Below are 72089 nucleotides of genomic sequence, written 5' to 3'. Positions count from 1 at the left end.
TTCAAATTCACTTCAAATCAACTTTGAAAAGTCCAAGTGAATTATCCTAAGTTCAACAAGGTCAAACAAAGTTTGACAAAAAATTTCAGCATTTTTAGAAGTCAGAAACTATTTTTAATCAATTAAAAATGCATAAGAATAACCTAATTGGATTAAAATCTCAAATAAATCTAAAATTAATTAATAAATTGATGAGAATATTTTTCATAAATTTATCATCATTCAAAGAGGTTGGAAAAATATTTTTGTATTTTTGAATATCAAAAATTATTTAAAATGAATTAAAAATAACCAGAAAAGAGAATATTAATAAAAAATATCAAATGATAAAATAAAAAATATTAAAAATCATTTTTAGAAACTAGAATTTAAAAGGAGAAAAACGCAATTGGTCTCACATTTTTTGGACCAATAATGAAGGAGATAGGAACTTTTGAAATGAAAAGGAATTTAAAAAAATAAAAATAAAATGAAATTAGAAAATAAAAATAGCGAAAAAACGTGGAGCGTTGGATGCAGAGCTCACTAATTGAGCTGGCAAATCGCTTGGTCCACACATGCGTGCCTACCATGCGCTTCAGTCAATGCATCACACCTTGCCTTTAAACAAGTCATAACATTGAGTGGATCAGATTGAATCTGGAAAACAAAACGCACTGCTATGATTGAATCTGGAGACTGGACGGTGGTGTGCACCACCGTCTTCTCCGACCAGCTTCCGGCACCGGCAAAAAATTGCAGAGAATAAAAGTTCATCAAAAGCCACGATCCATGTACCAAATGAAAGCTAGGGTGATGTACATCACCCCTGTACCAACCAAATTCACTCTAGACTTTCATGGAGAAAGAAATCAGAGGTTGAATTTTATGGAGTTCAACTGAAACTTGATGGAATTCAACAATTCAAAGCACAAATCAAATGTCTCTATGGAGAGGACTTTAGACAACACAGCAACAATAAGAAACAAGCAATATACAATGAGATTCGAAGAAAACAAAATCTGAAGTGAACGTCTGAATTGAAGAGCTTGAGAGCACGATCTCTTAATGCTTAAGCTTGCAGTGTATTCTATGGATCAAGGTGAGCAAGGCTTAGGAATTGTACATCTAAAAATCAATCAAGGAAATTGAAGTTTAGATCTGAAAAATTTGAGAGAAAATGGTGAGTTCCTTTGAGTATGGTTAAGGGATTATTCGTGCAGCATGTAAGGCGCCTTCAGGTTATTGAAGTGAGAAGCATAGGGTCCTTATTTATAGCAATTGAATGGCTAAGTGCATGAACAAAGCTTTGCATGGATGGAAAGGGCCTCCATGCATGGGCCTGTACAGGCGCATGGAGGGCCCAATTCCACTTGGATTTGCAAGCTAATCATCAGCAGATGCAATTTGGACGTGCAGATGGTGTGTAATCAAATCATGCACTGCATTTTTAATGAGTTTCCAAAATTGTGCCAACTTGTTCATCTCTTCGAAAATGGCATATCCAAAAGTGAAGCATAGCCTTATGGGTAATGGTTGGAAATCTTTTTGCATGAGGATTAATTGTTATGTTCACCAAAACTTCATTTGACATTTGGAAATTGGTGAAAATTGATCATGAAGTGTAGGGTGCAAAACATGTACATGTGAAAATTTCAAAAATGGCCAAAGTTCAAGCCCTTCTGTTTCAGTGATGCAAGCTCCAAATGACAAAACCTTCAACATAAAAGTTGTAGATCTTTTCAAGAAAATCAATTTGGACTTAAATTTTGTATGAAGAAGTTATGGGCACTTGAAGTTGGACTTTTTCACATTTCAATGTCTTTGGTCCAAAGTGACCTATAATGTTTTGCATTATCACATGTATTTCTTTTAAGATTTCAAAAATTTGTTCAACATAAAAATTGAAGTAGACATCTTAAAATTTCCAATTCATTTGATCCCACCTCAAAATCATGAAAAATGGATGAGTTATGTTCTTGGGAAGTTGACCCAAAATTAGGGTTTCAGTCAAAATGACCTATAATGTTTTGAAATTGATGATGACATTCCAAGCTTCAAATCAATTTTTGATGAACATGAAAGTTGTTCATATGGTTCTTAAGAACATTTTTTCTCTTGGGGTCATCGTCATTTGACAAACACATCAAAAGATAGGTCTCATTGTATTTCAAAATAGTCAGATGAATTGACTGATCAACTTCTCAAGTCCAAAACTCATATCTTGATGAATTGATGATTGAGGACACTCAAATAAGTTTAAATATGCATGAAATGATGAATTAAAGAACTTCCCTTGATTTTATTTGATCATGGGTTGAGGTTGCTTCATGAGCAAGGCACAGTTGATGCACAGATGAATTAGGGTTTCCTTGGGAAACAATCCTCAAACCCTTTGGTTTGCTTTGATCAAAATGATGAATTAGATACTTGGGAGGAATATTTGATGGATGAGAGCTTTGTGAACTATTGACATGCTTGCTTTCATCTTCACCTAGACATTTCAATGAGCATAGGCTCTTCTATGAGCCTTGAATCTTGTGACGGCTCAAGCTACAAACAAAAGATGTTAGTGACATATTTTTGTGCTTTTGGTTAGTAAATAAAATAAGAAAAGCAATAATATACAATTCAAGCATGCTTGGTGATCTCAAACAAAATCACAAAAGTTCCCACCCTAGGGTAAGGAGCCAAGATGCTATGATCCTTGAGGCAAGATGCAAATGCAATGTTATGATGCCATGAGGGATCTTAGAGCCAAAATTGGGGTCTTACAGATGCCCCTATTTAAGGTCATTCTATCCGGAGAAGTGAAGGTTAAAATCTTCGTCTCGACGAGGTAGAATGGGCTTAAATAATAACAAAGAGACGAATTTTGGTCCCTAAGAGACCTCATGATGCAAATGTATGTATGTAAAAGGGTAATACTTTGTGGGGATATGTGTCCACAAAGAAGAAAAGAAATCGGAAGAAACTGAAAATCCACATGAGTAATACACTCAATGGGATAGAGACTCTGGGGACTCTTATGGGGATAAGAAAGGGAATAAAATGCGTGATCAGGTCATGACTTAAGACTTGCTGAGAGACACGAGGGGAATTCCATGAAAATAAATCAATGGAAAGACTCAAGCTGTCTCAAAGATGCATGTATTGGGGAATATGCCAATACAGCAAAAACTATCCATAAAGGATACTTCGGATGAAAATCCGGACTCAGATGGGGAAAATCCACTAAGGGGCTTCACTGGGGAATGTCCAACGAGGACTCATCTGAGGAAACAACAGAATGAGGTATTACCGATTACTAGGTAATAAGCTCAAGGAGACATGTGACCAAAACACCGGTATGAGGGTGAGAGAACAACACGCTCGGGGAGAATGAATATCTAAGATCGGTGTAAGAGTGAGAGATATCAAACATCTAAAATCATCTCAGGAAGACCTAAAGAAGTATATTTCGACTCAGGAAAATCTAACTCCACAGGAGACAAAAAGTCATAATAGGGAGCAGAAGGGAAGGAACACCAGGGATACCGGTTACTGGGCATATAATAGGTGACCAACCAAGCGTGAATTGGAGAATATTCCCAAGACACTCATCATCCGAAAGGAGGGCTGAAAAAGAAAACTCAAGTACAGGATGGACATTTGATTTCATAAGGAAATACGAATCTTACTTGACTGGGAAGAACAAAATGTTGGTGTAAGCCCTAGAGGCCAATACTTTTGGTACTTGTATCGAATTATTTAAAGGCATTTTCTTTATTATGGTTGATTAATAAAGTCCCTGGAATAGATAGTCCGTTTAATGTATTAAGTGTGACTTAATCATGAGAACACATTAAACATAAGGACACTATTCTTAAAGTATCCGTAGTCGAGCTTTAGTGTGAAGTGGGATAACATTAAAGCATTAAGACTATTATGTTTGTAGACTGATGATCACATCTCATGGATCATGGATAAAGAGTTATCAAGTCATAAACATAGGTATGAATATTAGGAGTAATATTTATACCGGATTGACCCACTATGAGAATACTATATAGAAAGTTATGCAAAGTGTCATAAGTTATTCTCATGGTGATAATAGTGTATACCACTCTTCGACCTGAAACCACTATGGATCCTAGATGTAGAGTCGAGTGCTTTATTGCTGATCCAACGTTGTCCGTAACTGGATAACCATAAAGACAGTTGATGGGTACTCCACAAAGCATGCTGAGGGACATGAGTGTCCTAGATGGAATTTGCCCATCCTGCGTAACAGGATAAATGCATATGGGCCCAATATTGAACTGGACAAGGATGACACGGTCTATACCTTGTGTTCAATATAGACATAAGGGCAAAGGGGTAATTATACACATAATTATTATCACAGGAGGTTTTGTCAGATCACACGACATTTTCGTGACTTGGGTAGCAGTGATGTGTTGCTAGATACCGCTCACTGTTTATTATGTTAAATGTCTGATTTAATATAATTGCCAACGCCGCGAAAACCTATAGGGTCACACACAAAGGACGGATTGATGAGAGATAGAGTAACTAAGGAACACCGTAAGGTACGGCGCACTTAAGTGGGAGACGAAATATGGTAAGGTACCAAATACTTAAGTGATTTTGGGCATATTATAAGATATGGGCCAAAATACACTTAAGTGGGCTTTTTAGCTTGAAGCCCACACAAGTGGTTCTATAAATAGAACCCCTTGGGTAGAAGCATTGTCACTCCAATCCACTCGGACAGAAATTCAAGTAGAGACTTGGAATTTTATTTCCCTCTTTCTCTCACTCAAAGCCTTCATTCATAACAGCTAGCACTGCGATTGAGGGAATCTGTTCGTGTGGACTGAGTAGAGACGTTGTCATCGTTCAACGTTCGTGATCGCCCCGTGGATCTGTATCAAAGGTTTTGATCATTATCAGAGATCTGCACCAAAGGTTTGAATCGCCACAAGAGGTAACGATTCTATCACTGATCATGCCCATTCGTAAGGATCACTAAATGGAGAAATTTTTAAATTCCGCTGCGCCTTGGATGCCAACCCTCCTTCATAAAAGACTTCGATCAAAGAGCGCATGAGATATATTATCTATTACCGTCAAAACGTAGATAACATACTCGCATGGAAGATTATCCGCAACTGGTTACTGGGTTAATAAAGGATAAATCGACCGAAAGGAAAGGACATCGGGATACCGAACACTAGGTATAAAATGATGACCCATCCAAGGGAGAAACAATCATTACCAATCAAGGGTAAGTGAAAGATGACTCGCTGGGGATAAATTGCTTTATCAAAGCAATTATCCAAGAGATATATCACCGGTGAAGGAATATCGATACCGAATATTGGATAAAGATAACCGTCAAAGAGGGGATTACATCTACCGGATACTGGGTAGAAAACCGCAGAATAGTAACCGTCATCGGTTAGGATGAACACAATAAGGTTAACTCTGCAAGGGGATAAAATGGGGTTTATAACTACCGGTATGAGGGTAGAAAACCACAGAAATAGGACTTACAACTACCGGTTACTGGGTAGAAGGCCACAGACTCCACTGGGGAAAAGATGGACAATTACTGGTTACTGAGTAATCGTTCATCTAAACTACGGGGAAGTGCAGGGGAAATGACAAGAGCAGTCAGTCTAGGAACAAACTAGAGAGACACAATGAAACAAGACTCAACCCAATGAGGATATAACTCAGGGGAGCAACTCCATCCCAGTACATATTTTGGGAGGAAACTGAAATAATAATCATCCACGAGGACATAACTCAGTGGGGATGTGGAAGAAAGGATACACTTTCTGCCTATGGGGCTGACTCTATATGGAGAGATCAGACACAAACATCTGCTTGGGGAAATATGTATCATCAAATAGCAGGAGATATCAAACAAAGATATATGGCAAAGAGTACAACATGAATATCTAAATGTCAAAAATATGCATGTATATGTGTGGTTTATGTATGATTGATGCTGACAAACAGATATATCTAACACAAACAGGTCCAAGAATCAATGGACAAACATCTGGTACTACATCTCAAAAGAGAAAGCCAGGCCCACGGGAGAACGTCCAATCTGATGGGGGCAACAGATACCAGGAAATATCAATCTCTATAGGGAAAGGAGAACCAGTCACTCTGCTAGGGAAGGGAAGATAAACATCTTCATCCTTAGAAGTTCCCACGCCACTTCTGCAATCAGGAAAAGTCTTGGCTGGGGAATCTACACATGGATAAAATCCGTCGTAGAATCAACTCTACTGGGGAAGATTATCAAAGAGAGAAATGAAACTCTGTGGGGAATAACCACCAATCAGAAGGTTCCAAAACCAACATATTTCCTTGCACTACTGGATAAATCATATCTGCCGAGGAGAAGGGAACACTACTCCGCTGGGGATGGAAAGATAAACATCTTCATCAACCACTCTGCTCGGGAGGAAACAACAAACGGGCTCTAATCAGACAATTCCACTAGGGAAACACTGCTGACGATCGAACCTGGGATTACCTGTAAGCAATCTACTGGGAATACCCTGCTGGTGACCATACTGGGGAGTAAAAGTGGGATTAACCCTACCGAGGATGGTCGAGGAGAAAATCTGCTGGAGATCAAAGTAGACAAGTCCGCAAAGGGGAAAAGATACAAACCAAACTCGATGATAATTCCGCTTATGCTGGGGATTTCCTGTTCACCCTAGCGGAGAGATTTCTAACTTGAAGTGAGGGAAAACCAACTTCTTCAAAAAGATTAAGCATATTCAATTTATCAATCTATAAGGGACTTTAGGTCAATCCACGCAAGGGATGACAACCCTATAATTGATAACACAAATGCTAAATTCAGCCTCACTGGGGGGCTAGAGGATTAGGACCAGACTCCCAAACTCTCTGGGGATTTGGTGATGCATAATCTTCTTCTGCACTCGCGGAGGAGGCAACCTGAAAGATAATAAAGAGGATACAAGTATGCTAGGAATATGAACAAATGTCTTACCCTTTTGGAAATCATATCATCCTTAGGAGAGCACTGAAGACGTCCCAAGTATCCTTGTTGTCATTGTGAATGTTCACTTTGTTTAAAAACAATTTATAAAAATTTTATTCATTTAAAACAATGATATTTTTCAATTAAAACATGCAAAATATTTGTTGAATAGAAACAAATAAGAGTGCAAAGAATTGGATAAAGGCTCAAATTTATTTAATGGAATGGTAGTCTGCAAATGGCAAGCCTCCATAGATCTTTACAAATTTGAAATTGGTGATATATATTGGAAAAGGGTTACATTGAACATAATGACCATTTCTCCACCAACTCTGAATCCAATGTATTTGAAGCTTCAGTTGACGATGACTGAGCGAGAATCTTTGACAGATGACAGTTGTAGAACAAGGTCTTGTCAGGATGCAGTTGCTTGCCAAATCCCTAATTTTTGCCTAGATTGCCCCAGGGTGAGGTACTCAATCTAGCGGGATACATATTCATTTTTTATGTCTCTAACTTTTGCCTGGATCGCCCTTTCGGGTTTTCAATCCACCGAGACGCTCATTTTTGCCTAAGTCACCCTTTCGGGTTTTCAACTTAGCGAGCTATTCTGTTTTTATTTTTAGGCGAAGTATTTCTTGACTGCATCTGAATTCACAGGACGAGTGAAATCCTCCCCATCCATAGTTGTAAGTATCAAAGCACCGCCTGAAAAGGCTCTCTTAACAACATATGGACCTTCATAGTTTGGAGTCCACTTGCCCCTGGAATCGGGCGCGAAAGACAAGACTTTCTTGAGCACGAGGTCACCTTCTCGGAAAACACGAGGCTTGGCCTTCTTATCAAAGGCTTTCTTCATTCTCTGCTGATATAACTGACCATGACACATGGCAGTTAATCTCTTCTCTTCTATCAAATTTAGTTGGTCATAATAACTCTGAACCCATTCAGCATCAGTCAACTTGGCTTCCATCAAGATTCTCATTGATGGGATCTCCACCTCTACTGGGAGCACAGCCTCCATGCCATACACAAGGGAGAAAGGGGTTGCTCCTGTTGAAGTGTGGATAGATGTACGATAACCATGCAAAGCAAATGGTAGCATCTCATGCCAATCCTTGTACGTAACAACCATCTTCTGGACAATCCTCTTGATATTCTTATTAGCAGCTTCAACAACCCCATTCATCTTGGGTCTATAAGGAGAAGAATTATGATGTGTTATCTTGAACTCGCTACACAACTCTTTCATCATCTTGTTGTTCAAGTTAGATCCATTATCAGTAATGATCTTATCTGGCACACCATAACGGCATATGAGTTGATTCTTGATAAACTTCACAACCACCTGCCTGGTCACGTTTGCATATGACGCCGCTTCAACCCACTTGGTGAAGTAATCAATTGCTACGAGAATAAACCTGTGACCGTTGGACGCTTTCGGCTCTATCATGCCAATCATGTCAATTCCCCACATAGAGAAAGGCCATGGTGATGAAATCACATTCAGAAGTGTCGGTGGAATATGAATCTTATCCGTATAAATCTAACACTTGTGGCATTTCTTCACATATTTGCAGCAGTCAGACTCCATTGTCAGCCAATAGTAGCCTGCTCTCAACATCTTCCTAGCCATGGCATGTTCATTGGAATGAGTACCAAATGAACCCTCATGGACCTCAGTCATCAACAGGTCTGCTTCGTGTCTATCCACACATCTGAGCAGAACCATGTCAAAATTCCTCTTATAAAGCACATCACCATTGAGGTAAAAACTGTCTGGTAATCTCCTCAAAGTCTTTTTATCTTTAACAGATGCCCCAGGCGGGTAAATCTGACTTTGGAGAAAACACTTGATATCATAATACCATGGCTTATCATCCTGCACCTCCTCTACTGCAAATACATGAGCTGGTATATCCAAGCGCATCACAGTGATATTGGGAACTTCATTCCAGAGTCTCACCATGATCATCGAAGCAAGTGTAGCAAGTGCATCTGCCATCCGATTTTCATCTCGAGGAATATGATGGAAGTCAACCTCAGTAAATAATGTTGAAATCCTCCTCGCATAATCTCTATATGGGATGAGGCCAGGCTGATTCATCTCCTATTCACCCTTGATTTGATTAACAACAAGGGCTGAATCTCCATAAACATTAAGATGTTTGATCCTAAGATCAATACATTCTTCTAAACCCATAATACAAGCCTCATATTTCGCCATATTATTCGTGCATTTGAAATTTAGCCTTGCTGTAAAAGCAAAATGTGTGCCCTGAGGAGTAATAATCACTTCCCCAATACCATTCCCACATTAATTTACAACGCCATCAAACACCATGCTCCATCGGGAACCAGGCTCTGGCCCTTCATCGAGCGTAGGCTCATCACAATCTTTCATTTTCAAATATAGAATTTCCTCGTCCGGGAAGTCGTACTGAACTGACTGATAATCCTCAATTGGTTGATGTGCCAAGTGGTCAGCCAAAATACTACCTTTAATAGCTTTCTGAGCTCGATACTCAATATCATACTCATATAACAACATCTTCCATCGGGCAATCCTCCTAGTTAAAGCAGGCTTCTCAAAGATATACTTGATTGGATCCATTTTGGATATCAACCAAGTCGTATGATTCAACATATACTGGCGTAAGCGCTTAGCAGCCCAAGCCAAATCACAACATGTTTTCTCAAGCATTGAGTATCGAGACTCACAATCGGTGAACTTCTTACTCAGGTAGTAGATGGCATATTCCTTCTTCCCTGATTCGTCTTGCTGACCAAGGACACAACCCATAGAGTCTTCAAGAACTGTCAGATACATAATCAATGGTCTCCCTTCCACAGGCGGAGACAGAATCGGAGGCTCGGACAGATACTCTTTGATGATATCAAAGGCTTTTTGGCAATCCTCGGTCCAATCATGATGCTGATCTTTCTGGAGGAGCTTGAATATTGGCGCACAAGTGGCAGTCATGTGGGATATAAATCTGGAAATAAAATTCAAGTGGCCAAGAAAACCTCGGACTTGCTTCTCAGTTTTGGGCGCAGGCATCTCTTGTATTGCTTTAACCTTTGTAGGATCAACCTCAATACCTCTTTCACTGACAATAAAGCCCAATAACTTGCCGGAACGGACTTCAAATGTACACTTGTTAGGATTCAGACGAAGCTTATACTTCCTCAAACGCTGAAAAAGCTTCAACAAGTGCTCTACATGCTCAACTTCCGTTCTCGACTTCGTAATCATATCATCAACATACACCTCGATCTCCATGTGCATCATATCGTGAAACAAGGTAGTCATGGCGCGTTGATACGTGGCTCTGGCGTTCTTCAAACAGAAATGCATCACTCGATAACAAAATGTTCCCCAAGGTGTGATGAATGTTGTCTTCTCCATATCCTCGGGTGCCATTTTAATCTGATTATATCCGTAAAATCCGTCCAATAATGAGAAGACATTGAATTTAGCTGTATTATCTACCAACATATCAATATGTGGTAGAGGAAAGTCATCCTTCGGACTAGCTTTATTCAAGTCTCTATAGTCTACACACATTCGGACTTTTCCATCTTTCTTAGGCACGGGCACAATATTGGCCATCCATTGAGGATATTTAGAAGTCACCAGAAACCCCGTATCAATTTGTTTCTGAACTTCTTCTTTAATCTTCACTGCCTTATCAGGATGAGTTCTTCTGAGCTTTTGCCTTACAGGCACACACTCAGGCTTTAACAGCAGAAAATGTTATACGATATCAGTATCTAGACCAGGCATGTCTTCATATGACCAAGCAAAGACGTCGATGTATTCTCGTAGCAACTCTATCAACCCCTTCTTAACAGATTCTTCCAGGAGTGTCCCAATCTTCACTTCTCGCACATAATCCTCAGACCCCAAGTTGACTGTTTCCAGATTCTCAAGATGCGGCTGAATGATCTTCTCTTCGTGCTCATGTAAACGGGTAATCTCGTTAGGAATCTCTTCAACTTCATCTTCTTCGGCCTCATATACAGGGAACTCAAAGTTGGGAGATGGTGTTGGATCATTATGTTCAATGGGTTTGATCAACCTACATAATGATTTTGGATATAAAAGAGATTTTAGAATTCAAACAAGGAAAATCATTATGCAGATGAAAAGATTGATTTTATTCTATTTTTAAGGTTTTATGTGATCACCAATTTCATGCAAAAAGAAAAAAGTGAAAATAATTGGAAAAACAAACATTTAACATGAATTTTTTGAATGAAAATATCATTGTATTTATGAGCCAACAATGTCATCATTCCTCCTTTTGGCATGGGAGAAGGGTTTTTAAACAAAATGAATATTACGTTGACTTATGGACAACTGTTGGAACATCAACAGTGACCCAGTTATTGCAGACCCCTCCAGGGATGACAAAGTTTCCAGAATCTTCCTCTACATCCTCTTCCACAATAGCAACAACTTCCTCATCTTGGACGTTGTGGATGAACCCACCACTCTGGAACAGCCCATGCTTGTTGAAAATGCCAGAAGAATACCATATGCCATCCCGGGATTTGTTGTCTTCCATCTTGATCATTTGTCCTAAACCGGTAGTTGTGCCATGCTCAATGGCCAACTTAGCATCATTGTAGGACACAAATGAAGAAGTTCCTTTCTTAGTAGGCTCAGCAATAGATAAAGCTTGGAACGGTGTTCCAACTTCATCCTCAGCATCTATATAAGAAAAGGAAGACAGATGGCTAACCAGGAGAGCCTTTTCTCCCCCTACCACCACTAGCTTTTTGTTTTTGACAAATTTCAATTTCTGGTGTAGGGTGGATGTCACGACGCCTGCCTCGTGAATCCAGGGTCTGCCCAACAGACAGCTATATGATGGGTGGATATCCATGACCTGAAAAGTGATCTGGAAATCACTTGGTCCAATCTTGACTGGGATTTCAACCTCACCAATCACCATTTTGCGGGATCCATGAAAAGCTTTTACCACTACTCCACTCTGCCTCATGGGAGGCCACTGGTATGACAATCTAGCTAGAGTGGACTTTGGCAACACATTTAGTGATGATCCAGTATCTACCAGCACATTAGACATGGCATCATCCTTGCAGCTCATGGATATGTGTAAAGCCAAATTGTGGTATCTTCCCTCCTCAGGGAGATCAGCATCACAAAAACTCAGATTGTTACAAGCGGTGATGTTTGCAATAATACTATTGAATTGTTCTATCGTGAAGTCATGATCTACATACGCCACATCCAACACCTTCTGCAGAGCTTCATGGTGTGGTTTTGAGTTCATAAGCAAAGATAGCACAGAGATCTTTGATGGCGTTTGTAGAAGCTGATCTACAACGTTGTACTCACTCCTCTTGATGAGCCTTAGCATCTCATCACAATCTTCTTTCATGGTGCCATTCTGGCCAACGGAGACAGGATTTCTTACAACGGTGGCAGGTTTACTAGCAACAAGTGCTGGTTTCGGAGCAATAACAACATTCCCAACCAGGCGTACAACATAATCAGCAACATCGACCCTTCTGACATCAGCTTGGGGTTTCGGCGGAGCCGAGAAAACACGACCGCTACGGGTCAGGCCGCTGACATTGGCAATATTAACAACAGAGGTAGAGGGCAGGGGAACCTCCTTCCCATCTTCCAATGCCACAGCATTGTAACGATAGGGGACCGCTTTATCAGAAGAATATGGCACAGGGCTAGCTAGTTTAATTATCAAAGAGGGAGAAGCCTTTTGTTTGATGCCATCATATCAGATGACAACAAGCTCTGGGATCCGAAATACTGGAGATATTACATTGACTTCATCATCATCAACATCGCGATTCTGAAGTATTTCAATTACACCTTCATCCAGCATTTCTTGGATGTCTTTACGGACTTGGCGACATCCCCTTTGATTGACAGTGCAGACTCGTCATCTGTCATGGTCGTGCTCATAATGACTGTATTCAAACAACAGTCTGTGCAACCCGACCAAAGATTGTCGAATATGGCTGACATATTTGACCTTATATTTACCAGGGCATCCGTGGACCATGTTGACAGCAGACTTCCCATGCTCGGGCAATGGGTTCTTCTTGACGTTGGGACCTACGTCCTCGAAACACAAGATACCACTTCTCACAAGGTCTTGAACCTTGGTCTTCAGCGGGTAACAGTTTTCCACGTCATGTCCGAGAGCACCGGAATGATAAACGCAATGTAGCTCGGGCTTATACCACCACTGAGGGTTGGTAGGTATAGCCGGTGGGTCTCGTGGAGTAATCAGCTTCCTCTCTATCAAAGAGGGATATAGCTCTGCATAGGTCATGGGAATAGGATCAAAGGTGACCCTCTTCCTCTCATAGTTGGTACTAGTCTGATTGTTGTTTCGAGGCTGGTAGGCCTGCTGTTGAGGACGGTGTTGTTGTTGTTGATATTGTTGATGTTGCTGTTGCTGGTTATTATGCTGATAGTGCTGATTACCTCTGAAAACAAGTGCTGTGTGAGCCACCTGATGCTGATTACCGGCGGGACGCACGGTCTTCCTCCTTACTGAGGGTCTTCTTAGTTTAATATGGGAGGTCACAGCATGTGCCTCGCCATCTTTCTTCTTTCCAAATGCCCCATATCATTTGGCAGAAGAGCCTTCTTCTCGGGTCAGGCGCCCTTCCCTGACTCCTTCCTTCAAACGCATCCCCATATTCACCATCTCGGTGAAGTCAGAAGGAGCGCTGACAATCATCCGCTCATAATAAAATAAGGTCAAGGTCTTCAGGAAGATCTTGGTCATTTCTTTCTCTTCCAGCGGAGGCACAATCTGTGCTGCTAGCTCTCGCCACCTCTGGGCGTACTCTTTGAAAGTTTCCTTGTCCTTCTGGGACATGGCTCTCAATTAATCCCTATCGGGAGCCATATCAATGTTATACTTGTATTTCTTGACGAAAGCTTCGCCAAGGTAATTGAAGGACCGGATGTTCGCGCTGTCCAAGCCCATATACCATCTCAGGGCAGCACCGGACAGACTGTCCTAGAAATAATTAATGAGGAGCTGATCGTTGTCGGTCTGAGTCAACATCTTCCTCGCGTACATAACCAGGTGGCTGAGAGGGCAAGTATTTCCCTTGTACTTTTCAAAGTCAGGTACTTTGAACTTTACAGGGATTTTAACATTCAGAACTAGGCAGAGTTCAGCAGCAGACTTGCCAAAGAGGTCCTTTCCTCTGAGAGTTTTGAGTTCCTTGTGGAGCTCAAGAAACTGATTGTTCATTGCATCCATCTTTTCATAGACATCTGGGCCCTAAGACGGCTCAGAGTGATAGATGGTGTCGTCTACTCTTGGCATAGTATGCATGACAGAAGGTGGAACGGCGAGGACCGGGCTAGATGCCGGCAGAGAAGCAAATGTGGGGGTGAGACCCTCAGGAACAAAGTTGGCAGGAATCCCCCACGGGAACCCGGTTGGCATAGCAGTTGGTGCAAAGTGGATGCTGGCCGCAGGCATTGTTGAGGAGGCAATCTCAGAGATGATTGTCCTCTGAGGAGGAGTTGAAGGTGTCGGAGACGACTGGGTCTGGGCGGTCATGAAAGACTCCATCAGGGAAGTCAATCTGGCCACTTCCTCCTTGAGTTCATGGTTCTCTTGCTCTAGATGATCCATCAATCTTGAAGTATTGGCTCGAGTGTAATACCGGTGAGTCATCTTGTCTTCAAAATAAATGAAGAACACAGAGTTAGACCATTGAACAAGAAGCCTGGAGCAAAACCTGCTTATGCACATGATGCATGCAATACTTGTGGATATGATTTATTTTTATCAGAGGAACTTTAGAGTCCTATTTGCAAATATTGAAAATATTAATTATTTAGACATATATGGAAATATCGCATCAATAATATCTGGAAAATATTTTTACACCAAAGAAGTACAGTCTTGGTAACCAAATACAATACAAGAGAGAAGGAAAATGAACACCCTATGGAACCCTACAAACAATCGTCTAAAGCTCTGGAGACTGGAAGATAAGCTGCACAAAGCCTCTTCACCTCCCTCTCATAGGCTGCCTTCATATCTGCCTTCTCTTTGGCGAGTCGATCATACTTCCTCTTCCAGAACTTGGAAGACTGAGGAAGAAGAGAAATCACCACATCATCAGGCTCGTCGATAACCTGATGCTCAAGAAACTCTATCAATGCATCCTTATCTCTAAGCAGCTGAAGTAGCTCCTCTCGTTCATGGATCCAAGCACGTGAACGGTCTTCGTCTCTCAACTCCTCTACTCCTTGGTCAGGGAGGGTTGAAGGCCCAGCCACAACCAAAGGTTTAGGTCTTGGATACTCATAAGGCATAAGGTACTCGGAAGCTCTCCTCCTCACCCACAAGGTATAGGGTTCCAAAGCGATACAATTCTTCGAACCAAGCTTTTTCCTTCCCTTCCTATGGATCTTGCGCCAAGCACGAACCATCTTGCCCTTCAAGCCTTGGGGATCTTTACCCTCCTAAAAGAATACACCCTCTAACAGAATGTTATTAAGTTTATCCTTTAGGGGGAACCCAAGCTGACGACGTGCCAAAATACGGTTGTAGTTAATCCCACCACATGTACCAAGAAGAGGCACATTGGAGAATTCACCACAAGACTCGATAATCTGCACACCATCATATACACGGTTATACCAAAAGATATCATCATTAGTGAGAGACATGAGTCTCGTGGACCACCGTAGACATCCTTTGTTCTCCTTGAAGGCGACCATCTGCGGCAAGTGTGAAATAAACCACTTGTACAGCAGAGGCAAACAGCACAAAATGGTACCGTCACCCTTTGCATTCCTCATATGCAAAGTAAAGTAAGTGTCACCCAATAGAGTCGGAACGGGATTAAGAGTAGAGAAAATCCTAATAGCGTTCACATCCACAAATTTGTCGATGTTGGGGAATAACACTAGCCCATAGATGAGAAGTACGAATATGGCCTCAAAGGCGTCCTCACTCATGGCCTTCCCATATAAAGTAGCTTGAGCAATGAGGAACTCAGAAGGGAGACCTTGAATTCCACCTTTGGTAGTCATATGAGCACCAACCAGAGATTCATCTATATGCAACATATCAGCTATCTCTTGAGAAGTAGGAACCCTCTCTAAGCCACTGAACGGCAATTGATCTAGGATACGTATACCCACAAGATAGGCATACTCCTCAAGCGTTGGCAAAAGCTGGAAATCCGAAAATGTGAAGCAACGATACAAGGGATTATAGAACTGCACCAATACACTCATCAGACCTTCGTCCACTTGAGTAGCCAGAATAGATAGAAGCTTCCCATGACGAGCCTTGAAATCCAAGGGATCTAATACATAGGATGTCAAATTCCTTAACTCTTTCAAGTCGGGTTGTCTGAAACTATACTTCTTCATATTCCTTCTTTGTCTATCCATGTCTGAAAATTTGCAAATAGACCTCTTAAGTTCCTTGAAAATTTTCTCATTATTGATGATATGGATGCAAATGGGTGCATGAATGCATGGATGCAACAATCACACTCAAGGATCAAGCAAAGCACACCACACAAAGGTCATGGGATGGATCAAGTTATCCTTAATATCAATCATCCATTTTGGTGGATTGTGGTTTACACCTTATCAACGCCCAAGTTCCATTGATATTAAGGATACACCAGAACGAATCAACCATGAATCAAGGGTTTGTTGCGAGTCACGAGCATGGAGTCTCGGTTAAGAACCACCCAAAGGGAGTGTACTAGGGTTTAAACCTGCCAAACATGTTCTACAAGAGGTTCACATAGTCATCATCCCATCTTTCGGATATTATCGGATAAACGATTACTCGTATTCCAAAAATATTCTCAAGAGAGACTCTTATGAGTGTAGTATCGCGTAACAATCATATCAAATCTTACACTTGAACGACTTTCACACTACGTCCTAAAAAATAGGCCAAGATGGGCTTGGTAAACTAAGGTTCTTGGCTTCTAAGGTCTACATTGGAAAGAGTAATGCCTAACCACGACTACTCGTGTGACATTATTGATCCCAACATGACCTCCACCAAGTGAATGGGCTTGCAAGTTAACTTGCTAAGGAATAACTCCACACAAGTCAACAAGACTATGCCATTCTCCTATCCTAAGTGCACTCGAGTTCGGGTATAGAACTCCTCTCACAAAGATCACCAAGCATACAGGGAATTAATATATCAAGCAATTCAATCATTACATACAATACAGTAATCCCAAATTCCACAAAAATATGTCACAAAATAATATACAATACAATACAACAAATACAAAAAGTAGGCAAAACCCACTAGGCAAATGTATCCCTAGCAGAATCGCCACTTTTCTGTAGCGGGGTATTCGTTACCTTTATATTTATTGACTAAATCAAAAGTAAACCATACAAGTCGAGTCGCCACCGCACTTCTATTTATCCAAAGGAAAGGTTAGAAAGTGAACAAAAACCGAGAAGTTTTATCGAATCAAAAACTAATAAAAATGTCAGAGATATTGGTAAGGGGGTTGGTTATGCAATGGGAAGGTTTTAAGCACCCAAAACATCCTAGGTACTCCTAGGGAGCCCTTTTCACACTTGTTGTAAGGTTGGTATTTTGTGAAAATTTGTTTGTGCAAACATGATTGAAGAGATGAGAAAAGAATATACAAGTTATTTACAATTTTGTGTTTGAATGGATAAACCCATTGCCTACGTACCATCTTAAAAAAGATTAGGATCAAAACCTCGTAGTTCGGGGTAAAAATCTCAAAACAAGTTGGTGAATTAATTGGTCCAAAAGCCTTAAGGTCTTTTGTTATCCAAGGGAGAAAACTTAACCTAAAACCACAAATCCATCATGTGAGGATAGCTTCAACATGCTAGTGAGGGGTTAACCCTATAATAAGCATGGAAGACTTATAGTCCAATCACTAAGGATAAGGTGAGTATTATATCTACCTCAAGGATAACTCAGACCTAATAGCTAAAGGTTATGAAAAGTTTTTTATAAGAAAATGGCCATTGAAACCACAAAACATTAAATGAGTTATATTTACCAATGAAAAGTATTTACAAAATATGGTCAAAGTTGACTTAAAGATTCAATTCAAAATAAGTATTATGAAAAGAAAGTTTGAAAAAGCATAATGCTTAGGTTTCTAATGTTTGAAAACAAGTGTTAATGTTTGTGCAAAAGTTTTGGCTTGGGTTAGAGTGGGGGGAAGAAGAAGAATGGCTAAAGTCATAATCATACAAGAGATGAAGGAGAAGAAACAAGACCACAAATGGAGTTCCTCTCTTGAGATCATATTGATGATCCAAGTAGCTCCCATCCTTTGGAATAAGCAAGCAAATAATGTATACTCAAGCAATCAATCAAGCAAGCAAAGCTCTTAGGAATCTTCCAATGGCTCTTGGATCTCTCACTTTAGAAGCACATGACAATGGTTCTTCAATTTGGCTCAAATAGGAATCCCCTAGCACAAAAGAACACACATCAAAAAGTTCCATGAAGTAAATCAAGAATGGACAAGAGTGAGTTTAGAGATTTGGTCCTTCTAATCAATCTTCAACATTAAGGCCTTTTTACTCCATTTTGCATAGGGAATGTCCTAGAATCTAAGTCCGTTTTTGTCCATTTTGGCATTTGGTCCACAACAATCAAAACAAAACACAAGCACAATAATATATACCCAATTATGTGCTCAAATGAGCAAAAGGTAAATTGCATTAACATAAACATGTGCTCAAATGAGCAAAGGCCAAAAGTAAATGAATAATATGTACAAGAATAGTAAATTGCATAAATGTAAAGTGCAAGAATTAAATGTTAATGGTTAATGGTTAATGGTTAATGTTAGTATTAGTGTGCCATAAGGTAATTTAACGCTATGTTAAACAATCGTAATTGGACTTATGTAGAAGTTACAACTATCTGAGGCCGATTAATAATAATGTAGGCAACAACACAAGTTAGAGATCTTGATTAGTGAATCAAGCTCCTACAACTTGCCATGCCAAAAAGAAGATGAGAAATGATCTTGTATTGATTTAGGTTCTTTGCTTGATTAGGAAGAAACCTATCCTTAATGCAAAGTCATTCACTTGATCCATGATCAAGATGAATTATATTTGAATCAAGGAAGGTTAAACCTTCCATGTATCAAGGCTAACCACCAATCTTTAACTCATTTATCAAAAAAGAAAAAGAAGAAGAAGAAGAAGAAGACGAATAATAAAGTGCATTAATGGAAATGGAATGAAGTAATCAACAAGCATTGACCAAAGATAGAGGAGATCAAGGTCAAACAATAGTAAACAGAAGCAAAATGAAGATTAGACGTCAAGAAACAAATAAAATATTTTTGGTATTTTTCAAAATTAAAATAATACTTGAATTAAAATAATAAAGAAAGGTCAAACTTCAAATTCACTTCAAATCAACTTTGAAAAGTCCAAGTGAATTATCCCAAGTTCAACAAGGTCAAACAAAGTTTGACAAAAAATTTCAGCATTTTTAGAAGTCAGAAACTATTTTTAATCAATTAAAAATGCATAAAAATAACCTAATTAGATTAAAATCTCAAATAAATCTCAAATCAATTAATAAATTGATGAGAATATTTTTCATAGATTTATCATCATTCAAAGAGGTTGGAAAAATATTTTTGTATTTTTTGAATATCAAAAACTATTTAAAATGAATTAAAAATAACCAGATAAGAGAAAATTCCTAAAAAATATCAAATGATAAAATAAAAAATATTAAAAATCATTTTTAGAAACTAGAATTTAAAAGGAGAAAAATGCAATTGGTCTCACATTTTTTGGACCAATAATGAAGGAGATATAAATTTTTGAAATGAAAAGGAATTTAAAATAATAAAAAGAAAATGACATCAAAAAATCAAAATAGCGAAAAAAATGTGGAGCGTTGGATGCAGAGCTCATTAATTGAGCTGGCAAATCGCTTGGTCCACACATGCGTGCCTACCATGCGCTTCAGTTAATGCATCACACCTTGCCTTTAAACAAGTCATAACATTGAGTGGATCAGATTGAATCTGGAAAACGAAATGCACGGCCATGATTGAATCTGGAGACTGGACGGTAGTGTACACCACCGTCTTCTCCGGCCAGCTTCCGGCACCGGCCAAAAATTGCAGAGAATAAAAGTTCATCAAAAGCCACGATCCATGTACCAATTGAAAGTTGGGGTGATGTACATCACCCCTGTACCAACCAAATTCACTCTAGACTTTCATGGCGAAAGAAATCAGAGGTTGAATTTTGTGGAGTTCAACTGAAACTTGATGGAATTCAACAATTCAAAGCATTAATCAAATGTCTCTATGGAGAGGACTTCAGACAACACGGCAACAACAAGAAATAAGCAATATACAATGAGATTCGAAGAAAACAAAATCTGAAGTGAACCTCTGAATTGAAGAGCTTGAATGCACGACCTCTTGATGCTTAAGCTTGCAGTGTGTTCTATGGATCAAGGTGAGCAAGGCTTAGGAATTGTAGATCTAAAAATCAATCAAGGAAATTGAAGTTTAGATCTGAAAAATTTGAGAGAAAATGGTGAGTTCCTTTGAGTATGGTTGAGGGATTATTCGTGCAGCATGTAAGGCGACTTCAGGTTATTGAAGTGAGAAGCATAGGGTCCTTATTTATAGCAATTGAATGGTTGAGTGCATGAACAAAGCATTGCATGGATGGAAATGGCCTCCATCCATGGGCCTGTACAGGCGCATGGAGGGCCCAATTCCACTTGGATTTGCAAGCTAATCATCAGCAGATGCAATTTGGACGTGCAGATGGTGTGTAATCAAATCATGCAATGCATTTTTAATGAGTTTCCAAAATTGTGCCAACTTGTTCATCTCTTCGAAAATGGCATCTCCAAAAGTGAAGCATAACCTTATGGGTAATGGTTGGAAAGATTTTTGCATGAGGATTAATTGTTATGTTGACCAAAACTTCATTTGACATTTGTAAATTGGTGAAAATTGATCATGAAGTGTAGGGTGCAAAACATGTACATGTGAAAATTTCAAAAATGGCCAAACTTCAAGCCCTTCTGCTTCAGTGATGCAAGCTCCAAATGACAAAACCTTCAACATCAAAGTTGTATATCATTTCAAGACAATCAATTTGGACTTACATTTTGCATCATTTGGATTTTTGATGAAGAAGTTATGGGCACTTGAAGTTGTACTTTTTCACATTTCAATGCCTTTGGTCCAAAGTGACCTATAATGTTTTGCATTATCACATGTATTTCTTTTAGGATTTTGAAAATTTATTCAACATAACAATTTAAGTAGACATCTTAAAATTTCTAATGCATTTGATCTTACTTCAAAATCAAGAAAAATGAATGAGTTATGTTCTTGGGAAGTTAACCTAAAATTAGGGTTTCATTCAAAATGACCTATAATGTTTTGAAATGGATGATGACCTTCAAAGATTCAAATCAATTTTTTATGAACATTAAAGTTGTTCATATGGTTCTTAAGAACATATTTTCTCTTGGGATTATCTTCATTTGACAAACACATCAAAAGTTAGGTCTCAGTGTATTTCAAAATAGTCAGATGAATTGACTAATCAACTTCTCAAGTCCAAAACTCATATCTTGATGAATTTATGATTGAGGACACTCAAATAAGTTCAAATATGCATTAAATGATTAATTAAAGAACTTCCCTTGATTGTATTTGATTATGGGTTGAGGTTGCTTCATGAGCAAGGCACAGTTGATGCACAGATGAATTAGGGTTTCCTTGGGAAACAATCCTCAAACCCTTTGGTTTGCTTTGATTAAAATGATGAATTGAGATACTTGGGAGGAATATTTGATGGATGAGAGCTTTGTGAACCATTTCCATGCTTTCTTTCATCTTCACCTAGACATTTCAATGAGCATATGATCTTCTATGAGCCTTGAATCTTGTGACTGCTCAAGCTACAAACAAAATATGTTAGTGACATATTTTTGTGCTTTTGGTTAGTAAATAAAATAAGAAAAACAATAATATACAATTCAAGCATGCTTGGTGATCTCAAACCAAATCACAAAAGTTCCCACCCTAGGGTAAGGAGCCAAGATGCTATGATCCTTGAGGCAAGATGCAAATGCAATGTTATGATGTCATGAGGGATCTTAGGGCCAAAATTGGGGTCTTACAAATGGAATCATCATCTTATCAACAAACACCCATGAATATTGATTCTGGTAAAAGTCGGTGCATCAAACCCAAAACCATGGAAATCAATAAGGAATATTTGAAGCTCATTATAGAGAAGATTGTGGATTTTGTCTCCTTCAATTTGAATGAATGGTTACTCCCTCTATAGTTTCTTCAGAGTGTAAGAATGGTATTCATTCTTTGATATGCTGAATGGACCAATATATCCTCATTTGGTCAGATATTTCTGGGTAAGAGCTAAAGTTTATGATGAGCTTTCTGCTTTTATGGAAGAACATCAGATGATGCGGAAAGAGAAATCCTTGAAAGGGAAGAGCAGAAAGTAAATGGGTTTGAAATATTTTGAATAAGTAGAGATTAGGTCAGCGGTGGTAAGTGTTGAGGTCACCATCACACAAAAGATAATTTCTAAGCTTCTTCATGTGACAAATACGGGAAGATTCATTATGAATACCAAAGAAAACATCCCAGAAGCTGATGCTATCAAAATAAGTCGGTTTGAGTTATCCGAAAATACATCAACCTCATCAGACTTTGGAAAGGTTAAGAACACGAAGACTCCTTACAATATTATGTTTAAGATTCTAATTGGATGTCTAATCCATAAAGAGGGTAGCACATTCAAATCTCCTTGGGTTTTGATAATAGGAAAGTATTTAGAGAACAAATGAGTATTCTAACATCTATTCAAGTTTGTAGGAATATAATCATTAAGAACAAATGAAGATATTCTTGAGGAATCTGAATCTGAAGATTAGACTCTCGCTCTGATGGAAGATCTAGACTCTGAAGAATTCAACTTTGAAGAAAGTCAGTTTTTGGTGACTCGAACTCTGAAGCTTTAGAAGCCAAGAAGTGGACTCTGATGTGATCAGCCTCTGAAAAGTGAAGTGTGAAGGAAGTCATCCTCTGAAGAAAAATCTCTTCAATTGAGGAAACTCTGACAGACTTAGAGGCCTTTTGATCACATGAACACTTAGGAAAATATCTCTTTTGATATCTGAGCTTCAATGGGTAATTCATCTTGCAGAAAGGTGTTTGCTTAATGGACCTAATCAAGTACAAATTTTATCCAAACTTTTGGAGAAGGTCTTCAACATCTCTTTTGTCCCTCTCTTTATAAGGAGCTGCAAACCTGAAGACGAAGACAACAACATTACAATACAACACATCTCAAGACTCTGAAACTCGACAATCGAAGATAAGCTACTCTGTCAAAATAGTTAGACTTAGAACATCTTAACACTTGTATATTTTAGAAGTTATTAAGTCTTAAAGTGTCTATAAGTTGATTCTGTCTACACCTTTGATTGTATATCAAGTGTAGTTGTTACCTAAATCTCTTAACATTTTTTTAGAGTCATAAATTTCTTGCTTTAGTGCTTGAGAATTCGAAGTCTTTAGCTTGTGTGCTAGAGCAAGGAAGTCTCATATTTATGTGTTTGAGCAAGAAAGTCTTGAGCTCGTGTGCTTGAGCAAGAAAGTATTGAGCTTGTGTGCTTGAGCAAGGAAGTCTCAAACTTATGTGTTTTAGCAAGAAACTTGATCCGCTGTCGCACGCGGATCAATACGAGTAGTTTTTCAAAAATGTAGTTTAACGATAAATTGACTCAAATATCGTTCTCAAGGATTCTTGTTTAATTAATCTACCAATAGAACAAAAGGGGGGGTTGGTTGGTTTAGATTCGAAAAAGTGATTTTTAAAAGTGATTATAAAATAAGCTGACACGAACCAACCTACTGCATCATCTTCCGACTTATCATTGATTCTTATAAAATTCCAAATCCCTAACGGGTCTGCTCCTATTCGATTACAATTACCATTGACAAGCGTAAAGGAAATTATGCGAGTAATATTCCCAAATTCCGAATTAAGCAAACGGATTAAAAACTATTGCGAATTAAGCAGACGCAACTTGATCGTTCGTGATAAAATAAAAGCTATGTTAACACGAAATTGTTTCGGGATCATCATTCATCAATCGAATTTAAGGATTCTATCCTATAGCAACAATTAGATTAAGCAAATAATTGGAATTATAAGAAGAATTCAAAGGAAATAAATTGGAATTAATAAAAACCTCAAAGCGGATTCTGAATTACAACAGGTTGATTCAAAAGGGATTAGTTCTCCATAGTCATCTTGCTAGCTCTCCAAAAAATCGTACATGAACAGAAAAACGTAACCCTGTTTTTGGCTTCCTAACCTAGGTAAAAACACCCAAACGCGTTTCACAACTCAACCGGGTCAAATGTACGATCCGGGCCCAATACAACTAACCCAAACAAAATATAAAAATAATGCAACAGATTCAACGAAATTTCTGGCCCTTCTACAGTTTGATTCAGCTCTCAACTTCTGAACAAAAGTTGTAGATCTTTTTATTAGCTTTCCATCGACTAGTAGCACGTCTCAATCCGATACTCCTAGCTCAAGATATGATTTTTCTCGTGAAAGCTGCTAATGCTGAAAATTAAATACGAAAATTAAATACGAAAATTAAATAAGTGCAAAAATAACATAAATTATGAAAACACATTAAAACATAAAAATAATCAATACAAACCGAAGAAATGCTTAAGTACAAACATGGAAGAACGTGCATCCAAAATGCACTGATCAAATTCCCCCACACTTGAACTTTTGCACTCCGAGTAAAATGAAAAACAAAACAAAACACAGACACATCAACGGTTACTCATTCTAGGCTACAAGTCATCTTCGGTTAAGTTTTCTTCGATAGGTACTAATCTTGCACACTAAGGACATTGTAAGAGCACTAATCCACAGTTATGCCGACATAAACCTCCGGGATACACAAATCAACTTGAATCATGTTATTATATTAAAGCCTAACTTACTCATCCTTCTTTGGCTCTTTTTCATTCAGGCGCAATCACATTAAGCCCGTTATCTCCACACACTCATAGCAAGGCGACCGGTTAGTGACTCTGATCCTTTTCTGCACGGGGTTCTGGTACTTAAGTGGCATAACCCTTTGCTTACTCAATTTAGTTGCAAGGGATCAGACCGTAATCCGCCCTACCAAGTTCAGCACCAGAAACCGCTGAACCAACTACAAAAGAGTCTTATTTCCAACTTTTTTTGAAGGTTCCACAACCGTTGGGTTAAGTGACCGGGTGAGGGTCACCAAACTTAGAAGGTGCATTCCTTTATTTTTTTTCTCTTTTTTTTTCGGAACACTCACTTATATTCATTGGCTTCCCTGCGTAGAGTGTGTGTGAGATGGTGCTGATTGCTGAAATAAACTACTCAAGAGCTGTCAGAGGATGAGAATGTAAGGCTAAAACATAATAAAAATTCAACTCAATTTCCATATGCAGGAGACTTATGGTGTTAAAACAATACCGATCTTGTGAATTTTTCCCAAGTCTCCGCAAACTCGACTCAAAGTAACCTATAGCCTAAAACTTTCAAAAAGATGCATTTTTTTATTTTTTTTAATGACTAAAAACAAACAAAACACTAACAAAAACAAAGAAAACACACGATTCCCTCCCCCATACTTAAACTAAGCATTGCCCTCAATGAAAGGACTTTACTAATAAAGTAGAGAGAAGGAAAGAAAGACTCCTTGATCAAGTTGCAGTGTAGTCAGGCGCTTCCAAAGAAAGCTCCTCTATGCTGACATCTTCAGGCACCGAACTTGCATGGAATAACTTCAGACGCTGCCCGTTAACCTTGAAGACTTTGTCAGTACCTGCACTTTTTATTTCTACTGCACCATGAGGGAAAACATTAGTAACAACAAAGGGGACAATCCATTTGGATCGAAGTTTCCCAGCCATAAGCTTAAGGCGGGAGTTAAACAATAAAACTTGTTGGCCCACAGAAAATTCCTTCCTAGAAATCATCTTATCATGGAAGTGCTTAGTTTTCTCTTTATAAATCCTAGAGCTTTCATAAGCCTCTAATCTAAGCTCTTCCAACTGTTGTAATTGGAGTTTTCTTTCAATACCTGCTTGTTGCATCTCCAAATTACAACTTTTCACCGCCCAATAAGCACGGTGTTCTATCTCAACAGGAAGATGACATGCCTTACCAAAAACAAGTCAATAAGGAGACATCCCAATGGGTGTCTTGAAAGCGGTTCTTTGAGCCCAAAGTGCATCTTCTAGACGACGGCTCCAGTCCTTCCTGTTTGGCTGCACCATTTTCTCTAAAACCTATTTGATCTCCCTGTTTGAGATCTCAGCTTGCCCATTAGTTTGTGGGTGATAAGAAGTAGAGACTCTATGCATAACTCCATGCTTCTGGAGTAAAACTTCCATGGTGCGGTTACAGAAATGAGTGCCTTGGTCACTGATGATAGCTCGCGGTATTCCAAACCTGCAAAAAATATTAGACTTGACAAAATCTGCAACAACTCTAGAATCATTAGTCCTAGTGGGGATAGCTTTCACCCACTTTGAAACATAATCAACAGCAAGCAAAATGTAAAGAAAACCAAATGATACAGGAAAGGGTCCCATGAAGTCGATTCCCCATACATCAAATACCTCACAGAAAAACATAGGTTGCTGAGGCATTTCACTCTTGCGAGTGATGTTTGTACCTGCTATCTAGCACTCTTTACAAGTGCGGTAAGCCTCATAAACATCCTTAAAAACAGTTGGCCAATAGAAACCTGAATCAAGGACCTTTCTTACCGTCCTTTGAGGACCAAAGTGTCTGCCGACTTCAGATGCATGAGAAAAATTCAAAATAGATTCAATCTCATTGTCGGGGACACATCTCCTGATTACCTGATCACTACCAAACTTCCATAGATATGGATCATCCCAAACATAATATTTGGCATCACTCTTGAGTTTATGAACCTGTGATCTCGATGCACCTGTAGGAAAAACACCATGAACAAGAAAATTAACAATGTCAGCAAACCAAGGTGTAATCCCATGCAAAAGAAACAACTGCTCATCAGGAAAGTCATCCTGAATAGGAAAAGGATCTTCATTTCTCTCTATCCTTCTCAAGTGATCAGCCACTAAGTTCTCAGCTCCACTTTTGTCTTTAATCTCAACATTAAACTCTTGGAGCAACAACATCCACCAAATCAATCTCGGTTTTGCGTCCGGCTTCTTCAGCAAGTACTTTAAAGCTGCATGGTCAGTAAAAACAACAACCTTGGAACCTAGCAAATAAGATCTGAATTTATCAAGAGCAAAAACAATAGCTAGCAATTCTTTTTCAGTGGTAGTGTAATTTGACTGTGCAGAATCTAAAGTCCTAGAAGCATAGTAAATAACATGGGCAGCCTTGTCAACTCGTTGTGCAAGGACAACCCCAACAGCATAATTAGAAGCATCACACATAAGCTCAAACGGGAGGGTCCAGTCAGGGGGATGGATTATGGGAGCGGAAGTCAATGCTTTCTTCAAGAAGTCAAACGCTTGTTTGCACTTGTCATCGAAGCTGAAAGTGACGTCATTCTTCAACAAGTTTGACAGCGGAAGAGCTATCTTGCTGAAATCCTTGATGAAACGCCTGTAAAAACCTGCATGACCAAGAAAAGAACGAATCTCGCGAACGCAAGAAGGGTAAGGCAGTGTAGAAATTACATCAATCTTAGCAGGGTCAACAGAAATTCCTTTTTCAGAAATAATGTGACCAAGAACAATTCCCTGCCCAACCATAAAATGACATTTTTCATAATTCAAAACAAGGTTAGTCTCGATGCATCTTTCTAAAATCAAGGTTAAACTCTTCAAGCATGCATCAAAAGAGGAACCATAGACAGTGAAATCATCCATAAAAACCTCCATGCAATTTTCGATAAAATCAGAAAAAATGCTAATCATGCATCGCTGGAAAGTGCCAGGAGCATTGCAAAGACCAAAAGGCATCTTCCTGTAAGCAAAAGTACCGAAAGGACAAGTAAAAGTCGTCTTCTCTTGATCCTCTGGTGCAATATGAATCTGAAAATAACCTGAAAAACCATCAAGAAAACAATAGTGTGATTTACCAGCTAACCGTTCAAGCATTTGGTCAATGAACGGTAAAGGAAAATGATCCTTTCTCGTAGCCTGGTTCAATCTTCTGTAATTAATACAAACTCTCCAGTTGTTCTGAACTCTAGTGGGAACAAGTTCATTCTTTTCATTTTTCACCACTGTAAGTCCAGATTCCTAGGTACAACCTGCACTGGGCTTACCCACTTACTGTCAAAGATAGGATAAATTATACCTGCTTGCAAGAGTTTGGTTACCTCTTTCTTCACAACATCAAGAATCAAAGGATTAAGCCTCCTTTGGGGCTGCCTTACTGTTTTGGATCCATCCCCAAGTAGAATCCTGTGCATGCACATTGATGGACTAATACCTGGAAGGTCGGCTAATGTCCACCCGATTGCCTTCTTATGCTTCTTCAAAACCTGCAAAAGTTTGTGTTCTTGATCGAAATCAAGGTTAGAAGAGATAATAACAGGGAGTTTCTCATTACTCTCCAAGTAAGCATATTTCAGGTTCTCAGGGAGCTCTTTTAGCTCTAAGGACGAGGGCTGCTCGATGGATGGAATGCTTGGGGCAGCCGGGATGTCAAGAGCATCAACTGTAAAAACAGGTTTATTGGTAATAACTTCACCTGTAGGAAATGTATCATCCTGCAAGGCAGCATCAATCTCAGCACAGACAACACAAACGTTAGTGTCAGTACAATCAGAACATGAATAAATATCATCAAAACCAGAGAGAGATGGAAAATCAAGCGCAAATAGTTCAGAACTAGCGTCATCAACTAATTCAGAAATCAACTCAATATGAAAAACGGAATGCTCCTCCACAGGGTGTTTCATGGCATCAAAAATGTTAAATTTTGCGACTATGTCACCAAATTCCATGGACATGGTTCCATCGTCAACATCAATTTTTGTCTTCGCCGTTTTCATGAACGGTCTGCCTAAAATGATGGGAGCTTTGATCTTCTTGGTTTCTCCTTCCATGTCTAGAATATAGAAATCTGCAGGGAAAATCAAATCGTTAACTTGAATAAAAATATCTTCGACTACCCCGGCGGGTCGAGCGTTGCTCCTGTTTGCCAATTGAATGATTAAACCTGTATGCTGCAAAGGACCAAGACAAAGGTTATTATAAACAGAAGTAGGCATAACATTAATGCTCGCTCCCAAATCAAGCATGCAATTCTCAAATTTACTATCCCCGATGGTACAAGGAATAGCAAATGTTCCCGGATCCTTCTGCTTTTGTGGCAGAACCTGAGTAGTGAGGGCCGAAACATTTTGCTCGCCTACAATCTGTTTAGATGATTGTTTGGGCTGAATAAAGGCAGAAATATTTCGTCCTAAGTTTACTCTTTCACTTCCCTTAATCCTCCTCTTGTTGGTACACAAATCTTTCAGAAACTTTGCTTACTTAGGAACCTGCTTAATAATATCAAGTAGCGGAATGTTTACCGCAACCTTTCGGAAAACATCCAGTATCTCTCTTTCTTTGTCTCCCTCCTCAATTATTTTATTTTTCAGAACTCTATGTGGGAAGGGGACTGGTGGCCCATACTCTTTTTCTTTAATTTTTTCAGTTTCGACCACAACAGAAGAAGGAGAAGAAAGTTAAGCTGGGTGAGGCTCAGAAGGAGAAAGTTTAGAAGTTACCTCAATGATTTTTTTATTTTTTTCAGGGGATGGTTCTGTAACTTTTCCGGATCTCAAAGAAATTGCGCTCACATTAGCATTAGGACCATTCGGATTGACAACTGTCTGGGCTGGAAGTTGGTTCGAACCTTGAGCTTGCATGTTATTTATTTGAGTAGCAAGTTGTCCCATCTGTGTGTTCAAGGTCTGAATGCTAGCATCGGTCCTTTGTTGGAACTGGAGGTTGTTCACAGCCATTTGCTTAACAAGATCCTCCAAGGATGGTCCGAAAGGTGCAGGGACAGCCACTTGAGGTGAGTTTTGTTGTTGGCTGGTTTGCGGGTTTCCATATCGAAGGTTGGGATGGTTCCTCCAATTGGGATGGTATTTGTTGGTGGACAGGTCACGAGTCTTGTTGTACCTGTTTTGATTGTAAAGGTTGGCTGCATAAGCTTGTGGCAACTTAGTAATGGACTCGTCTCTCAGAATAGGACAAGTATCGGTCGGGTGCTCAGGAGAAGTACAAATGCCACACAAAGTTATTGTTTGAGGTTTTGCTACTGCCAGTTGTTTGACTAAGGCAGTGAGTTCGTCAATTCTGGTCTCTAAAGCTTTGTTGGAAGAAACTTGAATTTGACTCACGCCTTTGCTTTGCAAAGAATTGTCTCTGTTGGTGTAAGCCCTAGAGGCCGATACTTTTGGTACTTGTATCGAATTATTTATTAATTAATAAAAAGGCTTTTTCTTTATTATGGTTGATTAATAAAGTCCCTGGAATAGATAGTCCGTTTAATGTATTAAGTGTGACTTAATCATGAGAGCACATTAAACATAAGGACACTATTCTTAAAGTATCCGTAGTCGAGCTTTAGTGTGAAGTGGGATAACATTAAAGCATTAAGACTATTATGTTTGTAGACTGATGATCACATCTCATGGATCATGGATAAAGAGTTATCAAGTCTTAAATATAGGTATGAATATTAAGAGTAATATTTATACCGGATTGACCCGCTATGAGAATACTATATAGAAAGTTATGCAAAGTGTCATAAGTTATTCTCATGGTGATAATAGTGTATACCACTCTTCGACCTGAAACCACTATGGATCCTAGATGTAGAGTCGAGTGCTTTATTGTTGATCCAACGTTGTCCGTAACTGGATAACCATAAAGACAGTTGATGGGTACTCCAGGAAGCATGCTGAGGGACATGAGTGACCTAGATGGAATTTGCCCATCCTGCGTAACAGGATAAATGTCTATGGGCCCAATATTGAACTGGACAAGGATGATAGGTCTATACCTTGTGTTCAATATAGACATAAGTGCAAAAGGGTAATTATACACATAATTGTTATCACATGAGGTTTTGTCAGATCACATGACATTTTCGTGACTTGGGTAGTAGCGATGTGTTGCTAGATACCGCTCACTGTTTATTATGTTAAATGCGTGATTTAATATAATTGCCAACGTCGCGAAAACCTACAGGGTCACACACAAAGGACAGATTGATAAGAAATAGAGTAACTAAGGAACACCGTAAGGTACGGTGCACTTAAGTGGAATACGAAATATGGTAAGGTACCAAATACTTAAGTGATTTTGGCATATTATGATATATGGGCCAAAATACACTTAAGTGGGCTTTTTGGCTTGAAGCCCACACATGTGGTTCTATAAATAGAACCCTTGGGTAGAAGCATTGTCACTCAGATTAACACTCAAGTGAAGACTTGGAATTTCGTTTCCCTCTCTCTCTCACTCAAAGCCTTCATTCGTACCAGCTAGCACTGAGATTGAAGGAATCCGTTCGTGTGGACTGAGTAGAGACGTTGTCATCGTTCAACGTTCGTGATCGCTCCGTGGATCTGTATCCAAGGTTTTGATCGTTACAAGAGATCTGCACCAAAGGTTTGAATCGCCACAAGAGGTAATGATTCTATCACTGATCATGCCCATTTGTAAGGATCACTAAATGGAGAAATTTTTAAATTCCGTTGCGCCTTGGATGGTCATTCTCCTTCAGTCTCTAGTGGTGAACTGTTGAGAATTAAGAGACATATTTTCAATAAGGGCTTTGGCAACAGCTGGAGTTTTATCGACTAATGCTCCACCACTAGCAGCATCAAGAATGTTCCTGTCCATCAGTAACAACCCCTCATAAAAGTATTGGATGAGGAGTTGCTCAGTGATCTGGTGTTGAGGGCAGCTAGATACCAAGTGCTTGAATCTCTCCCAATACTCAGTCAGCGACTCATTGCCTTGTCTAATACCACAAATCTCCTTTCTTATTGAGGCAGCTCTGGAGGCAGGAAAATATCTTTCCAAGAACACTTTTTTCAGGGTTGTCCAACTTGTAATTGAGTTTGGCTCGAGATAATAAATTCAATCCTTTGCTGCACCCTGCAATGAAAAAGGAAAAGCTCGAAGTTTGATGTGATCTTCGGTGATCCCTTCAGGCTTCAACGGTGTAGAACACACCACCTGGAACTCTTTCAAATGCTTGTGTGGATCTTCACCTGCAAGACCACTAAACTTTGGCAACAAGTGTATTAAACCCGATTTTAATTCAAAAGAAACAACAGCAGCATCATATTCAATACACAAACCATTGTAATTCACATCAGGAGCAGCTAACTGCCTTAAGGTTCTATTATCAGCCATTGCAAAATCAAGTTCAGAATCCGAAGCAAACAAGTTATGCAAATAGTCAGACTCAGAATCAGACTCAATTGTGGGTGGTGAACTATTGGTAGCCTGGACTGTTCTACGTTGTGTGTGCAAACTTCTCTCTATTTCAGGATCAAAAGCAACAATTTCAGAACAGCGAGACCTAGTAGCCAGGACTAACGGAACAGCAATGCAGCAATAGCAACAATAGTGAAAATTCCAACAATGTCCTAAAAGTAAAAAAAAACAAACACAAAGAAAGAAATCAATCAAAAATAATTCAAAAAAATAAACTGACACCGAAATTAATCTAATGACTTAAAAATATAATTTTGAGATTTTTTTCGAGACGGTGAAAACAGTAAATAATTTCTTAAAAATAGAAAAATGATGAATTTTGGATTTTTAAAAATTTCTCCCAATACTACTTTGTAGTATGGGATAAATAACCAGAGAATTATTTCCCTTCAGATACCCGGAGCAGATTTTGAAACAGGCACAATTTCTCAAAAACCGATTTTTTTATGATTTGGACTCTAAAACGCGAGTTGGACGAAACTGCGAGGAAACTAGGACCTATACGCTTAGACACTAAACCTATGACTCTAAAAACGATTAAAAGAAACAAGAATCCCCGACAACGGCGCCAATTTGATTCGTTGTCGCACGCGGATCAAAACGAGTAGTTTTTCAAAAATGTAGTTTAACGACAAATTGACTCAAATATCGTTCTCAAGGATTCTTGTTTAATTAATCTACCAATAGAACAAAAGGGGGGGGGGTTTGGTTGGTTTAGATTCGAAAAAGTGATTTTTAAAAGTGATTATAAAATAAGCTGACACGAACCAACCTACTGCATCATCTTCTGACTTATCATTGATTCTTATAAAATTCCAAATCCCTAACGGGTCTGCTCTTATTCGATTACAATTACCATTAACAAGCGTAAAGGAAATTATGTGAGTAATATTCCCAAATTCCAAATTAAGCAAACGAATTAAAAACTATTGCGAATTAAGCAGACGCAACTTGATCGTTCGTGATAAAATAAAAGCTATGTTAACACGAAATTGATTCGGGATCATCATTCATCAATCAAATTTAAGGATTCTATCCTATAGCAACAATTAGATTAAGCAAATAATTGGAATTATAAGAAGAACTCAAAGGAAACAAATTGGAATTAATAAAAACCTCAAAGCGAATTCTGAATTATAGCAGGTTGATTCAAAAGGGATTAGTTTTGCATAGTCATCTTGCTAGCTCTCCAAAAAATCATACATGAACAGAAAAACGTAACCCTGTTTTTGGCTGCCTAACCTAGGTAAAAATACCCAAACCCGTTTCACAACTCAACCGGATCAAATGTACGATTCGGGCCCAATACAACTAACCCAAACAAAATATAAAAATAATGCAGCAGCTTCAACGAAATTTCTGGCCCTGCTACAGTCTGATTCAGCTCTCTACTTCTGAACAAAAGTTGTAGATATTTTTCTTATCTTTCCATCGACTGGTAGCACGTCTCAATCCGATACTCCTAGCTCAAGATATGATTTTTCTCGCGAAAGCTACTAATGCTGAAAATTAAATACGAAAATTAAATAAGTGCAAAAATAACATAAATTATGAACACACATTAAAACATAAAAATAATCAAAGCAAACCGAAGAAATGCTTAAGTACAAACATGGAAGAACGTGCATCCAAAATGCACTGATCAAAACTCTTATAATTGTGCGTGTAAGCAAATAAGTCTCTTGCTAGTGTGCTTGAGCATTTGTAATCAGTTTGGTTATAGTGGAAATCCCTTGGAAGTGCAAGGGGACTGGACTACTCTCAAGTTGTGAGAGGAACCAGGATAACTACTTGTGTCTCTTGCTTTACTTTACTTGCTTCTGTATTTAAATATTCCGCAGTTGTCAATTCTGATCCTCTAAGTTAGATTTTGGTTTAGAATATGATAAGGAACTTTAGAAGCTATTCAACCCTTTCTGAGTTAGACTCTGAACTAAGTGTTTAGAATATGTTTGAAAGCCATCAGAAGCAGAAGATCAAAAATCTTAAAAGGATAAAAAAGCAAAAAATTCAACCCCTACCCAATCTCTTGTATTTTTTTCACCTTCAAACAGTTCATCCTCCTTTCATTTTTTGTGTTCTCCTTTGAGTTCCTAGGAATCATTATCTTGTTGTTTTATAATTTGTGCCAATTCAAGATCCAAGACATAAAAGATCTTTAGTGCAGTTAGGGGGAAGATTATATTGTCTTTCCATCGAGTGAAGTTTATCCCCATCGAAACGGTCCAACATGATAAGATCCTGGTTCATCACTTTGATACTTGAAACGGAATACTCGGCAGCCATTATTTTAGATACTATTAAAGTGTTAGATAATGATTGTTAGTTAAATGGATCAAAGCTAAAATCATGCATATGGAAACTTTTTTAATAGTATTTCAAGCATTCTCTATTTTATATCAGAGTCTACACGCAGGAATACTCAAGATAATTCAACATACTTCGAGTTTGCACAAAACAGATGAAAACTCGAATATAGAAAAGACAGAAATCTGAAATTTAAACAAGGAAGAGGATAGTTCGAATTGATATATTTTTTCTGAATCTGAAACAACCTATTTATAGAATAAATAGTGTTATTTCACAAGGTTGTGACCCTTGATAAAACACATTCTTTCACCTAGTGTTGCAACACTTTACTAAGTATTGTGATCTTTGATTAAAAAAATAACTTTCTCACCAAGTGTTGCAACTCTTTATTAAGTATTGCGACCCTCGATAAAATATACCCTTTCACTGTGTGTTGTAACTCTTTACCAACTATTTACTAAGTATTGTAACTTTTTACTCTCTAATAATATGTAATGTTATTATTTGAACATAACAATGATCATGTATTTAATTAATCTCTTCATTCATTAATAATTAAAATATTTTATTGCCTCTAAAATCTATTAATTTTGTCCCTTAATAGGAAGTTTAATTTCTTATATTTTTCTTAATTTCAAATAGTTCATCTTTTTAATATATTTTTCTTATATTTTCATCATTAATCCTTCAAGTATCACACATAGCCTAAAAAAATAAGATTAAAATAAATATGTAAATAAAATGTTTCTTTCATAATAATAAAAAAACTACCTAATGGATTGGCTTTTGAAGTTTTATGTACACGCCTTTCCATCAATCCAAACATACAAGAGTTGAACATTATAAACTAGAAAATTAGAAAACTATACAATATTTCTTACTTGCCAAGAGGAAAAAATAATGGTTGGAATAGTCAAGTTTATTTATTTTTCCATAATCTTTCTTTCTCTATTTCTGGTTGCAATGAATATTGAAAGTAAGCCATTTTTTTTACCATTTTCAAAGTTTCTTATTTATAGGTAATGTTTTATCTAATTTTTGTAACAAGTTTTTATTATTTATTTTATTACAGGTTTTGTTGATTGTATCCATGATTTTGATTGTCCAAAGGATATGTGCCCATCTCCTTTAAAACCAAAGTGCGTTTTGTTGACAAATCTTCCCGTTTCTGGAAGTGGAAAATGTGCATGTGCTTGAAAGATGAACACATAAGCTCTTCCTACAAATTTATATGAGTGATCATTTATCTTAGAGTATTTGCAAATTCAAATGTATTGCTTAATAACATTTAAATCATTGTCATCGTTTCATCACTCAACATATACAAACACCATCAACACCAAACAGATCCTTGGACATGTTTTCAATATGATCTTCAACGCTGACGTTGTCTTGAACCTCATTTCAAATAGCACTAGGTGAGAAGTATTCTATTAAGGATTGTTCACGATGAAGCTAAATGGTATGTCCCTTTGGAAATAAGGAAATGACTACCCCTTTAAGTGGTTTAACATGACATTCCTACTCAGCAATTTTTTAAAACCACATAGTTTACGAGAGTATATTATTTTTGTTTTTCTTTTATGATTCATCTTTAAAATTAAAATTAATAAACTCTATTATTCCTAACTCATACAACTGATATTTGTAACTTCCTAATTCACTATTTAATATATTGAAATATAGATTTTAAAAAGTTAATATATTGAAAAATCAAAATAAAAACTTCCTACAAAAATTAATTAATGCTCATTCAATCCAACAATGAATGGCCAATTTAGAATAAAAGAGTGTGCCAAAAAATGATTCATTTCAATTTGCAATTCAGTTTTTCCAATTTCATCCTCTAATTAATACTACTTTCATCAATCTCAATACACAATAAGGATAATTTAATAAAAATATTATTATTTCTCTTTCATTTATTTATTTTTTAATCCTGAAATACTCGTTGTGTGAGACGGAAAAACTATATTGAAAAGAGACATACTAGTTAACTCAGTCTAGAAACTAGTGCTTTTAAAAGGAAATGGAGTAAGGGCTTACCAGAATTAATGGGGGAAAATAAAGGGAAAAAAACAAATAGTTCTTTATTTCAATGCCATGATCCTAAATTGAACCTTTAAAAATAAAAGATAAATATAATTAAAAATAAATAGAAAGTAAGATTTCTTTCTCTGTTTTATTTTTTGTATGATGAGATAGGAGATCCAAGACAATAACTTTGAAGTAAAAAATTAAAAATGAAAGCTTGTTGCTTAGAGAGAAGAGGCATGGATATGTTTTGCTTATAAAAAAAAGCATGAAAAGCTTAGTTTTGTTGTTGTTTGAGAAGATTGAGGGCATCTCTTTTATATATATATATATATATATATATATATATATATATATATATATATATATATATATGGGTCGGTCCAATCATATCGGAGGTCCCGTTCTAATTATAAAAATGCGCCAAATTTAAAAAAAAAATACAATTATAATAATTAAAAAATATATCAAAAATACAATTATGTATTAATTAAAAATAAATTTAATTATAATTATTTTGAGTTTTGATCAATCTTGAGTTTTGTATGTATTAAATTTTTATCATAACATTTTTTTTAATTATTGAGTTTTTTTAATAATATTTTATTTATTTTTATTAATATTTATAAAAAAAATTAAAATTTTAAAAATTGGGGCCTCTAATATTTGGGACCCTGTGCTACAGCACATGCTGCATTTGCACAGGAACGGCTCGGCCCTGATGAAAATAACACATCGCTTTTTAATGCATTTACACTATAAAAAAAGACTAATTGGTATTCTCTTATCTTTATTAAAAATTTAAATTTCCTCTACATTTTTTTTCTCACTCTCATTCACTTTTATTTTAATTTTTTTCTCTCTTTTCTCTTTCCTTTTCCTCACATTTTGTTGGTAGGATGAAAATTGATATATAGCCACTAATATTAAAAAAAAATTACCTTTAAAATTTTATTTTAAAGATTATTTTTATTTATATATTCTAATAAAATTTTATTATAAAGACTATTTTTAATTATATATTATTAACATGGTCGATTTTCAAAAAATTCAATCCTAAAATGTAAAAAAAAATTATGTCAATTCTATTTATTTATTATCACTAAAAATGTTAATAATATATTTTTAATTTTAATAAAATTAATAATTTATTTTATCTCACATATCATTATCAATATAATATTTATTTTATTTTAATCAACAATTATCTTTTCAAAAATTTCTCTTTTTTTCTTTATCCATCTCATGAATACTTTTTTTGTATGATAATTTAATACAATTAAATTTATATAAAATTATTCATTTTACAATTAAATAACTCATTTCAAATTTTACATGTATATCTAAATATATTTTATATCGTATCAAATAAATTTTGCATCTCACTGTTGATTATCCACACAATACCTATTTTATTTGAATCAACAATTTGCATTGAATATAAAGACAAAATCCTTATTCTCAAAATCAAAATTGCATTTTTTTTCCATTTCACAAGTCTTTTTTTTTTCTCCATAATTATTTAATACAATTAAATTTATATAATTATTGTCTATTTTACTGTTAAGTAACTCATTTCAAATTTAAGTGTTTATATGAATACCTTTTATACCGTATCAAATAATCATTCTATCTCACTGGTCACTTTCAGCACAATACATGTTTTATTTTAATCAATAATTATCTTAATTTAAAGATAATTTTAATTTCTAAATATCAAAATTTCATTTTTCTTTGTTCATCTTGTCCTTTCTTTTTATGATTATTTAATATAATTAAATTTATATAATCATTGTTTATTTTATAACTAAGTAAAATATTTCATATTTACATACATATCAAAATATATTATATACCGTATCAAATAAATTAAGGCATACTATGAGGGAAGAAAAAATGCATGATATAAGAAAGAAGAAAAAACCATGATGTGAGAGAGAAAAAAGAAAGTTTACTGAGAGATTAACAATTGTTTTTTATTATCCCTTTTATACATATAGTCTCAAAAATTCGGTCTATATGCATTGGATTTTTCAGTTATTCAATATTTCTTCAATAATTTTGCAGAATTTCAAGAATTTTTACTCAAAATCTTTGAAATGTCCTATAGATCTTTATAATTTAGCAAATATTCGGTATTTTTTCAAATAATATGGTATTTCTTCATCATAAAGAAAAAATGACAAAAAATTGAGTACTTTAATGAAAAATTCGATAATTGTTTATACTTTGAATGATACGATTTTTTTAGTAAGGTTATAAGTGCAATTACAGCCCTCATGCGGGAGTGTCAGATAAATGTGGGGAGTGATGGGATAAAATCATAAAACCTCTATTTTTAGTTACTTTATTTGAGCTTTTAGCTCAGAGCCAATGCCTTCCTATTTTATTTCTTACACCCCCACTTATTTTTTAACTATGCTTTTTTTAGTACTTATTATTGTTGCCACTTTTTTGTGTGTTTTATTTGGGCTTTAGGTCCAATACAATACTTTGCTATTTTGTTTATTACACCCTTCATGTTACTACTTTGGTCATGTTATTTTGTTTATTTATTTATTTTATTATTGTTGTTATTTTTTGTATGTTTTATTTGGAATTTGGACCCAATAGCATTACTTGCTATATTCCATTCATCACACGTCCCTTATTTTACTTGTTTTTTTTATTATTGTTTCTATTTGTTGTATGTTTGATTAAGATTTTGCCACTTAAATATTAATTAGTCCATACAAAGGCTCTTACTTGTCGACATTCAATGGGACGGACAACCATAGGGATACATTGAGCAGATGATATCAATGGGCAACATAAATGATGTATGGACGGTCAATTCGCAATTTCTCGTCGTCTCTTGCATAAGCATTTCCAATTGTATTTTGGGGAGACCATTCGCAACCACTTTGGACGCCGTAGACTCACCGATGCACCTCAAACTCAAGTATCACAATCTTTAGAGGGTCACTCACTATTAGCGCCGATCTCGAATGAGAAAAAAGAATTTATCAAGCGCTCCAAAAACACCAAGGATATGGCTTAACCATGGAGATTTATGTGGCCTCTCTAATCGGTCAGCTTTGTAGAATGGGCATATGGTCCCCAAGATGGTGCTTAAAATAATAAGAAAATAAGAATTTTAGAAGTTTGGGTAAAAACTAGAAATTATTGAGAATAAGAGGTGAAATGGTGAAAAATTTAGAAAGTTGGGAAGAAGTGTAATAACCAATAATTAAAAAATTAAGGTAAAATAAATAGGAAAGTTCGAGGGGAAGTTAGATTTATAGTATGTATAATTGGGAATGGGGAGAAAATAGGCAGCAAAGGATTTGGAAATGGGGGAGCTAAGAAGTCATAGCCAAGAGTTTGAAAGGTTCAATTTCGAGGTAAGAGGTAGTGGTGAGAGAGGGGGGTGAATTCCTTAGTAATGGGTGAATTTATACAGCCAGGGTGGTGAAGATTCCTTACCCTTCCATCAACGTCATGTGTACTGTAGGTGATTTCCCTTATTTTCTTACGATCTATGAAATGTTTGGACAAGTAAGGCTTGGATAAAACCTTATTGGAAATGATCGATGAATGAATTGTTTGATCTAGGTTGCTCTAGAAGCCAAAGGGGATTTGGGATAAATCCCCTATGGTCACCATAGTGTTATTGTTTGTTGATTTAATATTGTTGGATGTTGATTGTGATACCATGGCTATTGAATTGTTGTATATATTGTTGTATACATGCCTTAGAGTTCTTATAAGTTCTGTGTAATTTTGGGCAACCCTATTTGGTCGTGTTTTCCAAAAAAAATCCAGAAATCTTACGATGAGTTTCCCCCCAATTTCCAAAACTTTGATCTGTTTTTCAAAGTTTCGCAAATTCAGTAAAACTTAAATTTTTCAAAAATTGAACTTTTTCACAAAAAATTGGAAAACATACTTTTGCACATAAATAAAAAAATCGGGATTTTTATAAAAATCAGAATTATGGTTTTGGGAGAGCGGGTCGGCGGCGGCGCATCGGCATCAGGAAGCAGCATGGTGGGTGTCGCAACGGCCTGACCGCACCGGAAGACGGTGGCGGGAAGGTGGTCAGAGCCACAAGGTGGGTGTCACGGCGCAGGTTGGTGGCTATGATTGGCGTGCGACGACGATTTTGGTCTGGCGGTAATTTTGAGCAGTTTGGGATATGCAGTGTGAAGAGAATTTTTTTGAATTGAATAAGAAGTTGACAACAACGCCAGTTTTGATATTACCATACTCGACTGAACCTTTTGTGGTATATTGCGATTTGTCCAAGATGGGCTCGGGTGGTGTACTTATAAAGAATGGACATGTGGTAGCTTATGCTTCATAAAAACTGAAGATTCATGAGAGGAACTACCATACTCATGATTTATAGTTGGTAGTTGTGGTATTTGTTTTGAAGATATGGAGGCACTATTTGTATTGTTTTAGATTCGAAGTATTCAGTTATCACAAGAGTTAGAGATATATGTTTGATCAAAAGGAGTTGAATATGATACAAAGGAGATGGTTAGAGATTTTCAAAGACTATGACTTTGGTTTGAATTACCATCCCGGTAAAGACAGTGTTGTAGCAGATGCTTTGAGTCTGAAGTCCTTGCACATGTCAACATTGATGGCTAAAGAGTTGGATTTGATCGAGCAATTCAGAGAGTTGAGTTTGGTGTGCGAGGTGACTGGTAATAGTGTGAGATTGAGCATGTTGAACCTGAGTAGTGGTTTTCTTGACGAGATTAGAGAAAGTCAAAAGATGGATGTAGCTTTAGTTGAGTGTTTGTCATCAATCATCCAAAATGAAGATGAAGACTTCTGCGTTGACGAGAATGGGATCTTAAAGTTTCGGAATAGAGTTTGCGTACCTGATGTCTCGGAACTTAAGAAGACAATTTTGGAGGAGAGTCACCGAAAAGTAGTTTAAGTATTCATCCTTGGACTACTAAAATGTACCAAGACCTCAATAAATGTTTTGGTGGCCAGAAATGAAGAGAGACGCTGCACAGTTTGTTTATTCATGCTTGACTTGCCATAAGTCAAAGATTGGTCATCAAAAGGCGTATGGAATGATGCAACCATTGGATATCGAATGGAAGTAAGACAATATATCGATGGATTTCGTGACTAGGTTGCTGAATAATCCTAGAGGATTCAATGCGATTTGGGTGATTGTGGATAGGTTGACAAAATCTGTTCATTTCATCCCGATTAAGATAAATTTTTCACTACAGAAGTTGGATGAGATTTATATTGATGTAGTGGTGAAGCTTCTTGGTATCCCGTCGGATATTATATCTAACAGAGACCCGAGATTAAAATCCAGGTTTTGGGAGAGTTTACTGGAGGCTTTGGGTACTAAGCTGAGGTTGAGTTCTGCCTATCATCCACAGACCGGTGGTCATACTAAGAGGACTATCTAGTCTCTTAAGGACCCATTGAGGGCTTACGTCTTAGAGCAAGGAGGTGATTGGGACAGTTTTCTATCGTTGATCGAGTTTACATACAATAACAGCTACCATTCTAGTATGGGAATGGCATCATTCAAAGCTTGGTATGGGAGGAGGTGTATGACTCATTTGTGTTAGTATGAGTCTGGAGAGAGTGTTGTACATTGTCCAGAAATTATGCATCAGACTACTGAAAATGTGAAAATGATCCAAGAGAAGATGAAGGCATATCAGAGTAGGCAAAAGAGTTACCATGATAAAAGAAGGAATGCTCTTGAGTTCCAAGAGGGTGATCATGTATTTCTGAGAGTTACTTTTGTGACTAGTGTTGGAAGGGCTTTGAAGTCTAAGAAGCTTACTCTTCGTGTCATTGTCCCATATCAGATTATCCATCGAGTTCGAGTTGTTGCCCACAAGATGGCCTTGCCACCATCTCTTTCGAATTTGCATGATATTTTTCATGTATCCCAGCTTCGGAAGTATATTTCTGATCCATCTCATATAATCCAAATGAATGATGTGCGAGTGAAGGGTAATCTAACTATTGAGGCATCATCGATAAGGATTGAGGATCCATAATTGAAGCAACTTATGGGTAAGGAGATTGCTCTAGTGAAGGTTGTTTGGGGATGACCTACTGGAGGGAGCTTAATGTGGGAGCTGGAGAGTCGGATGAAGGAGTTTTATCTGAATTTGTTTTTGCCAGGTAATTTTCGAGGGAAAAAATCTTTTTAAGTGGGATAGAGTTTTAACACACCGATTTGTAATTAAATATTTTATTTAATTATTTGCATGTTTATTTGTGTGTTATGTGTTATATTTGAATTATTGGTGTTATTTGGTGCTTATGAGTCTTTTAGTAATTTAATAATTATCGGGGTTATAGGATTTAAGAGCAGAAAAATAGAATGAGAATTATTGGAATGACTAGAAATAATTACATAATTTAAATATTTGGTAATGATTTGAGGAAATAGAAATGTATAGAACTTTATTAAATATTTATTTAAATGGATTTTTTTTAATTAAAATAATAAGAAAATAAGAATTTCATAAGTTTGGGTAGAAACTAGATGTTATTGAGAATAAGAGATGAAATGGTGTAAAATTGAGAAAGTTGGGTAAAAAAATATAATAACCAATAATTTTAAAAAATAGGGTAAAATAAATAGGAAAGATTGAGGGGAAACTAGGTTTATAGTACGTATAATTGGGAATTGGGAGAAAAGATGCATCGATGGATTTGGAAGAGGGTGAGCTAGGAAGCCATAACCTAGAGTTCGAAAGCTTCAATTTCAAGGTAAGGGAATTTCCGTCATGACCCAATTTTGTCCTATCATTTATCTATTCTTTAACTTATTTTTCATTTTTGCATCTTTTGCATTTCTAGGTTTAGATCCAGTTGGAACTTAGGAATCATATGATCAGAGTCTCATATTATATTGCATTGTATCTAGTGCATTCATGTTCCCTTTGCATTCCTAATAAGTCATTTGACATATGGCCATTGTCATTCATGATTTGATTGTGCTTATCAGTATCTTTTAAATGGAAACTTGAAGCTCATTAAGGACTGGTGTTTTGCTTCTTAATAAGGTTTGCATATGATCATTGTTTGTGTGTATGATTTATGGTTTCATTATAATCATACATTTTCTTAGTGCATTGCATTTTGCATACCTAAAACATTATAAGTGAAAATTTTCTAAAAAGTATTTCATGTACTTTCAAGACCTTAAACATTTAAATTCAATTTGAATTGATTTTAAATTTGCAAATAGTTCCATTTCTACCACATTACATATCCATTTTTATTTTAATTTTACGAGTAAATATTATTTGAAATTAAATAAAAAGAATGAGTACTTTTGTCATTTATTTGAATGATTTATTACATACATGTGTCGCATCTCAAAAAAATACGATCATTCACAGGGCGTTCGCACGCTCGCGGAAAAATAATTCGAACATAGTCGCCACCGAACTTTATTTAATCCAAATAAGGAAGTGGAAAATATCGACGAGACCCTTAAAATAAAAAGGAAATGGTATTCGTAACCAAATTCGGGTTCGGGAGTCGATTACGCAAGGGAGAGGTACTGGTATCCCTCACATCCGTTGTACTCAATGAGAACCTTTTAGTTAAACTTGTGATTGAATGTTAGCTTATGTTAATTGTTTTCTTCGATAATATATTAAAAAGGAAAAGAAAAGGGGTCGCAAAAAGGTATTTTATTAGGGTGCTTGACAAAATTGCGGGTCTCGCTCATCCTCAGGTACAATGAGGAATTCAAAGCTATGTAGTTCTGCGCAGAAAACTACGCCTTAGTGATTTCTTTAAGAGTATTACTTTAGACATTTTGAGTGATTAAACATTTACTTGTTTCTCGTTCTTGGAGACTAAAGCGTTTGTTTGTTTCACATCGAAATAGATAAAGCATGCTCATTTCTTAAAAGAAAGTCTTAATCAGTTTATTTGTTTTATTGACAAGTGCTTAGATCGCATTCTAACGGTTAAACATGGGCTTTCATACTCGTGGAGGAGACTTAAGAGCTAGCTTGTACACATTAGGAAAGACTAAACAGTGCCCTTTTGAAAAGGTTCTCAGTTGCACGGGGCGAGAAAATAGATTTGAGGTGTCGAGTGTTTTTTAGGCGAATGATGAATGCTCGGTGAGAATGAGACATGAGTCTCGAGACCAATTATTTGGGGTTTAGTAGAATGCTAGACTCCAACGAACCTTTTTGATTCAATGTATTCATGAAATTTGTTTCATAGATAACGAACATTTAATAAGAACGAAACTTGCACCTCATAATTGATTGTTCAAAGGTTCTACTAAAATGCTAGACCCCAACGGTCCCTCTTTTTGTCCAAATTTATTATTAAGTATTTTGGAAACGAAAGAGAGAATAAACAGTTATCCCAATACGTACTACTCAAGACCGATCGTTCGAGGATTGAAGATATGCAAGACTCTAAGGATCCTTTTTCTTTCGCGTTTATTAAGAAAATATTTTAATGTTACACTTATTGGGAAACAATTTGTATCGATATGAAATTAATCGGGTTGAGAAGTATCACTTGGCATTAGACCAAGAATTTGTAGTTTGACTTAGATCATATTAGCGATTGTTAAATAATTCCCAAGATGATTACAAATGTATGATTAAGTAATGGGTAAAATAAAGGATGAATCATAGTTAAATAACTAAACAATCAAATAAGTATTATTAATTAATTAGGGATTTTAATAAATTAAACTTAATTGTCCAAATAAAAAAAACTAATTAATTTATTGAAATGGGAGGACAAGACAAAGAAGGGTGCAAATCTAAACATGAAACTAAACAAAAGCCCAACAACCCATACAAAATCAAAATACACAAGATAACAAAAAGGAAGGGGTGCATTAACTTGCAAGCAACAAACCGGATTGGGCCCAAAGGCCCAAACCTAACTGATTCTACAAACCCTAGAAAAGGACCAAGTCAAACAAGGAGAGGGAGAGGCGAAGGCTCCCCTAGCATGCTTGCCACGCATGCGGTTGATGAATGGGGAATCAGAAAAAACAAATTCAATGCAATAATGCAATTAATGACTTGGATTGGAAAATGAAGTTAAATGATGTGTAATAAACTAAGAAAACCAGTCGTCCGCTCAGTGATCAAACACGAAACTTCTTCTTCAAAACACTCTCCATTAATCATTTCTCTCAATTATCCCACTATCCAATTAATCTCATTCTCAAATTGTTCAATCTCTCTCACTCTCTTCGATAGACTTTATCCCCACCCCTGTCTATTCTCCCTCTAAAACATAATTTCCAAACTAAACCTCCCAAAAAACATGCCAAAACCCAAAATATCTTGATGAACACCATGAAGGTGTTCATCACACTTTTCCAGAAACTATCAAGATCGCCTCTCAGACGAAAACACAAAACATAAACTCCCCCCAAAACAAATTCCTAAATCTGAATCTATCCTCAACATACCAAAAACAATTTATGAATCAAATAGATCGGAAAAAAGGAATTAAGAACCCTAGAAAAATGCTAGTGAGTGATAGTTACGCAAATGACTTAGGGAAGCAATCCATAAAGTCTTTTGTTTTGACTATGCCAACGAGGTCCTCTTGCATACTAGAAGTAGTACATTCAGATGTATATGGCCCATTCGAGGACCATACCATTGGTAGAAATATGTATTTTGTATCATTTGTCGATGAGTACAGTCGAAGTATTTTCAATCATTAAGAGATTCAGGACACTTTTCGAAAACCATAGTGAAAAGAAGATCAAGGTTCTGTAAACATGCGGAGGTTGCGAATACACGTCAAAGATGTTTGAAGAGTTCTATGCAGAACACAGTATCGATCATCAGGTAACTTTTCCTTACACGCCTCAACATAATAGAATACCAGAAAGAAGAAACAAGACCATATTGGATATGACGAGATGCATGTTGAAGTAAAAGAATTTTCCAAAATCCTAATGGTGTGAAGTTATCACCATTGTTGTTTATATTATGAATAGGTGCCCTACCAAGAAGCTAAAAAACAGGGTTCCAATAGAAGTTCGGAGTGGAAAATGACCATTAGTGAGTCATGTGAAGGTGTTTGGATCTATTTGCTATAAGAATGTTCCTGATGCAGGAAGAATGAAGCTTGATGATAAAAGTGAGTCTATGATTCTGGTAGGATACCACAAAATTGGAGCATATAGGTTATTCAATCCAATCAATGAGAAGATCATAATGAGTCGAGATATCGTGATTGATGAAATTTATGCCTGGGATTGGAATTCATAGGACGCGACTAACACGCTATTTATGGTCTATGAAGTTGGTGAAGAAAGTAGTGAGCATGAATAAAATTTCAGTTGATAATGTTCCAGTCACTGTCAAAGTCGAAGCGGACAATCAAGACTGTGTGGGTGGAACAAGCCAAAGACCTCAAAGAACCAGAATACTCCCAACGCGACTTCAAGACTATGAAGTGGTTGGTGATGATTAAGTCATAAAAGATGGAGAATTAGTTCATTTTGATTTACTTGAATATGTTGAACCAATCAACTATGTTGAGTCTTTAAATAATAAATAATGGAAGTCAGCTATGGTAGAAAAGTTACAAGCAATAGAAAGAAACAACACATGGGAGTTAGTCGAATTGCCAACACATACAAAAGCTATCAAAGTGAAATGGGTGTTCAAGTTGAAGCATAATGTCGATGGATCAATATCAAGATATGAGGAAATATTAGTAGCTCGATGATTTCTTCATAGATAAGGACTCGACTAACATGAAGTATATGTACCAGTAGCAAGATTGGAAACTGTCAGATTGGTGGTAGCCTTAGCATGCAAGCAAGACTGGTCGAGATTGCCCTTAGATGTGAAATCATCATTTTTGAATGGTCCTCTAGATGAAGATATATATTTCACACAACCTCTTGGGTTTGTGATACAAGAGTAAGCAAATAAAGTGTACAAGTTTAAAAAGCATTATATGGTCTCAAGCAGGCACTTAGGGCATGGAACAAGAAGATCGACTCATACTTGGTCGAATTGGGATTCATCAAATGAAAATCTGAGTATGATGTATATGTTAAGGTTATGGCACAAGATATAACAATAATCTTCTTATATGTCGACGACTTGTTAGTAACTCGAAATAGCTTGGAGAACTTGTCAAAGTTCAAAGAGCTAATGAAGAAGGAATTTCAAATGTCGGATCTGGGAAAGTTATCGTACTTCCTAGGCATTGAATTTTAAATTTTAAAACAAGGTATGGTGCTACATCAAAGAAAGTATGTCAAAGAGATACTCAAGAGATTCAAGATGGAAGACTTGAATCCTGCATCCTCACCCGTCGAACCAAATCTGAAATTGGAGAGACATTGAGAGGAGGACAAGGTCGAGCTACTTTGTTTAAACAAACTGTGAGATCTCTGAGATATGTGTGCAACAATCAACCTGATATAGGTTTCTCATTCAAATTAGTGAGAAGATACACTAGTGAACCAACGGTGTCACACATGAAGGTTGCAAGAAGAATCCTGAGATACTTAAAAAGATCGACAAATTATGGAATTCTATTTTCACGAGATTCTGAAAGCAAAAAAGTTGAGATTACTTGTTATTCAGATGTTTATTGGTGGGGATCGAAGAAGCATGACTGATTATTTCTTTCAAGTATTTGGTGCCCCAATCTCATAGTGCTCGAGAAAGCAACATCTGGTGGAATTATCATTATGTGAGGCTGAATATATGTGTGCTAAGCAATTTGGATCAGATATGTGCTAGAAGAGGGTCGAAGTGAAGAAACCTCTGGTGTTGCAAATCGATAAAAAATCAGCCATTAATCTTGAAAAGAATCCAATTCTACATGGGAGATGTAAGCACATCGAGGCTAGGTTTCATTTCCTAAGGGAGAAGGTAAACTAGGGTGAACTTGAAGTGAGGCATTGCTTGAGTGAAACGTAGTTTGCTGATATTTTCACCAAAGGACTGAAGATCGACAGATTCCTAACTTTGAGAAAGAAATTAGGAATAGTTCAGATCGACTATGATTAGTTTTTGTTTTACAACTTGGATTATAAGGGGGTATGTTGTGATATAATCCAAGTTGTATCCCAAGTCAAAGTTAGTTAGGGTTAAAGTTTTTTATGTTAGTTGTTTAGTATATAATTAACATATATATATATATATATATATATATATAATATATTATATATATATATATATATATATATATATAATTTATAATTCAGTTTTAACAACTTTTAATAATAGCAATACTTAGGACCTGTTTGATTTACTTTTTAAAAACTGTTTTTTTTCTTTTCAAAATTTAGAAACTAAAAAATTGTTTGGTTTATTTTTTTAAAACTTGTTTTGTGAAACTGTTTCAGTTTTAATTGTTTTTAAATTAAAAACCAAAACTACTCAATTATGTTTTGGTTTTCACTTTTCAATATTTTTATGTATATTTTAGAAATACAAAAACACGGAGAAAACAACCAATTTTCATTAATGGCAATATTGTAAATAATTAACTTAGTTTTTTTTACAACAAAAACACAAAACACAATTATATTGATTTGTTCCATATATAGTTAACTTACAATATTACAATAAATCTGAATAAATTATTTCAATTTTTCTTCTATATATTACATGCATTATTAAATTATATAATAATATAATATAGTATTAATATTAAGTTGACAATAGTAACACTTAAAAATTTGAATTAATTTTTAAATTTGTGTCAATTACACAATTATAAATTTTTATTTTATTTTAATAATTATTAATCTGTTCATATAAATAAAAAATACTATTTTAGCTGACATATATTTTATTAAAATTTAAAAGTATATAAACTCTATTTTAAAAAATAGGTCTCACGTATTGTTAATTATTTTTTTTTCAAAAATAATATTTAGGTTAATCATAATTTTAGTCCTTTTATGTTAGCGGATTCACGAAACTCATTTTTATATTTCAACTTCAAATAATTTTGATTTCTCTTAGATTTTTGTACCTAAAATTAATGATACATATTGAACATGTGACTCTATTGACAAGAGAGTGGTGAATTGTGGAGATTTGATATTTTTTTAAAACAAAATCATTTTAAAAATTAAAATTTGAAAACATTTTATAAAAACAAATATGCTGCAGGAATTCAAAGTAAAGAAGTTAAGTGAAAAATTAAAAAGATAAACGAAGAGAAATGACACCGAAAATGATAGAGGTTCAGTCTAATGAAGTGAAATACTTCTCTCTCCAAGAATTGATCTTAAGAGTATCCATTATTCTTGAGAGCTTTTAGAAGGTTATGCTTACAAACCCCTTATACAGAAAAATGACGTTGCTAACTAATTTCCAATCATACAACGAACCAGGATTGAAGAGAGAAGCAATTAATCTTCTCTTCTCACCGAGACTTTACACGGGTAGATCTTGAACTAATACGGGTTTTACACGAGCTGACCACGAATTGAACCAAGATCTTTATCGGACTGATCTCAAATCAATGGAGAGTTTACACTAGGCTGAATTAAGAAACCTAGAGTAATTTTACACCAGGCCAGATCTCGAATCAATAGAACTTTTAATCGAGTTGTGCTCAATAGATTATAAAAAAAATATTTTTTATTAATTTTAATAAAAGTTTTTTTCATGTTATGTTATATTTTTTAAAAATCAGATTATAAAATAGAATTTTATTTTCTCATCTTTAAAAGTTAGTTTTAAAAATTAATTAACCACTCTTGTAGAATTTGATGCCAAGGAAATATGAAATGTCACCCAGATCTGACATTTTGAATTCCTTGTTGAGATCACCTTTGAAGTCTTCAATCTCCTTCTTGCAACTACCTGTTATCAACAGATCATCGACATAGAGGCATAGTATAAGAAATTTACTTTTGCTTCTTCTTACATATACTCCATGTTCAGATTTGCACTTCACAAATTCCTTCTTCCTTAGAAAGTCATCTATATTCTTGTTACAAGCTCTTGGAGCTTGTTTAAGTCCGTGCAGGGCTTTATGCAACCTGTACACTTTTCTTTCTTCGCCATGTTTCACAAACTCAGCTGGTTGTGCAACATAAACTTCTTCTTCTAAGGGGTCATTAAGGAATGCACATTTCACATCCATCCTACACATCTGTCAGTTGTTCAAGTTTGCTAGACCAACAACCAACCTGATTGTTTTGATCCTAGCAACAGGTGCAAAAACTTCATCAAAGTCGATTCCTTCTTTTTGAAGAAATCCTTTTGCCACAAGTCTCGCCTTGTGTCGAGTCACTTCTCCTTTGGGATTCAAATTCACGTTGTATACCTACTTCACATTGATTGCCTTCTTGTCTTGGGGCAATTCGACAAGTGACCAAGTGTTGTTGACTTTGATTGACTTCAGTTCTTCGTCCATTGCTTTCATCCACTTCGAATTTTTCAATGCCTCAACTGCATTGATAGGTTTGACATCTGCATAGAAAGCATAATGGACCAGCTCACCTTCTTCATCGACCATATCATCTGATGTAATCACACATTCTTGCAATCTTGCAGGCATGTGTCTTGTTCTCTGAGGTCTGCTTAGGCCTGCTTCACCTCTGACTTCTTCCTATCGAACTTCTCTTTCGACTTCACTAGCTGGTTCATCCCAAAATATTCTCACCGAATCTTTCTTGACATTCTCAGTCCAATCCCATTCTCTAAGCTCATCTATGATCATGTCCCTGCTAATTCAAGACTTGAATAATCTTTCTCAACAATAACTCAAATCTGAATATTCAACATAGGGCAAAAATATCAATCTTTACATCAATAATCTTTTGTCATATACAAGAGTCAATAGGAATACATAAAAAATAAGGAATAACTACTACCTCCAATCTTGAAAAAATGGGGTTTAACTCCTCATCATCATATTTGACAGCAAAATGAAATACAAAAGTAAGCTCTGTTTTTCTTCTCCAACTTGTGAATGATTATCTTTCCTTTTCTCCCATTAAGTGTTTAAAGAGTTCATCCTTTCCTTAAATGTCTCGTTTTGGTCTAAAATTGAAAAGTACTCTAAAAATGATCTAAAACTAACACACTTAAGTTGGGTGCAAAGCATACTAAGTGGCCCAAACCAAATAACAAGCTTGCTGTTTTCGCAAGGTTTGCGGCGCCAACCTTGGTCGCGGCGCGAACTGAAGCAATTCCAGCTTCTTTGCCTTGCAAGCTTCCTTTAAATTATTTCTCCCAAGCTTTGTTCTTCAAATGCTTCCAAAAATGTCATTCAAACTCCTTCCAAATTATGCTTATGCAATCCAATGCTCTCTTGTCCAAAAACTTTACAAAACTAACAACTAAGTGAAATATCTACTCAAAACATAATCAATTAAACTTAATTGCATAATTACTAAATTGTGAGGATAAAAGTGTGTAATTCAATAAGAAAATGGTAAAAGGGACCAATAAAAATATATGAAAAGTAGTGATAATTGGTCCCTAACACCATGTTTGTTGAGAGGAAACGTGGATGGGTACTTAGACTTTAAGGATAAAGTCTTACTTAAACTTATGGTGATAGTAATGAGACATACTTCTCTTAGTACTTTGTTTATTATTTTTATGATTGTGTACTTTGTTCTGTTTGCTGACAATTATTTGTGTTTTTATGCATCATTTTGAATTTTATAGTTATGTTATAAAACCTTTTTATTTCCTTTTTATTGAATGTACCATTCTTAAAGTTTTGTTATTAAATTGTATGACAGGTTCTAACCAGAATTGATATTGATGAAAGTGATGATTCTACTTCTGATGCAAGTGATGATGAATTCGCAGAATTTCTCTTTAATAATATGATTTATAATTATCATCAGAAATACTTTAACAAAGCAAAGGTGTTGACATCTTCGTTGACATAAAATTATGTTCAATAAAATTAACAAAGTTGAACTGACATATATTTTATTTGATGAAGGTTCCTTTTATCTCGTTGATTCTGGGTATCCATGTATTGGAGGTTTTCTTCCCCTTATAGGGGTGAAAGGTATCACACACAAGAATATAGAGGTCAAGGTAGACAACCCAGAAGTCCGGAAGAGTTATTTAACTATAGACACTCGTCTCTAAGGATGACAATTGAGCGTTGTTTTGGGGTGCTGAAAAATAGATTTCCTATTTTAAAGTTGATGTCTCCTTATAAGCCTTCTAGGCAACGACTCATAGTTATTACGTGTTATGCTATTCACAATTACATACGCAAGTGAAATTTACCGGACGAGTTGTTTAGGATATGTGAAGAAATGGATCCTATCGAACTTGAGGGAATACAAGAAGGTCATATCATAGAAGGAACAAGTTCCAATGTCGACAACTTAACAAGGTTATCTAATGAAGGTGCAGCTAAAATGACAATGAAGAGAAATCATATTAGAGATGAGATGTGGGTACACCGTAGCAATTAAGTGAATTAATTATCTCTATGTTACATTTTCATACAAGCAACTTTGAATTTTAGTGGTTATTTTTAAATACTTATGTTAGTTTGATTTCATATGTATGCTTCAGATATTGATATACTATAAAATTTTGATAACTTTTGTGTGAACAAGTTATTAACTTGACTCTAAAAAGGAATTAAATCATATATTTAATCATAAGAAGTTTTTATCTCAATTTTATTTAATAATAAAATTTACATTTGTATATTTAAATATGAGTCATTAAAAATTTAATTATTATTTATTAAAATTCTTTTTCATTTTATATTAGATAAAAAAGTAATTTTTAAAAATTGAGTTATCATTTTTTATTTTCTCATTTTTAAAACTGTTTTTAAAAATAATTTACCAAACAAATATTTCTACTTTCTCGTTTTTAAAACACTTTTGAAAAGTCATGTTACCAAATAAATTTTTTAATAGTTCTCTTCTTAAAAATACTTTTCCAAAACAATTTTATAAAACATATTTTAAAAAGTGAAAAGCAAAACTGATTCAAACGGGCCCTTATTCTTCATTCTCTCTCTCTCTCTCTCTCTCTCTCTCTCTCTACAAAACTATCCCATATCACAGAAAGAGAAGGGAAGGTATTATCAACATTTTCCCTAGAGATAGGAACACAACCATCTTGGTCCTGATAGACGGACGCCATAGAGAAGGATTCATCTTCTCCATGCCTTCAAAACCACTTGTTATCATCATAGGTTGCTCATGAACAAATAATGAACGTCTCCGTCTAAGGTCCCAAATAGTCCTCTCCTGATCACACATCTTACCTCACCAATGACCCTATTTTGAATGTTGGAAATAGAGAAAAGTCTCTTAAACTGAATCTTAAGGGGAGTACTACCTAAGGATCTCCTCAAAATGAGGTCAATAGACTGGACACAACCTTTTTAGTCAAGCCCAATTTTTTAAACCAATTCAGAGGATCATCTTTCTTAAATCCAAGCAGAGACACTCCTCTCTGCCACATGGATAAGGTACAAAGACCCGTGGATCTGCCCCTACACCAAGAGAAAACAATATCATCGCCATAACTGATAGAAAGAATATCAGACCAAACACTAGAAGAATCCATCGAGAGTCTCCATCTCCATTTGACGAGGAGAGCTAGATTAACCAAGCATAAGTCTTTAACATTCGGACCCCATACTTCTTGGACTTACAACCTCAAACCACTTAACCTAAAAAAATTTAGAAATCCCTTTCACCCGTAAAATAAAAATCTCTTTTAAATGCTAATCAACTTTTACCACACTTTTATAGACATCTTAATAAAAGGGAGAAAAAAAAATTAGAATAACATTAAACACGGAGAAAAAAAGGATAACTTTGTCCCCTAAACTAATATCCCTATAAGATCAAGAATTAAGTCTCTTCCAAACTTGACTTAACAAAGGTTCTCATTCTAATCAGCCTAGAGAATTGGCTCCAACTAGTAACCCTAAGTATCATAACGGAAGAGATTCAGTCTTACTAGCATAGCTAAAAATAGATATTGTTTATCACGCATATACTAAAAATATATATTACTTAAGTAGATATGTAAATAAAATGATTCTTTTATAAAAATGGAAAATTATATGATGGATTGGCTTTTGAAGTTCTCCTACACGCCTTTCCATTAGTCCAAACAATACATATTTGCGAACCATAAACATTTTTTAATGCTTCTTAGAGAATTATTGATGACTCAAAAAAATAATTTCTATTTTGTGAAGACACCCCCCCCCCCCCCCCCCCCCCCCCCTCTATGCCATATAATATTTTGAAATTATGGAAAATATATAAAATAAGAATGACTGCTAAGTTTATTGTGTTAAAAATCAAACACAACACCTCAATGTTCTTAAGGGGCATTTAATAACATTTCCAATTATAGGAAGGTATTTTTCAACTCCACAAATTTTAAAAATTATTTAATATATATTGGAAGAGGGTGAACATTATAAATTATAAAGTGATAAAACTATATAATATTTCTTACATGTAAAGTGGAAACAAAATGGTTGCAATTGTCAAATTTATTTATTTTATTATCATCTTTCTTTCTCTAATTCTTGGTGCAATGAACATTGGAAGTAAGTCATTTTCAAATTTTCTTATTAACTTCATATGTGATATTTTATCTCATTTTAGTAAAAATATTTTATTAATTTTTTCATTACAGGTGTTATTGAATGTAACCAAGATTTTCAATGTCCATATGATATGTGCCCAAATCCCTTAAAACCGAAGTGTTTTTTTGTGCCCTTTGCTGAAACTGGAAAATGTTCGTGCCGTTGAAAGATGAGACCATAAGTTCTTCCTACAAATTCATATCAGAGGTCATTTAGTTATTAATTTGGCTTCTAATAATTTTAATTTTTTTAATTTTATTCTTAAGGACTTTGTAGTTATGGATTTTGTATTCTAAAAAGAATAGTAATGAAATAAAATAAAACATAAAATAATATTATTAAATTGTCTTTCTTTCTATTATAGGTTGTACGTGTACCCTTTTTTTCTCTCACACAAATAAGATTATTTAGAGTGGGGGAGGTAGATCAACTACTATAAATAATTAAGAGTTACCATTTTGTTTAAATTTTAATTCTCGATAGAATTTAAATATATTATTAACAATAAACAGTTTAAATTGTGCAAATTCTACATCATAATCAAACACCTGATTATCCATATGTTAACATTTTGTTCATGTTAGATTTCGTAAAGAATCTAAGATAATTTTTCAAAAAATGTATATAGCAATGTCATGGCACTCACCTTGGCGGTAAATATACACATTAAACAATCTGTAAGCAAATATTGCATGTTAGCAAATATTGCAATATTATACAATCTGTAAGGGTGATGTGATTCAATAGGCATAGACATTATTTAAGCATTGATATCATAAAAGCACGGCCTAATCTGGTCTCCTTCATTTGGCAAACATTTTTTTTTCCGTAAGAAGAGAGATTTTTGGTATTCCGATATGGAATAGGAAATTGGTAATATGATAATGAAGTCGGTCATGAATTTTTTTTAGTAAATAATGAGAGTTTTTGGTAGGTGGAGAGAGGATATACCGGCAAGATTAATACTTCAACGTTCAAATCAATCTAATTAAATAGGAATAACTCGCAAGAATGAATGAATCATATGTGAAAGACTGTTCGAGTGGTCAAAGTTTTCAATTGGACTTTTGAATTAGGTCGATCTTATTAGACTGTTTGACCGACCAAAAACAATTATCCCCCAGTGTTTGCTACCGGAAACTGAGTTATGATTGTTACAGAATTGTTGAGACCAACATTTAGAGTGCCCATTTTGGTCGTTTCAAAGCCTTTGCATGATCCCCTATGTTGGGGAAGAGACTTGTGGCATGTTGAGATGGTGTAAGCCGTCTTGAAAACACACAGTAAATGCCTTTCTTGTAATTGAAATGTTTCATAATAATGTTCTTAGAGGAGTTTCGTTATGAAATCAATCTCAAATCTGGACCTTTGATCGTGGTTTCGACACATAACACACACACACACACACATATTTATTGATCTGGACCGGTTAGAAGACCCAACAACCACGACCCAGACAATGCAACAATTCACTTAGTTACTCTCAGAGTAGGGGTATTATTCTAGTTCATAGCACAAGGGGATCCGGATCCAGGATCTATTCAGAAGCTCCCTATATCATGTGCTTGAAGTTTAATGAGTAGTTACAATCACTCCACTATATATAAAGAGGAGGCGTGTAATTTCCCAAGTACGATTTAAATTCACACTTTATTCACTCATGTTACTCACATAATGAATTTAGCGTTGGAGTGCTAACCTTGCAGGTTAGCCCTTCACTCATCGGATCGAAAACTGGAGTCCATTATTCCATCTTGTAACCTCAAATATCCGCTTGATTCTGGTTCTCTGACAAAAAATGGCGTTGTGTGTGGGAAACATCATTTGATTCTCGCATTTCCATGTTCAAATATTCATCTCTTGATTCATTAAATCAAAAAACTTAACCTAGCAATTCAGATTTCGTAAAGTCGAGCCATACATATTTTTTTTCTTGATCCAGTGCGATTGCATATCAACTCCGATTCTCAATTTTTCAAATGTTTAATCTCTAGATGTTCTAACAATGGTAAGTTCTAGAATCACTCGTTCCATAACTCTGCATGAGGAACCCGTTGCTACTAAAGCCACAAGAGATTCATGGCGTCCTCCTCAAAGTGATGTTGATGAAGTCGTCATGAACACTTCACCACATCCAGATCTTGTTCAGTCTTACCCAGTCGTAGGATATGATATACAATTCGAACAAGGAAAACAGTCATTCATGCCTTTAGAACCGTCGATGGTGTCAAGACCATAAACAATTCCTGGATTCAAAATGCTACAAGTTAACCCCAGCGTGCAAGGCACAAAAGAAGTGTTGAACAAATTGTATAATATGGTTTAACAACAAAACTCACAAGCAGTTGAAGAAAGTTTCTTTGTCTTGAAGAAAGTCTGCATAATGCAAATCCAAGAGAAATGAAGTTGTGATTTTGATGATAGACAATGTTTATGCTATAAACCTTGCCAAAAATTCCACTACACATGGGAGAGGTAATCATATAGAGATGATATTTCACTACTTGAGAGAACTTGTGACTGAACAAAAATTGTAGTTGGACATTGCAAAAGTGAATACCAGGTGGCCGATTTGCTAACTAAAGGAGTAAAAGTTCAAGTGTTCAAGAGGTTGAAGAAGCACATGAGTAAGTAAGACATGGAGGACATGAATTAAAGTGGTGTGTTGTAAAAATAGAGTAATTCAAGTTAGTGTAAGCAGTTATAACAGGACTATAACCAATTACCACTCCTTAAGCAGAACTTAAAATCAAACAGAAGCATCGTGTAACTAGTTACAACTTTGGTGTAACTGGTTACCATTCTCCAGTTTTGTGTTTTTGGAAGTCAGTAGATTCTTGTAACTGGTTACAGGATTGCAAAGTTTGTTTTTTCTCATTCGTTGGTTAGCTACATTGTTTTGTATTGTTGTATAAATACCTATATTGGGTCATTAATGAAATAACACAATATTTTCACCTTAATTCTCTCTAGTTCTCTTTGTAGTGTTATATTTTCAAATAACCTTGTGTGGGGTGACAACTTGGTGCCGCCCTAGGGAAAGGCAATGACCTAAGGTCGCCCGAAGGGAGGTATCTCCTCGCCCTTAAGTTTTCTTCGCCCGTGAGGAGGAAAAAAATGGGATAATACATGTTTTGGGTAACGAGAAATTCATAGTCGTTACTGACCCTTCCCATTGGGAATAGGGATTTAAATGTCCACCTTTTGGATATGCGCGTGGTCCTTCCCAAGAAAACCCTAGGTATTGGAACCACTGTAAATACATTATCCCTCAAGGGGATAAATTATATTTCAATTCATACACACCTTTTACTACTCAGAGAGCACTAGTTCCTAGTAGCCCTAACTCCATCAAACTAATCGCCCGTCTAAAACCTAGCAGTACCAGCCACCAACATGGCCTCTTACCCCACGTGAGTTTGTCCCTCAAACTACCTCAAAAACCATTGTACAAGGATACTCGTTGTCGTAAGCTATTCCTCACCCCTAAACTGTAATATACATATTAGGGCCTCTGAGTCTCCTTGCCCTTGCAGGGGGAACACACACATCCTTTCCTTTTTGGACAGTACAATGACACCTACCATGGGGCCTCGATAAAACTAATATGAGACATATCTTCCACTATAACCCTATCATCCCCCTTTTCTTATGGAGATTACTAACAAGGCTCTACATCATGTAGCGAACACCATTGGTAGAGGTATTTCTGGGAGGGGTCTCTCCATGGCCGCTCGACGAAGATACGCAAGGCAGGTGTTCACTGTGAACGTTATATCCTCCGGATTTCCTGAAAACATTATCGCAGTGGCAGAGGTCAACATCATTTTCTCCGAAGAGGATGCCACATGCAACAACCCTCATGACAAAGATCCTATAGTGATCATCGTTCAACATGGCAACTGGGATATCGGGCGAGTCCTGATAGACCCGGGAAGCTCAGACAGTGTCTTATTTTTGTATACGTTTTGGTTGTTTGGGATACCTTCCAAAAGTTACAACTAAACCTGGACGACATGCCAAGGTTGATCGGCTCCCTAACAGTATTATCGGGCGAACAAATACAAATAATATACTATGTGACCCTAAAAACCACTTGTGGGAAGGGAGCTGACACCGAAACAATTGATGTGAACTACCTTATCATAGAAATTGTGTCACATTACAACATCATCCTAGGGAGCCCTACCATTAACACCCTAGAGAAGATTATGTCCACACGATACCTAACCCTAAAATATCCACTCCTAGATGGGAGAGTGGGAACCATTCGAGGAGACCAACAATTACTTTGCAAATGTTATTTGAGCAACCTAGAGAGAGCTCGATAAGAGCTCACATTGGTTGATTCCCATGCTTTAAAAACTCCAAATACTGACTTCGAGGGTTGGGACCCCAGATTGGGTGTGGAGCCGGAATGAGTCATGCTCATAGAAGGCCTAAAGGAAGTCCAAATAGGACCTCACGCCCCTTCAAGCATAAAGATAAACACCTCCTTGTCTGCAAGGGAGGAGCGAGAGCTAGTCGACCAACTCCGAAAAAACGTAAACTTGTTTTTCTTGACCCCCTCAGACATGCGAGGTATTGACACCAAGGTCGTGACCCATAACTTGAACATCCATCCATCTTCCAAGCCAGTGGCGCAAAGGAAACATAAGGTATGTGAAGAGAAGAGGGCCACCATTGATGAAGAGTTGGAAAATCTATCTAGCGCCAGATTCATCACCGAAAGGAAGTACCCCACATGGTTGGCTAATGTAGTCCTATTACGAAAGGCCAACAAAAAATGGTGCATGTGCATAGACTTCATGGATCTCAATGCTGCCTACCCCAAGGACCTGTATCCGCTGCTGAACATTAAAGGTCTAATCGATAGATCATTAGGCTACTGGGTGTTAAGTTTCATGGACACCTAATCGGGATATAACCAGATCAAGATGGATCCCTTGGATGTACCCAAAACCACCTTCATGTCAAACAGTGGCAACTACTACTTCAATGTCATGCCTTTCGGCCTAAAAAACATTGGCGCCACATACTAGTGACTCGTGGATGTTGTATTCGCCCATAAAATTTGGCAAAATCTTGAGGTATATGTCAACAAAATGATTATCAAGACGACAAATGGGTACAGTCACACAGGTGACCTGGAGGACATCATGCATTCAGTAAGAAGGTATGTCATGCGCTTAAATTCCGCCATATTCTCTCTAGGGGTATAGACAGGTAAATTTAGAGGTTTCACGCTGACGGGGATGGGGATTAAAGCCAAACCATACAAGTTCCAGGAAGTCATCGATACGAGGAGCCCCACTTATGTAAAGGAGGTCTCACCGCCCTGTCTCACTTCATCTCCTATGCAGGCGACAAAGCTTTCCTTTTCCTAGCCGCACTAAGAAAAAAGGAGATGTTCGAATGGACCGTCGAGTGCGAGGACGCCTTCACCAAGATCAAGAAGTTCCTCGTGTCACCTACGATCCTCACTCGCCCTAAGTAAGACTCGCCTCTGCTCCTCTACCTCTCGGCCATCGAGCGGACAATGAGCTAAGTTCTTGTCTAAGAGATACACAAAGCAGAGAGACATGTGTATTTTGTAAGTAAAGTATTCAAGGGTGCTGAGACACGTTATCAAAATATTGGTAAGCTCACATAAGTCGTTGTCATCGTGACAAGAAAGCTCCAACCATACTTCCAGGGGGCACACCATCCTGGTAAAAACTAACTATCTCGTCCATCAAGTATGGAAGAAGCCCACCCTAGTGGGAAAAATGGTATCTTGGTTGGTAGAACTCTCATAATACGACATCCTGTATATTTTGAGGGGGAGCATCAAATCTCAAGCCCTTGTCAATTTCGTAGCCGAAATCAGCTCACCTATAGAAGAAGATCCACCTTCAAAATAGGCGTTATCCATGGATGGAGCCTTCAATATAAAGGGAAGCGGGGAAAGAATAATACTCTAAGGACCAGACAATATGGTTATCGAGCAGACACTGAAGTTCGAATTCACCACCAACAACAGTCAATTAGAGTACGAGGCCCTCATCGTCGGTATTACCCTTGCCTTTGAAATGGGATCTACTAAGACATCAGTTGAACCAATTTTCAGATGTACGTAAATCAACTAGCAAAAAGTTTCAGAATCGAGCTTGCTGACGTCAGTTTTATTAATCTATGGTCCACGTAGTTTAACTTGGCGTGTCATTTTATTTTTTGAATTACTTTTTTGGTCGCATTTTGACCAACTTGAGCCTTATCAACCCAATATTTTTCACTTCAAAATTTGATCAAAACCTGTCTGTTTTCCAGAAGTTTATTTCGCGCTAATCATTTTAGTGCATTCATTTTAATTTTCTAAGCATTCTAGCACACATTTTTTATTCATTTTGAGTCCTTTTATTTTATCTTTTTGTGAAACGATTGAGAAAATTTAAAGAGAATTTCTCATGTGTTCATTTTATTTTTATTGTGTTTATTTAGAAAAATACGAATTTTATTTGTTTTAATTGATTTAAATTAATTTTAATCAATCAAAGCATCTAGAATGGGCATTATAGATATTTTAAATTGATAAACAATATTGTGCTTTTTTGTTTCGATCTTGACTTTTGAATAAAGTTTAATCGAAGGTCCATGTGTGATATCCTTGTATTCCCTCAAATAAAATAAAACATATGAAAATAAGTAGAGAAATAATAACAAAGGTTTTGGATCTCCATTCAGCTATTGCCATGCCCCCCGTGTGGAGAGGCGAATCAAAATATATTTTCCCCCAATGTCCAAATAACACGCGCCAACTATCACAACAACTACTCTCTAATAACCTAGTGCCATGTCGCATTGATGATTCACGGCCTGGGGACATCCCAAACGTCATTTGGTTTCTCTCAGCAGAGAAAGAAGGAATTTGGAGAAAGGGTTTTCACTAGTAAAGGGACGTGTGTCCCACTCTCTAAAACACTCACTCAATAACTTTCTACAAAAAAATTGAGAACAAACTCTTCATTAAAACTCAGCCCTCACTCTCAGAACTTTTTCCATAAAACCATCTCCATCTTGGCAACACACCAAGCTATACTTCACCTCCTCATTACAACAACAACAACCTCCAATCTTCCCCTAATACTACCACCACCTTCTTTCTTCGATAACACCATCAACCATTCAAAACCCTAATAACCACTACTACACTGATAACAGAAGCACTATTTTTCTATATATTCTATTAATATGAAAATACAACCTTGATCTTTATATATATCCAAAGATTTATGCTATTATAGGAAATTAAAACAAATAGATACTATTAATAAGCCACTATCTCTTGACCTTCCAACTACAACAGACTCTTTGTCTTTCGACTAACTTATTAATAGAAACCACTTAATATAACATTAAAGTTTATTCAACAAAATTCCCTTGTATACTTAAATGTTTCTTTTATCCATCATGCCTATCAATCACTTGCCTCTGTCAAAAATTTCTTTCGATAATGTTTTTGTGAAAATATATGGTTCTTGATCCTTGCTTGTTACATGCCTCAATTCGACACCTCCTTCCTTCACATGTTCTCGAATGAAGTGGAAGTGAATGTCGATGTGTTTGCTTCTTTCATGGTTTACTGAATTCTTTGCTAACTCAATTGCTGATTTGTTTTCCACTTGTATTATTGTTGCACCCACATGTTTTAGCTCCATTTTGCTCAACAATCTTCTAAGCCATATTGCATGACAAACACACCAAGATGCTGCCACATATTCAGCTTCACATGTCGAAAGCATTACTATCGGTTGCTTCTTAGAAAACCAAGTAAATACGGTATTTCCCATGAAGAACACATATCCTGGAGTGCTTTTTTGATCGTCTATATATCCGCACCCATCACTGTCGGAGTAACCAACCAACTTATAATCTCTTGTTCTTGAGTAAAACATTCCAAACGACAATGTTCCTTGGATGTACCTAAGAATTCGCTTCAATGCCTTCCAATGTGAATATGTTGGCTCCTCTATGAATCGACTTACAATTTTGACACTTAAAGAAATGTCTGGCCTTGTACACGTGAAATAACGAAGACTACCTACCAAGCTTAGATATTTGCTTTCTTTGACACGTTCTCCTCCATCAAATTCGACAAATTTGCACTTGGTTCCATTGGCGTCGAAATCAGATTACAACTTTCCATCTTATATTTTTCCAAGATTTCTTTTGCATATTTCTCCTGTGAAATGAAGATTCCTGTTTCTTCTTGTCGAACCTCCAGACCAAGAAAGAATCTCATCAGAGCTAAGTCTATCATCTTGAATTCACGTGTCATTGTGCCCTTGAAGACTTCTTTCATCTGACCATTGTTACCCAAGAAGATTAGATCATCGACATAGAGAGCAACAAGTAACATATTACCTCCATTCTTATTTACATACAGAGCATGTTCGTAGGGGCATTGCTTGAAACCTTTCTCTTTGAAATATGTGTCGATGCGTGTATTCCATGCTCGCAGTGCTTGCTTCAACCCATAAAGTGTCTTCTTCAATTTTAGCACTTTTTCTTCTTTTCCGACTTTCATATATCGGGGTGGTTGTTCGATGTAAACTTCTTCTTCGAGCACACCATTTAGAAATGATGACTTGACATTCATTTGAAATATCGGCCATTTGAATTGAGCAGCTTGAGAAATGAGCAATCGAATTGTCTTCATTCTTGCAACAGGTGCAAATACTTCGTCATAGTCAATTCCTACTTTCTGGTTGTATCCCTTCACAACAAGTCGCTCCTTATGCCGTTCTATTTCGCCTTGAGCGTTCATCTTTTTCTTGAATACCCACTTCACACCAATGGGTTGACTTCCTTTTGGTAATTCTGCTAGTTCCCATGTGTTGTTACGTTCGATGGCCTTAATCTCTTCGTTCATGGAAGTTTTCCATTTTTCGTCTCACAGCGCCTCTTCAAGGTTAATGTTTTTAGTATCTGCCAAAAGACATACAAGGTGTACCTCTTCTGTCGTATCATATAAATCTTGCAGACTTCGCATTCTGGGTTGTAGAGGTTCATCTTCATTGTAAGAATCTTCAAGTTTTGTTGAAATGCTTGTTGGTATAGCGACTGATGATTCTCTAACTTCGACGATAACTTCTGTCAAATTGTTCGAGTCCCACTTGCTCGCTTCATTTATTCGAACATCTCTACTCACTATCACCTTCTTGGTTTTGAGTTCGAATAGCTTGTACCCCTTTGTCTTCTCATCATACCCAATGAATATGTACTTCTGAATTTTGTCTTCAAGCTTCATTCTTCGTTGATCGGGTACGTGTGCATAAGCCACACTACCAAATACTTTGAGATGTGAAACTGTTGGTTTATATCTGCTCCATGCTTCTTGTGGTGTTTGATCTTCGAACTTCGAATGTGGACATCGATTCTGAACATAAATGGCACATTATACAACTTCTGCCCAGAATTCCTTCGACATGTTCTTGCTCTTAAGCATTGATCGAATCATGTCGAAAACTGTTCGATTCTTCCTTTCAGCCACACCGTTTTATTGAGGTGAATATGGTTCAGTTACAAATCTCCTTATGCCCTGCTCTTCACAATACTTCATAAAGGCTGTCGAAGTAAACTCACCACCTCTGTCAGATCGAACGGCGTTGATGTGTCTGTCAGTTGCCTTCTCTACCATTACTTTGAACTTTTTAAACACCTTGAATGCTTCAGATTTTTCTTTCAAGAAATAAACACATGTCTTTCGTTAGAAATCATCGATGAAGGAAATGAAGTAGCTTTTGCCATTGAAAGATTCCGGAGTGATTGGCCCACATATGTCAGTATGAATCATTTTGAGAATATGTTTAGCTTGATATTCTTCCTTATTTTGAAATGAGGTTCTTGTTTGTTTGCTAAGCACACATTCTTCACAACACTTTCCTTCACAGTCCATGTCTGGTAGCCCGTGCACCATGTTCCTCTTCGCTAACCTTCTCAGACCAGCATGATGTAGATGACCAAAACGTAGATGCCATAGAGACGCTTTGTCTTTGACATAGACTTGCAAACACTTTTCTCAAACGCTTCTCAAGTTCAGTTTGTACATTTGATTTCTCCTCATTTCGACTTAAGCAATCAGATGCCCTAGCATGTCCTTCAAGTGTAATATCCGATCTTTCATGAATATCGAATAACCTTTTTTTGTGAGTTGCCCTAAACTCAAAATATTGGTCTTGAGATCTGGTACATAATAAACATCTTGGATTGACTCAGTGAAGTAATCCTTATGCAAGTAACAAATCGTACCTTTGCCTCCGACCTTCACTTTTGATGCATCTCCGAAAGACACATGACCATCTTCAATCTTTTGCATTTCTTTAAACAAGTGTTTGTGGCCACACATATGATTACTTACCCCTGAGTCGAGATACCACATAGTGTCATTTTTCGCACGTACTTATTTTTGAGTCATCAGTAGAAAGTCTTCATTCACTTCAACTTCCAAAGCTAGATTGGTTGTTTCTTCTACCTTCTTTTTGACTCAAGAATCTTTTGCAAGATGTCCCACTTTTCCACAGTTATAGCATTTGTAGGAGTTGCAATCCTTCGCGTAATGACCATACTTCCCACACTGGTAGCATTCGAAGTTGGAGTAACTTGACCTGCCACCTCTTTCTCGACCACGTCCTCTTCCACGCCATTTTGGTTGATTCTATTGTCCCTTATCTTTATTATATCCTTCAAGATTATTGCTTTGACCACTTCGACCACTTTCACGACCCCCACGACCACGTCCTCTACCTCTAAAATTTTGAGAGTAGAGTACCTTTTCGTCTTTGATTGACTCCTTGGTTTGATGTGCTTCCTCGGATGTTTCCTCCTTCTTTTTTATCTTACGTTGTTCGTGTGCTTCGAGAGAACCAGCGAACTCTTTGACTGAGAGCGTCAAAAGGTTCTTCGACTCTTCTATTACACACACAATATTCTCAAATTTATCTGTTAAAGATCTCATAATCTTTTCGACAACTCGTGCATCAGTCACCGTTTCTCCATTTCTAGTGAGTTGGTTCACCACTATTTGTACACGCGTGATGTAGTCAAATACAGTTTCTGACTCCTTCATTTGCATCCTCTCCAATTCTCCACGAAGAGTTTGGAGTCGAACTTGCTTCACTCGGTCTGCTCCTTTGAACACTTTTTCTAACGTGTCACATGCTTATTTCTATGTAGTCAAACCAACAATTTTTTCAAAGCCTGATTCGTCAACTGCTCGGAACAACATGTAGAGTGTCGTTTTATCCTTTGATCGCGTCTCTTTCAACGCCTTGTTTTAAGCTTTCAAACCCATCTCTGTAGTGTTTATTGGTTCTTCAAACCCATCTCTTGTAACCTCCCACGTATCTAGATATCCAAGAAGAGCTTTCATTTGGATACTCCAGTTTTCCTAATTTGACTTCGTTAGTCACGACAGTGGCATGTGATTCATCATGTTTGCCATTAGCTCTGATGCCAATTTGATAACAGAAGCACTACTTTTCTATATATTCTATTAATATGAAAATACAACCTTGGTTTTTATATATATCCAAAGATTTCTGCTATTCTAGGAAATTAAAATAAATAGATACTATTAATAAGCCACTATCTCATGGCCTTCCAACTACAACAAACTCTTTATCTTTCCACTAACTTATTAATAGAAACCACTTAATATAACATTAAAGTTTATTCAACATGAGCCACCCAATAACTAAAATATAACCTTTCCTTAATAACCCCACCTTTGGTTGGAAACCACTCACTAAGCTTTGATCTACACCCATCGCCTCCTACCTTGTGTACACCACCTTCATCTCCTTACACGGACCTTATCAAAGCTTGTAACCTCCTCCGACCGCCGTGTAACACCGCAACTTCCTATTATACGTAAACCAACAACACAAACCAAACCATTGTTCATTTCCATCAACTTCTCTTACTGCATACTAACCTCCCTGCAACACAACTCTATCTCCCTCTCTCTTTAAACTCATAATCACCATAAACATCTCAACTCCCCTCCAAACCATCGTCCTTCACCAACCTCGTACAATACCTCGAGCTTCAACATCGATGAAAGAAGAACCCCCACCACTATGGTTCACTCCATACAACATCCTCACCATAAACCTTCTAATAATCATAGATCTACCCTCCACCATAATAATACCACCTTCTGCTCCATTATTTTACTTATCCATAAAAACCATTACCACACGACAACAGATTCCACGCTCATCGCACTAGACTATCTCATAAAAATACTTCACAAATCATTAAATAAACACCCATTAAAACCTTACATATCTACCACTAATCTCCTCCAAGAACTCCCTCCTAAATAAATCTGTGACGAAACCGGAAACCACCACCCTGATTCTCAACCTTGTAATCACCGGCCATTTCCATTGCTTCATAACCTTGTTTGTTTCGTTAAAGTTTGATAAGTGAGCTTATTGTTGTTTTTCTGCTTTCTGCAAGAACACCGTGAGAGGAGAATATGTGAGTATTTATTTTGCTCGTTGTCATGGCACGGTCACGTGTCATCATATGATTAGCCATGTTGAGTTTTTTTTTAAATTGGAGAAATGTTATAGTAGGAGAACACTGCCTCATTTTTTTCTTTCTTCGAATTTCTTTTTCATTTTTTATTATTTTATTTATTCATCTTACTTTTTATATTAAGGCTTATATGTTGGTAAATGGGCTTTTGAGCCCAATAAGGTTTTATTGTTGAGTCCAATGTTTACACCTTCATATTCATGTATGCACATTTGTTTGATTTTAGTTTTTAATTATCTATTAATTTATTAATTTTATTAATTATTTGTTTTTTTAGATTATTTAATTCATTGTTGCATTTATTTTATTACATTGTGATTTCGAAGAATAAATTTTATTTTTACTTTCGAAACTGCTTATATGCATAGAATTTGTTGTCCAACCTCTTATAGAATGATTCCTACATGAATTACTTTATGATTATTTAACATAGAACTAAATTCATATTGCTTTCGATTTTGGTTGGTTTTCGGACCCGTGGCTTTCTCTTGAACTTTCTTACAATGAGATCTTTTACTTCTACTTGTTTAATGACCTTGTATTTTAATCGTCTCTCTTTTGACTGCTCTGTTATCTTAGTTAACTTTTAACTCAAGACTACAATCATTGGCTTTCAAAAAGATCAAAAATAAGTATTCGATTCAACGTTGAGTAATTTTCCTAAATCAAAACCATTTCCAAAATTCCAACTTCTCAATCATTCTCATTAAGTAAAGCCCTTGGTCCAATGCCAAGTGGGCTTTTCAGAAACCTTGGTACAATGCCAATTACTCTATCCTCAAACTCAATAAAATTAATTCAATGCAATTCACAAGTTTTCTCGATTAAAGCATAACATTAAACTTTTTTCTTTACAAACACGAAAGAGGAGGATCTTTGGAGTCTCGCATTCCTTGAATCCTTGAATGATCAGTCCCGAGACACACGTTTTGCGAGAGTCGTTTGTTCATATTTTCTCTTCTAAAACACTTAATATCAAATTGGATAAAAAGAGGAACCGTTGAAGTCTAACACTCTGGTAGAACCTTTGAATAATCAACTCTGAGGCACACGTCTTGTTCTTATTGAATGTCTGTTGTCCGTCAAATAAATTTCATAATACAATGAATGAAAAAGGTATCATTGGGGTCTAGCATTCCAGTAATACCCTAATTATTTGGTCCCGAGGCTCACGTCTCATTCTTATCAAACATTCATCATTCGTCCAAAATACTCAGCACATCAAACCTAATTCCTCACCCATGTGCGATCGAAAACTCTTTTTTTTTCAAAAGAACATTGTTTAATGCTTTCTAACGCGAATATGAACTAGGGCTTAAGCCTCCACCGTGTGTAAGCAAGCCTCAGTTTAATCGATAGAATGCAACCTAAACACTTGTTTTATAAAACAAATCAACTAATCAAACCTATCTTTTCTCGCCCCCGTGTGATCCAAACCTTTTCACAAACGGATACTACTTAGTCCTTTCTAATGCGTATACAAACTAGCGCTTAAGCCTCCCCCGTGAGCAAATAAGCCAAGTTTTAACCGTTAGAATGCGACCTAACCATTCATCCTCTAAAATTAATCAAGCAACACTCATTTTCTACCATGAACTACGTAGCTTTGAGTTCTCCATCACACCTGAAGATACGTAGGAGCGAGATTCAACGTCTCTCAAGCACTATAATGAAAAATACCAAAAATATGTTTTGTATTTCTTAGAATTTCGTCGCTTTGAATTCCTCATTATACCCGAGGATACGTAGGATCAACACTCGCAATCTTATCAAGCACCCTAATAAAAGAATTTTGTGACCCTTTTCTTTTCCTTTTACATCATTTTATCATTCGAAGAAAACAATTAACGTAAGCTAACATTTAATCGCGAATTTAACTAAAAGGTTCTCGTTGAGTAGAATAGTCGTGAGAGGTGTTAATACCTTCCCCTTGCATAATCGAATACCGAACCTGAATTTGGTTACGACGACCATATTATTTTTTCTCTTAAAGGTTTTATTGATATTTTCTTATTCCTTCATTGGAATAAATAAAGTTCGGTGGCAACTCTGTTCTAACAATTTTTTGGCGACTTCGCGAAAGATCATATTTTTTAAGATGCGATAGATAATATAAATCAAAGAAGCCCCAACTGATAAAATATATATAAAAGGTACAAAACCTGTCATCATGTTTTCTGTCTTTCAAAGTAGAGCATGTACCCCGCGAATAGAACTTCAGGGAAGATCTCTTGTCAAAACTAGCCACCTTGAAGTTTGAAGGGTTCAATAGGACAATCTTACATGAGACTCCTTCATCCCCTAGTATTGTGGCAGAGGATGCATACTCTCTGGAACTCATTCTCGAATATAGTTGGATTTTTCGTATACTAGACTACTTACAATTGGGCAAACACCTACTGGAAAAGGGAAAAGCCAAAAGGATCAGGAGGAAAGCTTTCAGATACACCTTACTCTCAGGAAACCTTTATAGAATAGGAGGGCACACCCATGTTAATGTGCTTAGGTGAGAACGAAACCGCCGTACTCCTCGCGGAAGTCTACAAAGGAGCCTTAAGTAGTCAAATAGATCGAAAAGCCCTTACTCACAAACTACTCAGTGAAAGGTATTATTGGCCCATAATAATAAAAGACAACATCGCCTTTGTCAAGAAGTGTGATCAATTCTAGAGACATTATGGCCTTCACCATGCCCTTACATAGTTTCTACGACCGATGACAGAAAGAGTAAAGTGTTTCTTCTGGCAGAGGATTATGTGTCGATACAACCGTCCCGACACTATTGTCTTGGACAATGGAACCCAATCTGCCAGCACCATGGTCATTGACATTTTTAAGGATTTGGGCGTGCTGACAAAGTTCATGTGCATTGTACACTCCCAAGCCATCAGACAAGTCGAATATATGAATAAGGTGATTCTAAAAGGACTCAAGAAGAAATTGGACGACGCCAAAGGTCTATGGGCGGAATTGCTCCACAAGATACTATGGTCGTACCATACCACACAAGAGTCCACCACCAAGGAAATCCCATTTAAGGTCCTTGTGTTTACTCTAAAGACTCTGGTACTTTTCCAGCATTTTAGAGAGACATGATTCAATATCAAAACAAGATAGTTTAGAAAATAGCTCTTCATAATCAGAGTCAGATTCTAATTCTGATAATACCTTGTCTTCTGGTTCTTCAAAACTTTTGGGATCCTCTATAGTTTCCATCAGTGCAACATTGGGTTTTTCTTCGTCAGAATCTTCTTTTTTCAAATTCTAAGTCATCCGAGGTAGCCATCATCCCTTTTGTGACTTCAGAAAAATTCTTCTTAGGCCTTCTGTCCTTCTTCAGCTTAGGACAATCATTTTTGTAGTGGCATGGCTCCTTGCACTCGAAGCAGATAAATTTTTTTCTAGAACCTTGCTTCTTTTGTCCAGACGAAGAATCGAAGCGACCAACAGTCCTTCTGACTCCTTTGAACTTCCTTTGACCATTTTGCTTGTGTTTCTAGAGTCTATTGACTCTCTTTGAGATTATAGACATCTCTTCAGCATCATCTGAGTCTTCATCAGATCCTTCTGGTTCTTCCTCAGCTTGATAGGCTTTTATCTTCTCAGGCTTGGATTTTAGAGCAACAGATTTACCTCGCTTATGAGGTTCATCTTCTTATAGGTCAATCTCACGGCTTCTTAAAGAACTAACAAGTTCTTCAAGACTGGTGTTGTTGAGATACTTTGCCACCTTCAAGGCAGTTACCATAAGTTTCCATTTTTTGGGAAGACTTCAGATAATTTTCTTGACATGATCAACTGTAGAATATTCGTTGTCCAGAAATTTAAGTCTTGCAACAAGCATTTGAAACATTGAGAACATAGTCTCGACTATTTCATCATCTTCCATTTTGAATACCTCATATTTCTAGATTAAGTTCAAGGCCTTTGTCTCCTTTACTTGAGCATTTCCCTCACGAGTCATCCTCACAGAGTC

The 72089-nt window shown here is 36.5% G+C and overlaps 1 protein-coding gene and 1 pseudogene across 1 annotated transcript; one reads left to right on the top strand and one right to left on the bottom strand.

The window, feature by feature from the left end:
• Positions 1–26809: 26809 nt before the first annotated feature.
• LOC127103683 (uncharacterized) lies at positions 26810–29040 on the bottom strand (annotated as a pseudogene).
• Positions 29041–42567: 13527 nt separating this feature from the next.
• LOC127103682 (uncharacterized) lies at positions 42568–42969 on the top strand. Its single transcript, XM_051040923.1, has one exon. The coding sequence runs from the start codon at positions 42568–42570 to the stop codon at positions 42967–42969; it is 402 nt and encodes a 133-aa protein (XP_050896880.1).
• Positions 42970–72089: the final 29120 nt, after the last annotated feature.

This window comes from Lathyrus oleraceus, chromosome 7, assembly GCF_024323335.1.
Source record: "Lathyrus oleraceus cultivar Zhongwan6 chromosome 7, CAAS_Psat_ZW6_1.0, whole genome shotgun sequence".
Taxonomy (NCBI): Eukaryota; Viridiplantae; Streptophyta; class Magnoliopsida; order Fabales; family Fabaceae; genus Lathyrus; species Lathyrus oleraceus.
Note: the sequence above shows the minus strand (reverse complement) of the source record. Positions and strands in the feature narration are given on the sequence as shown.

Coding starts and splice junctions, on each gene's coding strand:
- LOC127103682 (XM_051040923.1), top strand. CDS start 42,568: ATGCATCAGACTACTGAAAATGTGAAAATGATCCAAGAGAAGATGAAG.